This window comes from Cannabis sativa, chromosome 7 (genome assembly GCF_029168945.1).
Source record: "Cannabis sativa cultivar Pink pepper isolate KNU-18-1 chromosome 7, ASM2916894v1, whole genome shotgun sequence".
Classification (NCBI taxonomy): domain Eukaryota; kingdom Viridiplantae; phylum Streptophyta; class Magnoliopsida; order Rosales; family Cannabaceae; genus Cannabis; species Cannabis sativa.
This window is the reverse complement of record NC_083607.1, coordinates 61,012,508-61,077,172: the sequence shown is the minus strand read 5'-3', so window position 1 is coordinate 61,077,172 and position 64,665 is coordinate 61,012,508. Positions and strand designations below refer to the sequence as shown.

General features: G+C 32.2%; 9 protein-coding genes and 1 long non-coding RNA gene across 16 annotated transcripts; 3 read left to right on the top strand and 7 right to left on the bottom strand.

Moving 5' to 3' along the window:
* The first annotated feature begins 4,394 nt into the window (after window positions 1–4,394).
* Window positions 4,395–7,505, top strand: LOC115697572 (suppressor protein SRP40). Its single transcript, XM_030624641.2, has 4 exons — window positions 4,395–4,797; window positions 5,352–6,043; window positions 6,150–6,248; window positions 7,089–7,505. Exons 1-3 carry the CDS (start codon window positions 4,701–4,703, stop codon window positions 6,240–6,242), a joined length of 882 nt encoding a protein of 293 aa, XP_030480501.2. The 5' UTR covers window positions 4,395–4,700; the 3' UTR covers window positions 6,243–6,248; window positions 7,089–7,505.
* Window positions 7,506–7,721: 216 nt separating this feature from the next.
* On the bottom strand, window positions 7,722–8,876 carry LOC133029144 (uncharacterized). The gene is made up of 2 exons (XR_009683341.1): window positions 8,684–8,876; window positions 7,722–8,417 (listed from the first exon to the last, which is right to left on the bottom strand). It is a non-coding gene; the product is annotated as an uncharacterized LOC133029144 (long non-coding RNA).
* A 306-nt stretch (window positions 8,877–9,182) lies between these two features.
* On the bottom strand, window positions 9,183–10,590 carry LOC115697593 (membrane protein PM19L). The gene is made up of 4 exons (XM_030624671.2): window positions 10,286–10,590; window positions 9,979–10,198; window positions 9,638–9,683; window positions 9,183–9,528 (listed from the first exon to the last, which is right to left on the bottom strand). Exons 1-4 carry the CDS (start codon window positions 10,410–10,412, stop codon window positions 9,439–9,441), a joined length of 483 nt encoding a protein of 160 aa, XP_030480531.2. The 5' UTR covers window positions 10,413–10,590; the 3' UTR covers window positions 9,183–9,438.
* Window positions 10,591–12,953: 2,363 nt separating this feature from the next.
* On the top strand, window positions 12,954–15,064 carry LOC115697550 (uncharacterized). The gene is made up of 2 exons (XM_030624612.2): window positions 12,954–13,116; window positions 13,331–15,064. The coding sequence occupies exon 2, from the start codon at window positions 13,336–13,338 to the stop codon at window positions 14,857–14,859; it is 1,524 nt and encodes a 507-aa protein (XP_030480472.2). The 5' UTR covers window positions 12,954–13,116; window positions 13,331–13,335; the 3' UTR covers window positions 14,860–15,064.
* Window positions 15,065–19,755: 4,691 nt separating this feature from the next.
* LOC115697545 (uncharacterized) lies at window positions 19,756–24,776 on the bottom strand. The gene is made up of 7 exons (XM_030624606.2): window positions 24,579–24,776; window positions 22,708–23,107; window positions 21,550–22,564; window positions 21,256–21,440; window positions 20,790–20,826; window positions 20,518–20,582; window positions 19,756–20,426 (listed from the first exon to the last, which is right to left on the bottom strand). Exons 2-7 carry the CDS (start codon window positions 22,803–22,805, stop codon window positions 19,937–19,939), a joined length of 1,890 nt encoding a protein of 629 aa, XP_030480466.2. The 5' UTR covers window positions 22,806–23,107; window positions 24,579–24,776; the 3' UTR covers window positions 19,756–19,936.
* A 1,792-nt stretch (window positions 24,777–26,568) lies between these two features.
* LOC115697563 (peptidyl-prolyl cis-trans isomerase FKBP42) lies at window positions 26,569–30,425 on the bottom strand. The gene is made up of 8 exons (XM_030624631.2): window positions 30,256–30,425; window positions 29,786–29,865; window positions 29,493–29,693; window positions 28,261–28,350; window positions 27,907–28,091; window positions 27,686–27,808; window positions 27,452–27,604; window positions 26,569–27,185 (listed from the first exon to the last, which is right to left on the bottom strand). The coding sequence occupies exons 2-8, from the start codon at window positions 29,826–29,828 to the stop codon at window positions 26,859–26,861; spliced, it is 1,122 nt and encodes a 373-aa protein (XP_030480491.2). The 5' UTR covers window positions 29,829–29,865; window positions 30,256–30,425; the 3' UTR covers window positions 26,569–26,858.
* A 1,144-nt stretch (window positions 30,426–31,569) lies between these two features.
* On the bottom strand, window positions 31,570–37,615 carry LOC115697532 (uncharacterized). Of its 3 annotated transcripts, none has more exons than XM_030624581.2 (5): window positions 37,359–37,615; window positions 36,657–36,805; window positions 35,951–36,119; window positions 31,990–35,525; window positions 31,570–31,905 (listed from the first exon to the last, which is right to left on the bottom strand). In XM_030624581.2, exons 2-4 carry the CDS (start codon window positions 36,768–36,770, stop codon window positions 32,002–32,004), a joined length of 3,807 nt encoding a protein of 1,268 aa, XP_030480441.2. In that variant the 5' UTR covers window positions 36,771–36,805; window positions 37,359–37,615; the 3' UTR covers window positions 31,570–31,905; window positions 31,990–32,001. The 3 variants fall into 3 exon arrangements, with proteins under 3 accessions (XP_030480441.2, XP_030480442.2, XP_060957605.1); XM_030624582.2 differs by having other exon boundaries at window positions 31,570–31,911; window positions 37,359–37,573; XM_061101622.1 differs by having other exon boundaries at window positions 31,570–31,898; window positions 37,359–37,558.
* A 2,968-nt stretch (window positions 37,616–40,583) lies between these two features.
* On the bottom strand, window positions 40,584–44,911 carry LOC115697546 (protein NRT1/ PTR FAMILY 5.5-like). Of its 2 annotated transcripts, none has more exons than XM_030624607.2 (4): window positions 44,787–44,911; window positions 43,494–43,711; window positions 42,362–42,861; window positions 40,584–41,722 (listed from the first exon to the last, which is right to left on the bottom strand). In XM_030624607.2, the coding sequence occupies exons 1-4, from the start codon at window positions 44,809–44,811 to the stop codon at window positions 40,699–40,701; spliced, it is 1,767 nt and encodes a 588-aa protein (XP_030480467.2). In that variant the 5' UTR covers window positions 44,812–44,911; the 3' UTR covers window positions 40,584–40,698. The 2 variants fall into 2 exon arrangements, with proteins under 2 accessions (XP_030480467.2, XP_060975047.1); XM_061119064.1 differs by having other exon boundaries at window positions 41,562–41,694.
* Window positions 44,912–51,798: 6,887 nt separating this feature from the next.
* Window positions 51,799–58,412, top strand: LOC115697542 (pentatricopeptide repeat-containing protein At5g46460, mitochondrial). 4 transcript variants are annotated; one of them, XM_030624599.2, is made up of 5 exons: window positions 51,799–53,327; window positions 53,627–55,868; window positions 56,102–56,231; window positions 56,316–56,422; window positions 57,629–58,412. In XM_030624599.2, the coding sequence occupies exon 2, from the start codon at window positions 53,743–53,745 to the stop codon at window positions 55,861–55,863; it is 2,121 nt and encodes a 706-aa protein (XP_030480459.2). In that variant the 5' UTR covers window positions 51,799–53,327; window positions 53,627–53,742; the 3' UTR covers window positions 55,864–55,868; window positions 56,102–56,231; window positions 56,316–56,422; window positions 57,629–58,412. The 4 variants fall into 4 exon arrangements, with proteins under 4 accessions (XP_030480459.2, XP_060975046.1, XP_030480460.2 ...); XM_061119063.1 differs by lacking the exon at window positions 57,629–58,412 and adding an exon at window positions 56,517–56,804; XM_030624600.2 differs by lacking the exon at window positions 57,629–58,412 and having other exon boundaries at window positions 53,627–55,859; window positions 56,316–56,804.
* Window positions 58,413–58,771: 359 nt separating this feature from the next.
* Window positions 58,772–59,712, bottom strand: LOC133039802 (uncharacterized). Its single transcript, XM_061118759.1, has 2 exons — window positions 59,282–59,712; window positions 58,772–59,192 (listed from the first exon to the last, which is right to left on the bottom strand). Exons 1-2 carry the CDS (start codon window positions 59,710–59,712, stop codon window positions 58,772–58,774), a joined length of 852 nt encoding a protein of 283 aa, XP_060974742.1.
* Window positions 59,713–64,665: the final 4,953 nt, after the last annotated feature.

The following is a 64,665-nucleotide window of genomic DNA, read 5'->3' as shown; positions in this document are numbered from 1 at the left end:
ATAGTTTGGAACTTAATACCCATTAACATAGATACATAACATTTCCCCAAAACTACTAATAACTCAAAAACTAATAAAACACATAAATATATTTATACACTCTTTTACTTATAATTAAATTATTTATTTTTGTTTTATTTTAATTTATTATTATTTACTACCCCACCACCATTATTGATTGGACAATGGGACATGGTGAGAGTAACCTTAAAGAATAATTGTTTTAAATCTTTTATAAAAGCTGAAATTTAATATATCAAAAGTTTAAATATATTTAAAGATTAATGTAACTTCTTAGCTTGTTTTTATTGTGCAGAAGTTTTTGTTCTAATTGTTACAATTATGTAATCTAATGTTTCATTAATTAATGTATAATACATTAAAACTAAAATTTAATTTGTTGGTATAATAAGAGAGCAACTTGAGTTTAATATTATATATAATGTGACAGTATACACATACAATGTAATAAAAATAAACATTATAAGAATGTTGATGTTAAAAATTAGTCAACATCATTTCGTTAGATTGGTGAAAAAAATAATAAGAGATATATAGTAAATAAGAGAGGCACTGTAATTTATAGTAGTTTACTCCTCATGTCGTGATGGTAATGGAGTTGCGTCTATTTCAAATTTTTATTTATCACAAGAATTATAAGATAATTAGCTAAGAAAGAGATCGTAGATTCTAGTAAAACTAGAGAGTTGCTGTGATCTTATGGAGACTTAACAAACTATGAAAAATGAGCTGGTTGAAACTCTCAATTTATAGGCAAGGAGATCCATTTAAATATTAATAAAATATTGCAAAAAAATATATATAAAACTCTCATTGTATAGGCAAGGAGATCTATTTAAATATTAATAAAATATTACAAAAAAATAAATATGAAATATTCATTATTGGATGATCTTGACCATTGATTGAGATCTAGTGGTTGAGATGACTCATGTTATTTGTGTTTTTGGAGCAGTGATGTAAGCACTTCCAAAGTCCACTATTAGCGAAGGCATGCCCATCCCTAGGCTATCAAGTTAATAACTCAGCCCATGAGCGGAGTCAAGCTATGGCTTCGCTTCCAAATATGCAAGCCCAGTTACATACATAACAAGGTCGAACCACTCTAGTTCGGAGGACGCTGTCTGGATCAGAAGACAAAAAGTCTGCTAAGATTAACCTGGATACCCTCATGGGGTAATCCGAGTGTGAGTAGTCAAAGATACATCTTGACGGTTCCCAGATATCACCTCCCATGGTGCCTACCAGACACAGGGCCCCACTGTGTTACGATTTTGTCTCCTACTTAGACCCGTAAAGTGCACAAACCACCAAAAAGAGATCAAATTTTTGTTCAACGCCATATCTTTAAGCGAGTTATGGTCATTTTACTAAAGGTTGTTCAACACCCCGCACCCACGTTGACAATCCTACGATTGAGAAGTTGTTCGATGTCAACTTAGCTAATTTTTTGGTTATGGTGAAATCGTTCACTAGTTCTCGAAGGTTTTGCCTTTTCACAAAATTGTGAAACTCGAAACTACCCGATTTGTGACTATCACTTTGCTAAAGCAGTAAAATATCAAAGTGTAAATTTGACTTGCCATAAGTTGTAGATCTTATTTATGATGGAAAAATAGGCAGACTCTCAAGACAGAACTAGAATCAGATAACCAAAACCCATCGAACCAAGTTGAGTGTCAACCCGAGCGTTGGGTGCCTATTTGTGGGCTTTCCAGGAGTCGTTTTGGCACTTCAATGATACTTCTGTCAGGAAACAAGGGCTCCTCCCCCCATTTTGGACCAAGATAAGAAGAATTTTCGGAGCAAAATTTCCATCTGAGTGATGGAAATGTGCACACCAGGTTGAATGTCAACCTGGGCGCTAGTACCAGTACCTAGGTCAACCTAAGTACTAATAAGATCTTTTGGTCCCCAAATGGTTGTTTGCTTCTTGAAAATAATTGTATCTTAATTGTTGATGAAAACAAAGTATATGTCCAGAAAACTTTGCTAGAAAAGTCATTGGAAGTGGCTTAAGTTGACAATATATATTAACCTAGGTGCGGTGACCAGGCCCAATATCAACCCAGGCGCTAGTTAGTGTTCTGGCCACCAGATGACTCTGTTTATTTTTTGAAAGTACTTGTATCTTCATTTTAGACAAAGGCAGAGAAAATACTCGAAAAACATCTTTTAAAAAGTAGATAGAAGCGCCCCAAACTGACAATATGTCAAAGACACTGGAGCTGCACAAATAACCCCTAATAAGTACACTAATCACCAACTGAAAGAATACCAAGAACATCACTAATTCGTTGTTTAACCTCCTCATCAGTATTCTTGCTATAAAAATTTGAAGACTTAACAAAATTTACCTTTTAACTCGACAATCGTTCAAAACAATTCAATATTACTGGCTACCTCACTCTCATGAAAATAATTATCATCAACAAAAAATATATGGGAAATAGAAGACCCCAATGGTGATCCTTATGATGGATGTGAGTTTTTTCTTTTGGAGTCATGCAATTTAAAAATGAATTATTAGTATAAATAATTTAATGCACAATAATATTATAATTATTTTCAAAATTGTTACTAATGTAGGCCAAATAAAACAATTGAATATAACAAATATCCACCACTTATAATATCTAGTGGTCATTATAACCTCTCACGAGAGTCACATACAAAAAAAATTAAAATAAAAAATAATATAACTTTTTTTTAAAAAATAAATAAATAAGTGGTTGTGATATAGGGATGGTATGATGCCAAGTGTTGAAATTAAAATAAGTAAAGGTAAAATAAATAAATAAATGAAAAATGAATAAAAACTATTAACCTTGATTTAACTACTACCGGTTTGGGTGGCCACACCATTAATTTTCACATACTATAGCTTTATTTATTTTTATTTAGATTTTGGTCCATGAACTTCTTATTTATTACATTTTTATGTACCTATATTATATGTTTTTGAAATAATAACCCTTTTGAAATGGTGATGTGGCAAAATATAATTGGGTAAAAAGATAAATTGGATATACACTAATGAATAGCTTACATTTGGTTTATTTTATTTTTTCTTACACACCAATCAAATTCAATATAAACAAAACCCTACTAATTCTAATAACCACATACAATTTGTTTTTTAATTTTTGTAAAATTAAGTGGAAAATTATGTTAGAAGAAGTAATAATTGAGTCTTAAGAATAAATTATTACTAATTTGAAATTTCAAGGGCAAAATAGTCATATTATTTGAAATAGGATAATTAACAGATAAAATGAGAATGGTGTAGTTTTTATTTTTAAACCAATTTTTTTTGGCATTAATTGTGAATTGTGATTTTTTTAGGTTCTTAAATCTTAATTGAGTTTTCAAACTAATTCATTGAACTAATTAAAAATAAAAAGCAAAAAAGAGATGAAATAATCATTAATTAGGCCAACTTTATCTTTTTCCTTTTTTTCTTTCATTCTTAAAATACATTTATTAATATTTAAAATATTTGATTTTTTAAGAGAAAATTAAAATATTTGATTTGGAAGTTCCAAAGAGGAACTTTCTTATCATTTGGATTTTCAGACTGTCCTTATCTTCAACAATAATAATGATAATAATTCAAAAAAATAATAATTATAATAATAATTCATTTTTTAAATAATTATCATTATTATTTTTGAGAAATGCTAAAAGATGTCTTAGTGTACTTAAGTATTACATCGCTATTGGTACATTTTAGTATTATGTCTCATATAATTTAATTTAATAATTTTTAAGAAATATTAGTGCAATTAAGTATCGAGTCTTTGTGCGGTACAAACGCTAAAGAGCTCATTAAATATATTTTTTTTATTTGGTTTAGTCAGTCAAGATTGTAAAAATTTACTTGCTACTTTGAAAAATATTTCTATCTTTTTTGTTAAACGATCTGCTAATTTAATAGCTCATAACTTTGTAAAAACTGCTATTTTGTTCTTTGATCGTCGATTCAGTTTATAGTGTGTTTTTATCTATTTTGTTATCTTGTTTGATAGCAGAAGTTATTAGTTAATAAAATTGAATTTCTATTAAAAAAATATATCGAATCTCATATAACACTACCTATAAGTATTATTAGACGTCACTGGTACCCAATAATAATACCCGTATTTTTATAAATAATTGAACTATAAAAGAAACAGAAGCACACACCCACCAATAAAATACCCAAAATACCCCTGCAGTCATGTCCTATTCCTAACATTGGCCCCATAACATTTTGAAAAATTTCCCACTCATTCAAGAACATTCCAAATTTTTGGTGATACCCTTTTTACAATCATTACATCACCACTTATACTAAAATTCCAATAATACCCCTTTCTTTGTAAAATCATATCAAATAAGCCCTTCATGAAATTACGCAGAGAGATTCTGTTCATTTCTCTCTCTAAACACACTCATTTCTCTCTCTCTCTCATCTTCTACATGTAAGCGTTTCCATTTTTCCTAATTATTTAATGCTTAGTGAGAGAGAGAGAGAGAGAGAGAGAGAGAGAGAGAGAGAGAGTTGCAGGGTCCAGATTTGGTGAGACAAGAGTGGTTGAAGGAGGAGGGAGTAGAGTAGGGGGGGGAACCCCACGAGGGAGGGATCTGAGAGGACAAACAAACCCAGATTTTGTTTTAGGCCATAAGAGTCTATAATCATGCCATCAGGTGCGAAGAAGAGAAAAGCTGCCAAGAAAAAGAAGGAGAAGGAAGCCACCATCACCACCTCATCTCATACCAACAATCCTCATGGAGGTATTTTATTATTATTATTATTTGTTGTTTGAATCATTGTTTTTGCCCTTTTTGGTTGTTGGGTTTTTGAGCTTTTGGGTTGATGATTGGTACTTTGTTTTTATATATATACAAATATATTATTTTGTCTGTACTTTGATTGAATCAAGACTCAGTTTTTATCCATTTTCTATATAGGAATTTTGTCTGAGAAATAATGAGACAGAGTGGTTGAGTATGTAAAGGGTTTTTGAGCTTTTGGGTGATTTAGGTTGATGATTGATTGGTTGTACTTTGTTTATATATATATATTATTATCTTTGTGTTTTTTGTTTGTATTTGTTTGAATCAAGACTCAGTTTTTATCCATTTTGTATCAATAATTGAGTTATGCTTTTTACCAAAGTTTGTTTCTTTGATACTTTTTTGCCAATTTGGTTTAATGGGCATTTGTTAAAGTTTGTCAATTTGTACTTTGTTTGGGAAAAAAAGTTGATTTTTGATCATTTTGGTGTTATGGGCAATTTTTGTTTTTGATTGGGGGGATTTGAATTTGAATCCAATTTTTTTGACAGGGTATGATGATTCGAAATCCCAAGATGAGAAGGGAAGTGATGGTGGTGAGGTTATGTCTCCTGTATATGAGGGCCACCATTTTCATGAAGGGAGTGAGGAGGGTGACTCATCAGGTGCTAGATCAATTGTTGCGAAAGATAAGTCTGTGGAGAGAGTTTCTAGGGAGAGAAGTTTGAAATCTGGGAAGAATTCTGAGAACAAAGATGTAAGGATTGAGTATGTTGAGTCTGGAAAGGAATCTCGTGACGGGGATGATAGAAACTCGAGTAGTAGTAGCAGCAGCAGGAGCAGCAGCAGTAGCAGTAGCTCGGATGATGAATCTCGAGCCATTGAGAAGAAACAGGACTTGAAAGCAAATGTTTCCATTTTGGATTCACCAGTTGAATCCTCTTCAGCTGAAGAGAAGAATAAGGTTGATGAATTGTCCTCTAAGCCAGTATTGGTTTCTGATGTGATCAAACCCGGTTTTGAAAATGGTGCAGAGAAATCGTCTACTGTGGAAACTGTTACTGATTTATCTTCGAAAAAAAGTGAGGATAAGAGTGCAAAATCATCTCCAAGCAAATCAGAGTCTGTCTCGAATACTTATGAGGTTGAAGAATTGCCACCTTCAAGTGGTTGCGAGGCTCAAACTAGTAATGCTAATCAAGACATTAAAACTTCTGAGACTCCTGAACCCTCCGAAAACCAGGTATTAAGCTTGGCCCCCATCCCCTTTGAAGTTTAAGTTTCACAAGTTTTTTTCAGTTCTTATAATTGATTATTGAATGCCTTATTCTCTATTGAATTTTATGCAGCCTTTGGTTGCTCCAACGCCGCGTCCTGTGCAAAAAACCTCTTGGTTGAGTTGCTGTGGAATTTTTGATGTGATTACAGGATCCGGTCGATAAATTCAGGTTGGTATTGTTTTCATACATTTGTGTTTTAACTTTTTCTACTTCATTTGAAGTGCCAATATGCCATGTATGATTTAGCTGTGGAAGTTATGTGGATTTTTAGCTATTGTTTTCTCATATTCTTAGTTTCACCCTTTTGTATTGAAGCATCACTTTTCAATATCCGTTTCGTTTTTGTCTAGTAATTATGTCTGGATGAGTTGAAAACTCCCCCTTGTTTTATCATAGTGTAGGAATAGGTAGAAAAGTTCTATATGGGACATAATGAATGGTTTGTTTAGTGGTTGAATATGTAATTGTTACAGGCGACGATTTGAGAACGATTTGTAGAGGAAAGAAAAGGGTACCATACCGTAGTTTGGTAGTCTTGACAGACAAAGTTAGATACCCGAGCATTCCTCGAAAAGTTAGAATTTTCATTCTAGCAATTCAGTGCTCCTATGAAGCATTCTCCCTTCAGTGTGCTTAATGAAGACACAAAATTGAGAATGTTGTAGCAGCGGAATGAATGCTCTTTGGTAGCCAACATGACAAGATAGATTCATTCATGAAGGAAGAAACTTGTCATTTGACTTCCAAAGAGGTTGGATGTTTTATTTTATTTTCCAACATATATAGATCAAGTGCCTAAGGATCAGAATCAGATTAGGAAATTGGTTATGGGGTCACTTCATTGAAATGCATAGACACACACACAAACTTGTAATTGAATTTTTCTGATTGGGATTCTTCTTCCATTCTCTTCTTGTTAATGTGAGTTTTCCATCTGAATTTAAAATGGTAAACTGAAATATCAGAAACTAATCTCGTTTGGCAAATCTATGTTTTCGGTTGATGCAGAAACATAAGCTGAAGAAACATTCATTGGAGGAACAACAACACCCTTGATGGCGAGGAAGGATCTGGTTAGAGTAACTTTGTGAATTTTGAGAGTTAGAACTGCGTAAAGGTTTTAAATTTTTAAATTTTTTTCTCTGAAGAATAATGGGGGCGATAGACCCGACTTGATAAAACAGTATAAAAGTTTGGTGGTCGGTGGTTATAACGTCGAAAAAATTGTAGGCTAGGCAGCTCGATGTCATCGCTAAGCTTTTTACAACATTTTTACATGTTAATTTTGCAGTGTAGTATTCTTCCTTGTGATGTATTCTTCCTTTTTCTCTTTTTTCCCCTTCTTGTGAAGAAGTTGTGGGATTATTTATGGTGTCATTTTTAGAGTACAATTATTATCACTATTTCTCAATCTCTTGCATGATATTTCCTAGTGTTTTTACTCCTTACATACATTCATTCTCTTAAGGACTATAGCAATTGCCTTGTTAAGAAGAAGACTAAAATATTATAACAATAGTCTTATTTAAGGAGAGATTCGAACTTGAAATCTTCTGAAGGAAAATTACATACACGAACTTGAATTACGAGAGTCAAGAGTCTTTAAATATTTACGAGTGTTGATATAATGACTTGTCGTCGTAGGGTTAGAATCCTTGTTAGTAGTCTCAGGCGATGGTGAAGGTTGCTTTTAGCCCGTGGGCGATCTAATTATAGGAATTGTAATAGATAGGGCGTCAATGAGTTTTTAGATGGTATTCACCTTTCTAAATGGTAATGTTCTAGTTCATAATTTTTGTGTACATATCATTACTCATTATTTATCTATAAAGGGTAAATAGTTGTTTCTCAAAGTTTCATATGATCCCAATCTCATCAAAATTGGACAATGGTGGATTGTATTGGGTATTGAAAAAACCATAAATTTGCAAAAATAATTTGATATTATTTATCATAATAAACCGAATCACACAACAAAGTGCAAATACTCCTAAGAGATAAGAAGTGAAAGAATTAAGGTACAAAGAAAACAAGGAAAAATCCTCTAGATGATTGAACAAAACACACTTGTTAAAATTCATTCTCAAAATTCTCAAAAACTTCTTAATTATTAAGGTATGAGAACACTATGAATGGCTACTACATATGTGAATTGTGTGGCTGTAAGGATGATTATGAATGCCTCCATCCATTCTTCTCTAAAAGAAGAAAACTCAAAAATAGTGAAAATAAAAATATTAAAATAATTAATGTATTTATGCAAAAGAATTTGTATAGGACTATGTTCTTACCAGCTTGGTGTTTCTGGAATCGAGTTCAATCTCTTAACAAGCGAAGCTACATAAACAACAAATTTTTTCGATCAGTACACTTTTTTCGGTTAAAATATTCTTCGAGTTTGAGAATGAAAATGAACATTTTAACCCATAGCAAGGAGTGTGGGAGACCAATCAATAATGGCAGAAGTATATTGGGACAAAATGATTAGGATGATGAAAATCAAGACTTGTAGTGAAGAAAAATAGTATCTTTATTTTCAAGTTATTTTGCTATAGAAGTAAAAAGAGAGTAAGTGAAAGAGAGAGAGAGAGAGAGATAATTACCAATGACAAAACCATAATCAATGGCTCTATGGAGAGCATTACCCCAAATGCTCACTATAATAACATACAAAAATTAAGCACTAAAAGAAGTATTGCAACGTATTTGATTGGCTTATTTTCCACCATTTTAATTAGAAAAAAGAGAGAAAGAAAGAAAATGACTAGTTGTGACTGTGTGTGTGAATATGAATTGAAAGAGGTATTATATTAGAGCTTTTTAAAGAAGGTTTTTTTTTTTTTTTTTTTTTTTTTTTGGGTTCTTTGCTTGCTCATTAGAACACAAAACAAAAGTTTTCTTCATTAACAAGCCAACCCAACAAAATTGATTAATTCCAATTTTTAACTCTTTTCTTTTTAAGCTTTTTACCTTATCTTCTTTTTCTTTTTGACCCTTATCTTCAAATGTGGCCTTTAATCCATATATACTTTGTTAGTGTGTTTCAATTGTTCATTAAAAAATACATAAAAATTTAATTTTTTTTTTGGGAAGTGAGAAATTTAGTACTAAAAAAGATGTAATAAATTCATTGTATTTCACAAATAATTTTATTTATTTTTCTTTTTACAAATAAACCAATCCAATCAATTCACATCACACCAAATCACACAACAAATAATTGCCATTGCCAATCCTCCTAACAAGATTTTGGCTTTAGTAAAGAAAACAACAAAAAAAGAAAAAGAAAATACAAAAAAAAAATGTAAAAAATTGGACAAAGAACACAACTTTAAGAACCCATTTTTAACTCTCAAATTTATCTTCTTGATGATCCAACACTATGAATAGCTGCTATGTATATAAGTTGTGTGGCTGAAAGGATAATCAAGAATGCCTCCATAGTTCTCTACAAAAAAAATAAATAAATTAAAAAATTAATACAAAAATTATAATAAATTAATTAACATTTTTAGACTAGTACAAATAATTTGGTAAAAATGCGGTTTTTTTTTTACCAATTTAGCATTCCTTAGCTCGAGTTGAATCTCTTTGCATGCAAATCTGTGTCAAAATAATAACAAATACCCATATTAGAACGAGAAATGCTAAAGGGCACCAGTGGTGCCTAGCACCCTCTTACGTGTCAATATCGCTATTGGTCTAACTAAGTATCGGGTCCCATATAATTTAATATAATAGCTTTTAGGGAGTATCGCTAGCCAATCGCAACGCGACATGTCGAGAAGGTGCTAGGCACCACTGGTGCCTAGCAATGCTCATATTAGAACTTTCAACTAATTTCATTTTTTCGGTAAATGGTAATGGTAATAGTAATAGTAATAAAGTTGTTACGTACCCCATAGCAAGGACAGTAAGAGTCCAAGCAATGATACCAGCTGTGGCAGCAGCTGGTAAGCTCTCAACGGTCCAAGACCGAATATGGTTGACTCCAGCCAGAATAGAGGCGGCCCCAACAACTCCGGCAATCAATGCAAAGGTGACGAAAAACCCTGTCGCCGCATTTCCCATCGGGAAGTATATCGGGGAGAAATGAGCCGGGAGACTAAAATCAGGACCTGTTGTAAATAAAAATTCACTCTTAAATCATGAAAAATAAAAATTCAATTTATGACATGAAATTTGATATTTATTTATATTTATACCAATTATGAAGCCATGATCAATAGCTCTATTCATAGCCCAACCACCAATGCCCAAAATTACAACATACATGCAGAAATTAAGTACCAAAAGTAAAGAAGCAACAGATTTCAATTGCCCAGCTGCCATTTTAGTAGACTTTATGTATGGACTGAATTTTGATTTTTTTTTTTTACTAGAAAAAGGTAAAAAACAAAAAAATTATGGGATCTTAGACAGACAAGACAGAAAGAAAGAAAGTTACTGCAAAATTCAGAATTGAAAAGAAAAATTGTACTTAATTAGAAGTTATGAATGGATATGATTGAAGAGAGTTGTTATATGTATATATAAAGAAGAAATTGTATGTTCTTTTCTTGCAAAGGCTGCACTAGTTCAGATCCCTTTACAAGGCAAACACAGCTCAATTATGCTATATTCTTACTTGCCTTGCCTCACATTTCTAAGTTTTTTAAAAAAATTAAAATTTGATTTATTCTTCTTTAACTTAAATTAATGTTTTTATTTTTTTTAAATATTAAATTTACATACTAACCATTCACAAAAAAAAAAAAAAAAATAGAAAAATGTAGGTATCGGTGCTCATATTACCTAAATGGACTAACATTTCTGACAGTCACACTTATAGCAATTTCTATTGGAGTTACACTTAGCTCTATTTTACTTTGGTAAGCCAAAACTTAGGATTTATAGTCTCAAACTATAGTTTGAGGCTGTCAACAGTCTTGCAGGGCTGTTTTGCTGCAAGACTTGGTAACTTTTGATGTCAGTATTTTACTGTCTCGGTTTGGTAGTGGTTCTTGTTGTTATGTTTTTCGTCGTGGAAACATGATAACTAATGAGATGATTTGATTCTTTTGTGTATTTTTTGGATTATTACAGCTGAATTAAAAAGCAAATATTGATGTTTCGTCAGCAAAATGATACCTTAATCAATGGTTAATTGCTCAAAAATTAGATTTGGTGTTTTCGTGGCCTGATTTTTTGCGAGATGATGGAGCAGAGCAACGAACAGTACCACAAGAAGATAGTATTAAGGTGAATGTTGACGCAACTTTATTATTTTTAGTATTTCTCAAATAATTTATTATGAGATTATTTTACAAATAAACAAAATTACAAAAATAATATTGTGTAGAATTTTAAATATTTTACTATTTTATTTACAGAAAATACTATCTTTTGACGTATTTTTATGTTGTTTGTTAATTTTTTATTAATTTTTTGCTATTATTTTGATGTTATTTGAATGTTGTTTTTATGTTAATTTTATGTAATGTTTCTTATTATTTTCTTCTTATGGGTGACTATTCAATGGTTACATTTTTTTTTAACCTGTAATAGCAGGTTACTAATAGGTAGACTTTCCCTTTTTAGATTTAATTAATTATAATTAACTATTTTCTTAAAATAATTAATTAAATAGTAGACATTCCTTTTTTAGAATTATTTAATTATAATTAACTATTTTCTTAAAATAATTAATTAAATATTTAACAAGACCTCTTTTAGCAATTAATATTTATATTTAAATCCTTACTTGAATTATTTTAATAATTAAGCCATTTAATTATAATATTTACAATAAAATTTATTTTTTTTACAAAAATTAAACGTTCTTTTGACACAAATTAAAATTCTCTTCTTATAATAAATTTTCAAATAATTAATTATTTTGTTACAATTATATGAACTAAGTATGAGGCCTTAAGCTAATCAATCGATAACAAGTGTAGCCATTTTTTTTTTCTAAAAAATCCTTCAACTTATTTCATTTTTTAACTTTTAAATATTTAAATAAAAAAATTAAATAATTAAGTGTAATAATTTAAAATTAAGATTACAAGTATAATAAAATTTAAATTATGAAATTATATGTGTGTAATTTTAAATTATAAAAAGTTTGGCTATAAAATTTTAAATAATTTAAGTATAAAAAAAATAAATTGCTAAAAGATCCTTATATAGTAATAAATTGCAAAAAATTAATTAATAATTATAATTAATTTAATTTTAAAATATAATTAATCTTAATTAAAGTTTTATAAGGAAATAAATGATTAGGTTACTTTCAAGTTACAGGTTATTTATTATTTATTTTTATTTAATTTCTAAATTAATCACAACCATTTAATAATAATCTAATGGCTTAAAAATATGTAACCATGATGGTTACAATAAAAATGTAACCATTGAAACCTCTTCCATTTTTTTATTATTTTTATAAAACACTGTGAAAATATATATAAAAAAAAATCTTTCAACCTAAAAATATAAAATATTACAAAAAAGAATGTAGAACTTATACTCTGTACTATTTTTATATTGTTTTCTTTTATTTTTACCCTCTTTTTTAAATTCTATCATTTTTACCTCTTTTTTTAAACCTTGTACCAATTTTGCCCCTATCACTTTAAGATACTCTCTATGTGACTCCCTTATGTCAGGGTATTTTGGGTACAATACATATAAAAAGAGGTATATTTCAATTAAATAAAAATTAGAAGTAAATTTAGTTAATTGATTAATAAAATAGGTATTTTTCAACTTACCCCAATGATTTATCTAATTATTACTTCTTTTCACTCAGTGTCATAAGCCCAAGCCCAGTGAGATAAGCCCCAAACTCATTTAATAAGCCCAATAAGATAAGCCCAAACCTAAGCTTCTAATCTCTTTCTCATACTACCTTTGTCATCTTCTTCTTCCACCCATTTCTTTTAGGGTTTCACTCAAACCCCAAACCAAACAAAAACCCTAGCTCTGCGCGAAGCTTGTTGAGCATACCTAACTCATTGATCGGATAAACAATCATTACTTCACTCAATCACAGGTATGAATTTTTAATTTAATGGTTTCTTAATCCAGTGAATATGCTTTATTGATTGATTCAAATCAAAACATGATAAAATGAAATTCTTTGAATTATATATATTTTTCTCTTAAAATCCCTAATTGATTAATAGAAACTCTTTCGATTTATGATTTTTGTGCTGAAATTGTAAAAAGTTTTCATTTTTATTTTTTTGGGGGTTTTGTTGTATTAGCTGCCATGGCTGAAGAAGCAGGAATGTTTATGGTTAATCAAACCATAGGCAGTGTTCTATGTTGTAAGTGTGGTATTCCTATGGTACCAAATGCTGCAAATATGTGTGTGAAATGTTTACGTTCTGAAGTTGATATTACAGAAGGGTTACAAAAACATGTTATTATTGTTCATTGTCCTGAGTGTGATACCTATTTACAACCACCAAGAACATGGATTAAGGCCCAACTTGAATCCAAAGAACTCTTGACTTTTTGTGTTAAGAGATTGAAGAATTTGAATAAGGTTACATTGGCTCATGCTGAGTTTATCTGGACCGAACCGCATTCGAAAAGGATTAAGGTTAAGCTGAAAGTAAGGAAGGAAGTTCTTAATGGAGCTGTACTTGAACAATCTTACATTGTTGAGTTTGTTCAACAAGAACACATGTGTGAATCTTGTACTAGGGTTCAGGCGAATCCCGATCAATGGATAGCTGCTGTTCAACTTCGCCAACATGTTACTCATAGAAGAACTTTCTTTTACTTAGAACAGATGATTTTGAAACATGGTGCTGCTGCTACAGCTATAAAGATTAAGCAAATGGATCAAGGGATTGATTTCTTTTTCTCTAACCGAAGCCACGGTGTGAAATTCGTTGAGTTTATTGGGAAAGTTGCTCCTGTTAGGAGTAGACATGATAAACAACTTGTCTCTCATGATATTAAGAGTAATAACTACAATTATAAGTATACATTTTCTGTTGAGATATCTCCTGTTTGCCGTGAGGATTTGATTTGTTTGCCTCCTAAAGTAGCGGTGAGCCTTGGAAATCTCGGTCCTTTGGTGATTTGTACTAAAGTGACTAACAGCATTGCTTTACTCGACCCGCTTACTCTTAGGCATTGTTATCTGGATGCTGATCAATATTGGAGATCATCTTTCAAATCGCTTCTTACTAGTAGGCAGCTTGTGGAGTACATTATTCTAGATGTCGAGATTGTTAAACCCGAAATTAGTCTTGGTGGATACACTCTAGCTGATGCTCAAGTTGCTCGTGTGTCTGATTTTGGAAGGAATGATACTATTTTCAACATAAGAACACATCTCGGTCATCTTCTAAACCCGGGGGATCAAGCTCTCGGTTATGATTTGTATGCAGCTAACAGCAATGACATGGAGTTGGATAAGTACAGGGGTCTAGTCCTTCCTGATGCAATATTAGTAAAGAAGAGTTACGAAGAGAAACGCCAAAGGAAGCGTGGGAAGCCTCGTTCGTGGAAGCTTAAGTCACTCAACATGGAGATTGATGACAGAATTAACAAAGGCGATTTAGAGAAGACGAACACAGAGTACGAACAGTTCTTGAAAGATTTAGAGGAGAATCCCGATATGAGGTTCAATATATCTTTGTACCGTAACAAAGAATACCAGCCATCGGAGATTGCATCCACAGTCGACGGAGAAGATTTGCCATCTATTCCATTGGAGGAAATGCTAGCTGATCTTGATCTTAGTGAAGATGAAGATGGAGATAGTCACATGGAGTGATTTCTTTTGCATATTTAAAGGGAAACATAAACTGAATATAAAGCTTATTTTGATAAGTAGAAGAAAGCTATTGATTTTGTTTGTTTGTTTTTCTTTTTGTTTTTTTTGGGCCATTTTATGTACTTTTGTCATTGTTATGATTTGTGTGTTTTATCAAAATTTATATAGAAAACATAAGCAAGTATTATACTAGCTTCTTTTTGCATTCATGCAGCCACACCAGCTTTTACTTTCCTTTTAGTACAATTGCTTTTTTGTTTTGAGTTTTGAAGATTTAGTTTCTGATTTATAATAATAAAAAGGGTAATTAGCGGTATAAGTATCTAAAATTTTAAGTTTGTGAACGGTATAAATTAATGTTTATTTTTAGCGGCACAAATATTTAATATTTGTAAAATTGTAATTTTTTTTTAAGTTTTTTCCGTACACTCTGTTATTGCTTTATATTTGTCATGTTTAAAATAAGGGATATTGGCGGCTAAACAACTTGAACTTTACGGTTTGTAACATTTAACCACAAAAATCGAAAATTTGGCGGCTAAACTACCTTAACCCTGGTTCCGTTTTGCTCTGCACACCTCCGTCCAAAAATCACAGTTAAGTGACACGGTAGACTGTCCAGCCCTCTCCGACCCCCTTATGCCCCTTGTCGACCAACCCCCCGACTTCTGAAAATGGAGGAACAGTCGTAGATTCTTCTCCTCAGTAAGAATTTTGATTTTAATCTCCACTGGTTCAGTATTGTTGCTTTTCGAATTGTATGTTATTACCCATTTTGAATTATGAACAGGGTTTTGCAGGAGCAAGAGGATTATGGGTTAGAAGAAGAGGAAGAAGAGGAAGAAGATGAGCTTATTTTTGTGCTGACTGATGAGTGGAGGGACTTCTTTGCAAAATCTGAAGCTAAGAGGAAATTAGGTAACCTCCTTTTTCTTCTTCTAAATACCATTTCTTTTCTTAAATAGTTTTTAAGGTAAATAATATTTTGTATTTTTACATTGGATTTCTATTTTATTAAATAACAATACAAATTTTGTTATGTTGTTGTCTTGACAGAGAAGAAACAAGCTAAAAAGGGGAGAAAGTGAAGAATTATATCCTAAGTTGGAAAAAAATCTTTTCAATAGATATTTTGTCTTTTTAAATTGTTAAGACCTGTGTGCAAAATTGATTCTCATGATGGGATTTCTGAGATGTGTTCAATGTTCACATACTAACATCAAAATTACTATAACGAGCAACCATTGACTGAATAAAATTATTATTAGGGAAGAAGGGGGTCGACGTCGCACAAGGGGGTCGGAGAGGATTGGGAGTTCTGTAGAAAAAGAATAAAAAAAAGAAAAAAGAAAGAAAAGAAAAGAAAAGGAAAAAGAAAAAAAAAAAAAGTAAAAAAAATATTTTTAATTTTTTTTTCCTGATTTTTTAATTTTTGTAATTATTTTTTAAAATTAATATTACGTGGACCACTAAAAACTTGCCACGTGTACAAGTGTGCACACGTAGACAATCCACCGTGGCACTTAACTGTGATTTTTGGACGGAGGTGTGCAGAACAAAACGGAACGTTTAGGTAGTTTAGCCGCCAAAATTTCGGTTTTTGTGGTCAAGTGTTACAAACCGTAAAGTTCAGGTGGTTTAGCCGCCAATATCTCTTTAAAATAATAACATAACGAAATTAGAGAAAAATTAAAGTGCTAAAAATAAATATTAAATTTATGTCATTTACAAATTTAAAATTTTTAGATATTTATGTTTGGGGAGCATTTTTTTTTATTTTATTTTTATAACTTTAGAACACTCAGAATACTCTCATTTAAAATTTTTTTACTCTATTCTTTAAAATACATTATCAAAATCTCACTATCTCTATATTATCTCAAACTTTTACATTACATCATATATCAAATTATTTAAATTACATCACAAAAATTCTATTTTTTTTTTTCATTTATTTTAAATATATAATGTTAATATATACATAGAGATTTTTTATTTTGAAGCATCAATGCTCAACAAATGAGGTGTATAAGCTAAAATTTTTGAAGGATGATTCACATAACACAGCTAAAATAACTAAATTGCATGTGTTAAACTCAATAGTTTATATAACATTTTTATGAAGATTGGTTGTCCATATATTTTCTATGTGGTACTTGTTTGTTAGATTAATAAGCTGATTTTTGTAAAAAACTATACTAATATGAATATCATTGATAATGTAAAGTTTGAGCAAATCGAAAATATGTTGTTTTAAGAGATTATTATTTGTTCTTGTGTGAGAGATTAATAATAAATAATTGTGTTTGTTTGTTGTTTTGTTACATTAATTAGTTAAGAGTAAATATTATTTTAGATTATGTATTTTGTAAAAGTTGGAGATTTGATTTTCTGTTTTGTTAAATGATAAAATAGACTTTGTATTTTTTAAAATAGTATAAATAAGATCTTGAGCTAATTTTTTGTCAAAATAAAGTTTAATAATAATAATCCGCCTTAGAAGTGTTATGACAAAAATGATTAAATTTTCTGCATTAATTCGTGTTAGGAATTGTCTTCAAGTTGATTATATTAAAAAAAATTGTCGAAAATTGAGTTTAGGATCCTATTTGTACTATTTTAAAAAATACATAGTCTATTTTATTATTTGACAAAATAGAGGGTCCAATCTATTATTTTTGTAAAACACACAATCTAATATATTATTTACCAATTACTGAATGTATAATATATTTGAGGATGGGTCAACGAAATGGATCAATATATATTAACAATCACATACATATAAAATACTAACTCATAATAACCGATCAAAATTGCCAAGAAAATTAAGGATTATTAATGGTCAAATTAAGTGGTGTTTTCTTTTTCTTATGTTGGTAGAGGAGAAACAAGACAAACCAGCCAACCAAAATTTAGGTGAAAATATTCTTAACAATATTTAAAAATGATTATGAATTAAAACTCTTGGTGTATGAGTTAGCCCTTCATGCTACTCTCTCTTTCTCTTCTACTAACAACTAAATTTCACACCTTAAAAAAATATAATAAATAAATACTCATAAATCACTATTATGTTGCCTAATTATTAATTAAAAATCTTAAGGTATTTTTGGTACTTATGAACTTGTATTGTAGTAAACTCGAACTTAAGGTCAAGGTTGGGGCATGGGCAAAGGTCTGGGGTTGGGGTGAGGATACGGGGTTTGGGTCTTAGCTCAGGGCTAGTGTTTAGGATCAAAGTTGGGATCCAGGGTCGAACCTAGGGCTTGGGGGCTGGGGATGGGGGTCAGGGTTCAAGGTCGTGGTTTGGCTTTATGGTCAGGGTCCAGGATCAGAGTCTAAGGCCGAGGTCGGTTTCTGCGTCTGGGGCGAGGTCGGGGTTAGGGGAGTGGTCAAGATCTGTGGTTGGGGTTCAAGGCAGGGTTTGAGTCCTAGTCCGGCGTCGGAGTCCATGGCCCGAGTTCGAGGTCAAGGTTGGGATTCGAGGTCGACATTTAGAGCTAGGGCTTTGGTCAGAGTTCATTTTGAAAATATATGTTTACTGAGTTTTTCGGAAACTAATATAAAATATAATAAAACTAAAAAAATAAATAAATATCAAGATTAAAACAAGAATTTTTACGTGATTCAAGTATTAACAAACTAGAGTCCACTAGTCAATATTATTTAGCTAGAAAAAGTCTTCGAGTATTATACAAGTATTTTTGTATTGTTTATGAAACCCTAATTTTAACCTTTAGCATGTAAGAAATGAATCTTGAACCCTTTGTATGAAGAGATTTTTTATATACATAGGCTAGGGTTTGCATGTAAATATAGCCCATTCATGGGGTAAATATAAGTAATATATTGATATTGGGCCGATTTAGTGAGGTCCAACCCATGAGGCAATGGATATCTGTACACGTGGAATCGGCTGGGGAATTGGTATCAAATGAGCGCCGAATCAGTCTTGACATCCAGAGGCCTATTAATTACCTTTCCAGTAACATCGCTTGAAGGTATCCGAATGTTCTCTTCGCTAGACTTCTTTTGTATCGACGAGATGTCTTTCTCGAACTCTAATAACTCGACATGATAAGGTTAATCCATTATCCTAATTGGGCCTGTAAATTTGGTCTTTGTTAATTGTATTTGGATCTTAGAGGTACATGTATCCTTTCTCTGAAAACACGGATAACATATATATTACTTTATTAAAAAGTTTTAATACATTATAATATTGTTGTATACCAAATATAGTATAAGTTAACACAATCTATTAATAAAGTTACCAAATAACAGTGCAACATCAAACGTTAATCATGAAGGATACAACAGCAAGAACACATCTTTCATCTCTTTTTAAACTTTAAACTATTAACTGGTGTCTATAAGTGGATTTGCCCCGACAGAAGATGAGAGACGGCCCTCTCGAGGCACATCAAGATCTACAGGTAATCAATTAAAAGTTCTCACAACATCGAGCAAAAGGAGAACTTGAACTTTCTCTTGAACAAAACAGATCTATAAATAGAGAAATGTTAAAGGTCCACAATAGGTAACATAAATAATCAGTTAATTTTTTATTTGAGCATTCACAATCGAAAAATTTCCTTACGAAATGAATTGTAGCTCATAAAACCAAAATTTTAGTCAAATTCAAATAGAAGAAAATGATCATATTGAAGAGCTCTCAAAGTATCTCGCAAGCTATCCATACAGGAACAAGATATTATATTGAAATAATACAATACTATACAATACAACACGATGTATCAACTCAATTATCTTAACTATCTTTTCATTTATGTCCCTTTCTCTGTGAGAGAATTGGTCTATATATTTACATATATAGATATGTAAATAGTCAAGTGATAAAAAAAATGACTAAATAAAATGAATGCCTCATGCTTCACTGAAGTGAATATCAATCTCGATTACTTCCTTTTATAGTGAAATAAATTGAGAAAAAAATACAAACCGATTTGATATCTCATCAGTAAACATAAGAACAACATCCCTTCCAAAAATTAAAGATTTGAATGTTAAAACATTTTCAATAAGGAAACTCCATTGAACTTTTCTTTCTTCTTTATTGTGTGGTCGCACTCATCAACCGAGAGAATGGCATCTGAGTGCGGCCAGGCAGTCTCCTTTGGCCAGAATGTCGGTTATCTGCATTTGGCTCGGAGGCTGATCTCGAGAATGCTTGAGCAAGCTCAACGGCTGAAGCTGCTTTCCCATATCGCATTCCGACCAAGTCAGCAGCGGTTGTTTTTTTCGGCTGCTCAACAGGCTTGCGCCAGGTCTCTGGTGATGGAGCCCTTTCGGGCTGTTGTGGTTGCTTCTCTATCTCTCTATTGTTCCTCCGATTCTCACGGCTGTTGTTATCACTTCGCCAGTTCCTTTTCTGAGCATCACCTCTCGTAATGTCTGCTCGGTGATCCCTCTCCCTTCTATCTACTTTCTTTGCTGCAGTCCTTTGATCAACAACAGGAGGAGACTCGGTTGTTCTTTCATTGTAGCGTGATGCAATAGCATTACCCGAAATTCTTTCTGCCTTTGGAGCATGAACTTCAACCCTACACAATTTTTATGAAACCGAAATAAATTTTTCGTATTTAAGAACAACAAATCAATGTTGGGGCAAATAGATGGGGTTCTTGCCAATACCTTTCAGACTGCTGAATCAGATCATGGTTAATTGCAACATCATCAATCCCTCTCTCCTTCAGAACCTGAAAATATATAAGCCATACATAATAATACAAAACATTATATAAGGACCAAGAATTGCTTATGATCCTAAAGATATAGACTATGGACTAAGGAGATAATGAGAGAGTTTGAAGCAGAACAACAATGATCCAATCGACAAATTCAACCGACATGTATCATAAACTTGTTCGGTGATATCACAAGCGAAAACAAACAAAACCACTCACTAGTTCTCGTGGGCGAGCACCACCAAACAAAAAATTCCTGCACCAATCAAAATATTTTTAAAATGTAAGTAATAATAAGTGGTATTGAACAGAGGGATATCTCTAAGCTTCATATACATCAATGTGCTTAAAAAACAAAAAAGGGGGCCAGGGAGATCTGACACCTCGAGGTCAAAGTTTTCGAGCCGGCTAGCTACAATATAACTGTACACGAGTATCTAGTTAAGGCATTTCTCATCCTGATCTTGACACATAAACCTGACCCCACGGTGTTATCCTTCATGACACATAAATCAGATACGAACAAAGGTCATATATCTAAGAATGAGCCCCTCCCAAATTTATTAGGGGATCCCGCTTATAGCGGAGGAAAACAGTGGTAACAAATAAGTCCTAGCCTACAATTCCATTACATCGAATCAAACACAACAACTACCAAAGGAAGATTTTGAATAGCATTGCTAACCTTTCTTTTTCCGTTCCTTCCAATCGTTCAACTGACTGTGACCGGGGCTGTAAATTCAGCTTTGGGCGCTCTACGGCCTGCTTCTCAATCTCAGTGCTAGCTACACCCGACTTTAAAGAGTTTGAATTTTCACGAGGCTCATTAAAGTTATCAGTATGAATATATTCAGTCACCTGTTGATGGCCCTGCAATAAACCAAATACAAATATTCAGTCACCTGTTGGACCCAATGTGGGCTGATTCTCTACTTTTTTCTCCCAAAAATAGGGTAACATATGTGAATGTTATTACTACCTGAATAGGATCAACACTATAAGGCTCTGTAGTTTCAAGTGGCTTCATTCTCGGAAGTAACTTCAACTTGGGCCGCTCTGAAGGTTCTGAATGCATTTGAGTCTGCAGTTTAGCTCCACCAAACCTGCCACTAGTGTGATCTGGTTGACCCCTGTCTCGATATCCTGATGGATTCTTGTCCTTTACTTCAGAATTAATAAGAGTTCTGGCCCTCTCATAATCAGGACTTTCCTTCCTACCACCCTGAACATTATCTTCAATGTGAAGTCCCCTCTCAGCATGCCTGGCTAAGTTTGTCTCATAACTTTCTATGTCAGCAACTGAGCCTGTCTTGTTAAAGGCATTATTACCATATCCCTTGTTGTGTAAACCGCTTTCTGTTTCAGACAATCTCATAATCTCCGCATCTGTCTGATTATTTGTACAAGGCTTGGATTGCCATCTTCCAGAAGAAATCTTTTCGAGCGCACTGGCATGAGCCAACTTAGAAACAGCCACTGGAGCAGACCACGTAGATTGTTGCCGCTCAGTGCCACCCGCAGCCTCCTTCCTCGCTGCCCACGCATTCGGATGAGTGCCACCAACACCATGCCCATCATGGGAATCTAAATTCTGATAAGGCGCACCTCCGTGAGCCATCTCAGACACCCTCCCTGAATATGAATTGACAGTCCCACTAGGCACTTGTGAATTTGAAGCCAATCCCTGTCGACTCCATGAACCTCCTCCGACTGATGCAGACTCTTGCTTTTGCTCCGTACGGATCGGGGTCACTCGAATGCTTTCATCACTAATAGTCCTCCGCGGAGCAGAAACCCCGTCAAGGGGCTTGCGCTCATCCTCATCAAAGTTCCTGCCGATATGCGAAGTATGAGTGAGGAAAGGGGATTTGTCATCAAAATTCCTCATCGCTGGAGAAGTGTGCGGACGAGAACTTCGATGATCGGACCGTCCCATTTGGTTACCCCACGATGCTGATCGATCATAACTAGGACGATCTGAAGGCCTAACAATTCTGCAAAAAAAAAAGTGAAATTTAACAATAATCAACTACAAGGGCAAAATCTAGCAATAACAATAACCATTCTTAATAAAGCAATAGATCCTAAATTATATAACATTGAATCCAAACTTCGAGCGCGGGTAAAAGGGACTTACACACCAGGAGCAGAAGGGAGAGGAAGATCAGTTGGGATAGAGCCACCATGGAAGTCCTTGAGGGTCATAGTATTCCCACATACTTTCTTCTTCGACATTCTCTCCGTGTGACTCTACCTCTCCCTCCTAAGTAACTCTTCTCTTGTTGAATAATTAGGTTTCAACCAGCTCAATCGAAAATGTGTTTTAAATATGAATATATAGATATAAATATAAAGAAAATTCCCCACCCCCAGAATATATCAGATATCACAACGATGGTGGATACTATGTATATAAATATATATTATATATATAAAAATAGAGGTGGTGGTAGGAGGAAGGGAGAGGAAGCAGAAAAAAGGGTTGTGTCTCTTGCTCTCTTAATTCATATAGAGCACTATACAGATGATTTCAATTTCTGCAACAAAAAACATAGCAATCGAAATTAAGGTTGACAGACAGGGTATCGTATCTACCAGCATATAAATTCACATATATCAACATAAATAACGATCAAACAGTAATTAAATGGAAACATATTAGATTAAGTAACGGATGAATAAAAGCCAAAATATACAATACTTGTGACCTGTAAATTTTTTCCCTAATATAAAATCAGGAGAAAAAGAATATATTTAAAGTTACAATTATATGTTCAATATTGTATCTTCTTGAATAATATGAGTATGCCAAAGCTGTAACACTATATAATTTCAATTGCTTAAACAGTGAGAATATTATTCATTAGCAACAGGCGCCATTTTTCTTATTGTTGCTGAAAAGATTCCATATGTATGTACTCAAGCTACGGTAACTAGAAATTATACATACAAATATATTTGTAATAAATTCTAACTGATCAGTACCAAACAATTCAAACAAACAATATATATTTGTTTATATCACAAGTCAACGGAGATATTAAATTGATGGAAAGAAGAACAATGTGTTTTGCATATATAGAGATGCCAATCTTATGATGGATGCGAAGAGATCAAAACTCAGAACAAAGAATAAAAAGGCTAATTCGATAGAGCTTTAAAAAGAATTTGCTATAAGAATTAAACTTTTAAACTCAATATAGTGATGCTAAAAATATAAAAAATAAAAAACCCATGACAAATCTTGAAGTTGCTCAGTTAAAAAGAGAAGCTTTTCCTCTTGGCCTGCTCTCGAAAAGCACAAAAAAATCCATCAAAAAAACTTAACCATTCCCATTTACATTACCTTACTTTACATCAAAACAAACACCACCTTAAATCCAAAAGCTCAATAGAGAATAAAAGTCAAAACAAACAAATCCTTAGACTCACATAATGGTTTGCTAAATCAGAACCCATTAGTCAATTACATCAAACTATTGAATGAAAATGACAGCGGCATTTCATCAAAATGTACTTCGTCACTACACTAAGCCTTTTTATTTTATATTTTTTGACAAAAGACCAATGCTCATTGATAAAAAAAATCAACACTACATTGAGGCATTTAATCAAACAGGTAATAGATATTAAAAATCAGATTAATACATACAAATTTTCAACCAAACCAATACAAGTAAGCTTTTTTTAATACACATATGTAAAAACGCCAAACCAATCGAAATATTAAAATAAAATTTCATATAAAACGAATAGAAATTCTTCCCCAAAAAAAAAAAAACGAAGAAAGAAACAAAGCTAGAAAAATAAATGGGAACAATCGGAATCAGCATTGGCCCAAAAAAAAAAACAATCAATTCTAATATTAGAATGCAAATTCGATATTCAAATGAGTAAATTATACAATAAAGCAGATCAAACACACTCACAAAAACCAAATATTTAACATTTATCAGAGCAAAATTTTAAAATAATGGGTATATTATTAGGAGTAGATTTTAGCGATACCTTGGTGTAATGGCGGAGTAGAAGCAGATCTGGATGGATCTGGTATAGTGGAGAGGTGTGGAGATGAGGAGAGAAGAAGAGACGAAATAAAAATTGGTTTTTTAGGGTTTTTCGGAAAGAAATGTCACAAAACTGAGAAACTCCCTTTTGTTCTCTTCTCTCTCTCTCTCAAACAAAAGGTCTTTAACTTGTTTGTTTCCCCACCAAAAATATAAGAAAAATAAATAAATAATTTGTTCACAAATAATAATAACAAGATATAATTTTTTTAAAAAAAAAATTACAAAGATATATTTTTTTTTAAGAATTATTTGTGGTATAAATATTTAAGTTTAATTTTTTTATTACAAATAAATATTAAAGTTTTAATTTTGACTTAAGTTTAACTTAGTTTATTTTTTTTATGAAAATTATACTTTAAGTTTTATTTTTAAAACGTCAATAGGTATCTAGTCATTAAGTGTCAAGTTAATGTTCTAATCGGTTCAAGTCATTAAATTTTTATTTTTTTATTTAATCATTAATTTAAATATACTAATAAGAAAATGACAAGTGGATCTTAACAACCAGATACCTATAAAAGTTTAAAAAATATAACTTAGATATTATTACCGTCAAAAATTAAATTAAAGTATTTATTTACAACCGAGAGATAAACTTAGGTATTTACGTTATAAATTACTCCTTGACGATAATATTGCTTAAGTTATATTTCTGAAACTTCCATAGATACCTGATTGTTAAGTGTTAAATCATTATTAACGTGTCATTTTTTATTGGTATATTTTAATTAATTTTTGAATAAAAAATAAAAATTTTATGACCTGACCAATTAGAGATTGCCACGTGGTAATTTATTTAATGACCATGTGACAGTAAGTTGTCCCGTGATCGGTAAGGGAAAATACCGGATAAGTTGTGTAATCCCACATCGCTTAGGAAAGGTTAAGTGTGATGATTTTGATATTTTGTGGGTGTGGGACTACACAGTTAAAGAGAGTTTAAAAGGATTGAATAGTACTACATATATTAACAAGGTGCATCTTGTTTTCTGGTAGCTCATCACAAAAAAACTCCACAGTTAAGCGTGCTTATTTCAAGATAAGTGAGCGTGCGAGTGAGGACAAAGTAAGCTAGGAATACTTGTGTTGGTCGGTAGGGTCAGTCGTTAGTCCAAGAAGCTGCTAAATTGACGTACTCGTGTATAAGAGTCATTAGTCTGTGGGGAAGATCCAATGGAGGCTTGAAGCGGGGACGTTACAAGCCAGATACCTGCAGAAGTTTCAGAGTTATAAATTAAGTATTTATGTACAACTAGGAGTTAAATTTAAGTATTTATGGTATAATTTTTTTTTATGTATATATATTTTGAAATAGTAAGAGTAGAATTTAACAATGTTTTAGGGCTGAATTTAATTGTATTAATAAAATTATTATAATTTAGAGCTACCATTTAATTTATTTATTTATTGTTTGAAGAGGTTATCTATTTGTGTCAGAATAGTTGTTGGATTATCTTCGATGGGAGATGTAGAAATTGTATAATATTTATCACAGAAAATAATTTTGTGATATATATGTATTAATTTTTAATATTGTACCCCAATACACAATTATAAAACTTGATACAAAATTTAATGTATAATTAATATTTTTATTAAAATTATAAAAATACATAAATACTTTTATGATTTAACAATATAGTTAAATATACTAATAAAATAATAAAAATAAAAAAAATATAAATCTTAAAATAATGCATTTTTGTGTTAAATTTATATAACTTTTTGACATAGAGTATATTTTCTGGTTAAGTAAACCATATATATATATATTTTTTTTTTTAATTAATTATTTGCATCTCTATTATACACTGCATTGTGATTAGTTAGTTATAATTTATAACAAATTATCACATTAAACTATATGAACGATACTCAATTACATCAATAACAATATTACATCAATAACAATATAACACATTAAAAACTGCTACGCACCACTGGAACCTTTAGCATTTCTCTATTGTAAAATACATAACTCACAAGATATAATGAAGGTTAACCAAATCAAGCCACAAACTAAGCTGAATGTTTACTTGATTATATAGAAAAATGTTAAAAAAAGAAGAAGATGCAGATAGTGATGGAATTTCTTGATGCATTCAAACATCACAAAGCAATTGATGAGTTCCATCAACTTAAAATTTACTTCTTTTCCAAACATTTGTCATGTTATGTTATCTAATTCTCACAAATTGTCTCTTCTAAGTTGGACTAGTCAGTCACTCTTCTGCCTTTGGTGTCTAAATAGGCCGTGGAATAATGACAACAACCATTGCCAGAACATTATCAGCCAATTTGTTGGCTTCGGTTTCGGTTGTGGCGGTGGTCCAAAGAGTCCCTTGTATATCTCCTTCTGCTTCTGATAAACAGCCTTGTCATGCTCCGCCAACAATCGCAACTCCCTTGTAATTGCTTTGTCTTCGGGAGCATATTTTCGTGCCTTTAGAAAATCTTCACGGGCTGCATCAATTTGCCCAAGCTCGGCCCTGGCCTTTCCTCTTCTAAAAAGTGCCTTGACATTGTTTTCATCCTCAGACAAAACCTGCCCAAAAGACGATTTCATAATTGATTCTAGTTTCGTCAAGTCATATTCATATCCGTCAAAAACCGCTAGCAAAAGATTAAGTTTTTAGTTAGTTAAATGAGTTTGTGTTTCCTAATTTCATTAAGTCTTCTCGATATCGCTCTAATTTTCATGATTCTTTCTTGAACTTATTTTTTAATTACACCTGAGTTACTTGTTCGACAAAAAGTCTCTTTATATACAATAATGAAATTGTAGCGGGTATAATTTAGCGGAATACTCACAATGCTGCATTGTCCAATGGCTTCTTCGAAACGCTGGAGCTTTATTAAACATGCAGACATGTTGAGGTGACATGGATTCTTAACAGATAAGGCCATGTCTCGATACTTCCCGAACAATTGGAACATGAAATCATCGCCCATGTACGTTATGGCCTGACAATCCCGAAAACAATTGACCCATCAATACAGTACATAAGGAAAGTTAGTATCAATAAAATGAAAATAAGTGAGTACCATTGCATACTGTTGCATAGCCTCCTCCAGCTTTCCCTCCTTAAACAAAGCATTTCCGTCCATCTTTCTTCTATCCGCTGTTCCAATCCTTTCCTCGACAGTCATGTCACTACGAGGTTTCCCCTATTAATAAAGAATAAGTTAACTATAAGTTATATGGCCAATATATATTGAAAAATCCGAGTAATTGAAACTTCATATTTTATTTGGAAGCAACTTACATCTTTGGCCTCATCAAACCCAACAAGTTCAACTTCATAAATGATATCGGCCATAGGCGGAACATTAGGGAACGAAAAGTTTCCTTCTTTTCCGTATCCTAATTCCCAACCTACATGTAACAAAGCTCGTTCACCAGACTTCATGGTAGAGACACCAATAGCCAAGCCTGTCATTTCTTTCTTCTCTGTCGCAAAAACAAGAGAAAACATTTTTCGAAATGAGACCATGCAAATGCAATTAATTCAAGTCAAACCAGCTGAAAATCATGAACTTAGTAGGTAAGACTACAAACAAGAGAAAAATTAATTATTCGTAGAACATTGAACATTTCCTAATAAAAATCAGGCACATACCTTTTCCTAAAATCATTTCTACTGGCTGTTGTTCTAGCCAAGTGTCTTCAAACTTGTGCTGTGTGCCTTCAGTCCATGCCCTGTAGTGCACTATTTATGAACAAAGTATTAGATAACCTGGAAACAATAAATCCTTTCAATAAATTGCAATCGAGCAGCGAAGGTAAATATAAGAAAAATTTAAATTTCGATCAAAGATTAATCAACTAATCAATTGCATGGCATTCCTTTCAAGTTCAACAAAAATATTATGGCAGGTCACCATCATGTCTTAGATCGAAATTTATTAAAGCTACAAAGTTGATGGCTGATGTTCTCACTTTAAAGAGCAACAACCTAGTACTCTAACTTGTAAAAGAGTATACTATTTTGAATGTGTATTAAATTATTTTGGGATACCACAAACCCCCTTAATATACCAATAATAAACATTTGAGATGTAACAATAACAATATTTTATCTAGCAAAATTGGTACAGACACAAGGACTTATACAAAAAATAAGACCAGAATAAATTATTTCTATCCATAGGCAATAATATAGAACAACTTCTTTTTCTAAATGAAGGGCAACCCGTCTGCTACCAAGTCCATGGGGCCTTTATTTGGCCATTAGAAACAGAGCAAGCACTTCAAGATAATACAACTTATATACTCAAACTTGAAGCTCAACTTGACTTTCTTTCCATTCTAAGAGTTGGGAGCGACCCCAAAATCAAATGGGATGGAATAGAAAGAAAGCAAAGCGCTAGACCTAAACGAAGCCTAAGCTTCCAGTTTCACTTCTTCGGGCATATCTCACAATCTGCCATTACAATCTGTATTCCTGCATAACTCACAATCTGCCTGATACAAACTTGTGCACAATTCAGTTGTTGAAAGAACTACAAGTTATTCGAGAAACTTGGTAAACTCCCTAAGTAGTATTTTACTCTAAATATTTCACACAAAATTCTCTCCTGTATTTATAGGCTAAACTAACAAATAATGCCAACTGGCCAACCAAATTAGAAGACACAAACTTAGAAACACTGTACACAACCACTACAGACTTGACTATTCAGCCTCCACAATTCTAATGAGTTATACTAGTGAGATTAATATTAAGGCCACAAATGAAATTGAAGACCTAAAAATCTAAATATGGCCTGACAAATCAACCTAAAACTTTTGGGGTCATTTGCAATTCCTACCCAAGAGCTAAACTGTGGGAAAGTAGAAAAAAACACTTACAGAAGCAAGTTGAATATTTGGTTGGTGTAGAGCCATGACCTTCCACAATGATTTGCTTGGTGACTTTCTCTTGTAGAATATCCACCTCTGAATCAACTTTAGGGGGACCATTACCACTACCACTAGCATCCTGAGTAGGCTGCTCCCCATGAACAAATGAAGCACCTTCAGTAACAATTTCATCCTCCTCCTCATTTTCACCTGAAAAAATTATAGAGATTAGTTATACACTTCCTAGAGTTCTCTCTCTCTCTCTCTCTCTAAACACATAACCAAAAGTGAAAGAATTATACCTTTACCAAGTGATTGATTCTTTTGATCCTCAAAATCAGCCATAATGGGAAAAAAATGGGGTTTAGCCAAATGAATTAACCTACAGTTACAGAAGCTCAATCATCATCAACCAATACAGGAATATACTTAGTCAATTACATCAAACTCTTGGGTGATAATGATATAGGCCTTTCATCAAAATGTACTTCATCACTACACTGAGGCATTTAATCAAACAGGTAATAGATTTTAAAAAGTTTTCTTTTTTAATGTAAAAACGACAAACCAATTTAGACATCAAAATAGAATTTCATATAAATCGATCGGAATCAGCAAAATTGAGAATATAATTGTTTTAATCCTCAAAATCCACAACACTTACAGAAGCTCAATCATCAACAACCAAATACTTAGTTGAATTGAATTTCAGAGATGAAAATTCTGAAATGAAAATGCTTTAATATTAGTGAAGAAGAATGGATCAAAGTACCTGAAGTTAAGGTTGATGAGGTTGGATTTGACGGAGATTCAGATGAGAAATCAAAGAGAGCAACCTCAGATTCCCCTTTTGTCTAGTCAAGAATGTTCTTCCTTCACTGACCTTATTCTTTTCTTTTTGGTCCTCCTTTAATTTAGAGAATTGCTAAAATACACCTGTTATGCCACTATTTACAGGAGCAGACTCATATAAAAGCGAAGAAAAAAATATATATTTTAGTTAGTTATAACATATATTTATAATAAAAATAATATTTACAGACAAAATGTTATATTTGGTGTAATAGTTAGTTGAAGTTTTTTGCAGTTAAACCCTCTTAATTGTCGTTTCACTTGTATTTAAATCTTAAAATTCAAATTTTGATAGTAAAACCCTCCAAACTACTGAACTAGTAGCAAATTTAAGTTGTCATTCTTTTAACTGTCACTATGAGCTGTTTATATTGGTACACCTAAACTAATATTATTATTTAAAAATTATTTTCAATATTCATTTTAAAATTAAATAAAATTATAAAAAAAATAAAAAAAAATATTATAAATTTTGAAATAATTTTTATATTTTTAAAATAATAATATTAGGTGTACCAATATAAATTTGACACATGTATAAAAGTATACACATAAACAGTCTTTATTAGCAATTATCTGTAAAACGTATATGACACCTTAAATTTGCAAGCAATTCAGCAGTTTGCAGTGTTTTACCGTCAAAATTTTAACTTAGAGAATTAAGTGCAACTGTAATGATAATTAAGAGGATTTAGCCGCAAAAACCATCACATATTGTAATTTTACTCATATAAATTTATATTTTTTATTTTTATCTTCACATATTTTTATATTTATTCTCATATATCTATTTTAGTCTATATAAAATATTTTATAAGTGCCCTTTTTATCAAAATTTTCTTTTTGCCCCCTTAATATTTGTGGTTGCTCTTCACTGATTTTGCCGCTCTACTTTACAAAAAAAAAATTACATCCTCTTTACTTTAAATTCTAGATTCGTCACTGACTATTGGTGTAATTAAATATCGAATCAGATATAACTTAAAAGCATCTCCAATGAAAATTGCCTATTAGAGTGATCTTGTCACATATACAATATGGTCTAACTTTCAAGATTAATTTTAAATATAGACAATAACCATTTGACCTTTTTTATTAGAAAAATTTAAATATTAAAATACAACAATCGAAATTTGAAAATAATTTTAAGTGTATAATAATCTATTAGGCACCATAGCACTAGAAAGTAAAATCTCACAAGTACTAAGCGATTTATCTTTTTTAATAGTAATAATTAAACTTAAATATGCAAAAACTTTAAATTACACAAGTAACAATATGAAGTCATACATAAGATATTTGGTGGTAATACCCTTCAATATTTCTCTATATCAATTACACCAAATGATACATGAATATAATATACACTGCACACAAATACATAAGTCAATGAAATGTTGCTGAATTCAAGCAATTCATTTACTGATATCATGTATATAATATACACATATATGTATAAACATCACAAAGAGTAGTACACTTCATACCAAAATTATTAAGACTGTTATTATGGAAGAGATGGTTTCATGGCTTGGATTTTGTCACCTCAATTTGCTAGAGTCACTGTAGTCTGTAACTAAGAAAGTAAATTAGGAATAAGTCAATGAAGCAAACTTTTATAGAATGAGGATTTTGCAGTTCAAATTGTGCTAACCTCAGCAGCTCTTTATTGCAATGCAAAGGAATTCAGCTTCTTTTCGAGAAGTTTGGCCTTTCGAAGGGCATCCAAGGCCTCTGCTTGCTTTCCCGATCGTTTCAAATTCAATGCCTTCATCTTCTCGGCTTTTACCTGTTCTTCTAGTTGAATTCTTTCTTGGTTAGAGTTGTTACTCGTGCCAACATTTGGTTTCGAAGACTGTATTTTATCAGGAACTTGTGGCGACATGTTCGTGTTTTCTATTCCAATTGCTTTTAAAGCAGACAAAAGTTGAGGATCAAGAAAATCCTCAACACCCACATCTTTATCAGTATCTAAGCCATCGACACCTGAATTGATGGACTCGTTCGCTGACAACTCCTCCAATTGGGTCTCCAGTGCCTTAGCCAATTCAAACTCAGCATCTGCTTCTTCAGTCCTACCCTCTCTTCGCAACTTCAAAGCCTGACGCTTGTGAGCAAGGGATTTCTGTTGCAACTTGAAGCGTTCACGGCTAGAAATTGGTTTTGGTTTTGACACATTGTTTGATGTACTGAGCTCTTTTTGGGCAACGGGAGAAACACTAGGTGTAGAAACTGACTCAGCTGCTGGATTTGCTATCGATTTGGTATTGTCTGTCTCGAGATGCTTCTCCAACAACTTTGCTTGTCGAAGTTCCTCTCGAGCTTCTGTTAATTTCCCTTCTCTCTTTAAAGCAAGTGCTTTTCTCTTACGAGCCAAAATGTCTTGCTTAAGGGTAGCTTCATTGATCTGAGAAGCATGTTCTTTGACACTACCTGCATCAGAAAAATTCGGCTTCTCATCTTTGGCAACTCTACTTTCTTGTTTTTCACTTCTAACACTAGCTTCTCTAGCCACAGGTGCATGTTGCTCAGTAAACTTTGATCCATGAGGATGTGGTTTCTCAACGACTCCTCGTTTTTCATGTTTTATATCATGCCCTCTCGTCGTGTCTCTCGTAGAACTATCATTTAATCCATCCATTTGTTTTTCATTAGCCATTTGGGAACCACTCCAATCATCTCCTGTCAAGAAATCTGTCAAGTTCATCAAATCACTCTGCGGATGAATGCTAGTACCCTTTAATCCCGTGTGGTTCGGTGTTCCCATTTCACCTAATATCATTTGGTCTTCCACAATTAGCTGTGATGGATGGTTGGCAGAATCACTTCCCATGCTACTTTTATCAATCGATAAATCAACACGGCCGGATGTTTCTCGAGACATCCTCCTGCTTATTTCTAAGTCACCAATTTCATTCTTTTTCTGAGGTTTCTCATCTTTTGAAGCTTCATGTAGATGCGCCTGTTTTGGGGCTTCCAGTTCTTCGATTTGAATCTCTAAAACCTTTGCACTCCTCAGCAATTCTTCCGCTTCTTCAATTTCTCCCTTCCGTCTCAATGCAAGTGACTTTCTTTTCAAATTCAAAAGTTCCCTTTGTAACTCGCCTTTACTTCTTCGAGCAGGAGCAGCAAGTGGAGGAGAAGATTGAATAAGAGACGTGTTATCTTCTCGTTTTTCATGCACCGTTGCAGCATCTTGTTCATCATCAGTCCACCCCAAATTCTTTAAAACTGATAGCATCTCTGGGTCATGCATATCTGATTCCGTGATATCCACTGCATCACCAGCTTCGTCATCAGCAATTCCAACCGGAGATTTTGTAATAGCTTCTGCCTGACTATTGGGCTGAAAATCTTTTCCTAGTGATTCACTCTCGGCTATCTGTGCCTCCAAGGCTTTCGACATTCTCAACACTTCTTCTGCCTCCTCACTCTCTCCTTGGCGCCTCAAAGCCAAGGCTTTTCTTTTCAAACCCAAAAGCTCCCTCTGCATTTCAGCTTTGCTTCTCTTCGGTACCTTAACATGGACTGGTGCAGCTTGAGGTACAGAGGATCCACTTGCATTTCTTCCTTTGGATTCTGGTGAAAGGTCATTGTCTTCATCTTTCCAACCCAAATTCCTCAGAAGTGAAAGATAAGTTGGATCATTCATATCTTGATCAGATATGTTATCTTCCATCTCATCTTCGGGATTCTCATTAACTGAAGTCGGGCCCTTAGTATGAACAGCCACAGACTTATTCTTCACATTTAAACCTTTTTCCATTTCTTCAAGTTGATGTTCAAGAATCTTGCCTTTCTTTAATTCTTCTTCAGACTCATCCAACCGCCCTTCCCTCCTTAACGCAAGAGCCTTCTTCTTCAATCCCAAAAGCTCTTTTTGAATCATTAACTTACTCTTGGGTGCGATTTTGGAATCTGTGTCTTTAGCTGCATGAGCATTTAGATCATTTGAATCTTTTTGAACTCTTGCAGGTTCATGGGCAACGTTTCCTTTTCGAGGCTCAAAGCCTTCAAGGTCTCTTTCGAGTAGTTTTGCCTTCTTTAACAGATTCATTGCCTCAGAAACATTACCTGCTCGTTTTTTATTCACAGCCTCTCTTTTCAAAGATAGAATTTCACTTAATAGCGCTTCCTTGTCAAATGAAATATCAGAATTAACAGAATCTTCACTCCATCCTAATGATTTTAAAGCAGCAGCCATCTCAGGGTCTTCCATATCCTCTTCCGTCACATCAAAACTACTATCGATAATCTGATCATCAGCAGCACCTAAAAGACTGTTAAAATCAAAACCATGTTCTTGCTCAATTGGATCAGAATATAGATCTTGTTTATCGCTATCCATACTACGAATCAATGCCGAAAGGTCATCGTCAGAATCTTCAGCCTCACCGAGAAGTTCCTGTTCTTCAAGTTCCTTTTCTAAAACTTTAGCTCTCTTTAATTCTTCTTTTGCTTCCGCCAATTTTCCTTCTCGCTTTAGTGCAAGTGCTTTCTTTTTAAGTGCAACAACCTGAGTTTTGTCTATCAAATTAGCACCCTTACTTTTTCCGGCGCCCTTCACTGAGACTTCACCTAAGAGAGAAGAGAATTCACCTTCCAAAGTCAAATTTGTTACTTTTTTGTCTTCACTATGCAGATCCATATCGGACCACCCAAGTTCTCTAAGCTCGGCCGCAAGGTCATCTTTCTCTTTACCCTCAGAATGACCAACCCTATTCCTTTTTCTAGACTCACCAAGAACATCTTTAATCTGAATCTCCTCGGCATTCCCAGAAAGCAAAACCTTTCTACGATTTTTTCTCAAATTTTTCTCCAACGCATCAGCTTGCCTTTCAAGCTCCTTTCCTCTTTTAAAAGCTTTTAGTGCTTCATCAGATTTCCCTTCTCCTTTTAATTGCTTATACATCTTCTTTTCATCCAAAGCTTGCTGGCGCAAATCATCAGGACTTGCAGCTTCCTTCTCGGTCGATGAAGAACCAAACTCATCAATAGATTGACTTCTACATAATTCCCCCTCCCCGTCCAAATTGAAAACTTCGGTATTTGACCTTGCTGCTCCTTGAGGACTAGACACCAATTGTTTACTGCTTGAACCAAGTCCCGATGCAAGAGCTTCCTTCTTTTCATCATTTAGAATCTGATTTGAGACTTCATTCTCGGACTTTGATGTTGATTTTAAACTACCTAAAATAGAAAAGATTTTATGAGATGGGAATGATCACAAGCATAAAAGACACCGCAATTCAAAGTAATATTATGTAAGTGATGAACATGTGGATTCATATTAACACCGCGATTCAAAAACTAAATGCGAGAGCACATAAACCATTAAGGAAATGAGGATATCTTGAGGAGCCATTTAATGATAGACATAAATAGGAAAAGAGGTTCCATTAAGGAAATGACCACACTACATGGGGCAATGGTGCCAAACGTAATGGGCTTAGTGTAAATTAGAAATTCCGAATTGAAGACAATATAGAAGATGCAAGAATAAAGCACTTGGCACTTGTTGTGACCCAACCACACAGTGAATGACCCAACAAAAAGAGTTCCTAGCTCACGGGATGACAATTCAACTAGCAATCTGAGTTCATCTAAAGGCCTACCTCTCCCAACTCTGCTCCTGTGTCCATGGCGGAGTTCAAACCGTGCTGCCTCCTCTAGAGTTTTGCAAGGTTCACAAATACGCACAGGTGAATCGCCCTGTCCACGTAATACCATCCTTTGCTGGGTGCAACTACTGCAGAACAAACCCCCACATCTTCGGCAATGATGCTGAGATTTTCCAAAGTGTACAATTATCAAATGATGAAATTAGCAAGGTCAGGCATGAACTAATATGAACTCTTTACAAGTGCTCAGTAAAAATGAAATAATAACTTTAAAAAATAAATTATTAAATGACCATCAAGACAACTCTATAAACATGTTCTGTGTAACAACAGGGTTAATTTGCTAATTTCACTTCCTCACATTGTACACCTCTCAATCGTATACTTGTTTCGAGTAACACACACAATGACACATATTCATGTAACAGCAACATAACATGGAACTATATTTCTATATGAATCGAGAAACTGGAAAAAATGTATCTTCCAAAATCTGCACTATAAGCTTAATGAACAAACGGATTAAAGAATAACATTAAAACATGATCAATTCTAACTAAAACTCACAATTAAATATTCTAAAAAACTATGTATGAAAGAAAAACCTTGCCCAAAACTCAAAAACAAAAAAAGCAGATCAGAGACACCGAGAAATAACATATTTATTCGATTATTTAAAGAAGAAAAATGTAAAAAAAACCTTGCGATTGATGAAAGTAAACTGAGCAGAACATCCCTGACAGTGGGAAGCATCCACCACCCAACTGTTCCCTCGAAGTGATGGCCTTCCTGGAAGCCCAATCTTCTCCAACATCTTTTGTTTTGCTCTCCAGGAATCCAACACCAACTCTACAAATTAAAACAATAATATCATTGACTAAAGAATCGATCTTCCCACACATTATATTTGTATATATCATAAGTAAAAGAAGATATTAATTAAAAGAGACACAATTAGAGCTATAATAAATTTATTCATTAACAAGGATCAAACTTTATAACCCAACATAGTACAATTACAACATTCAAAACTTAGGATTTCATCTAAACCCAAAAAAACAAAAGAAAGTATTAAGTATTCTAAAACAGCACCATGAATAACCCATTAGTCAATTACATCAAATTATTGAATCAAAATGATCAGTGAGGAGGCAATTCATCAAAATGTACTTCATAACTACATTGAGGCATTTAATCAAACAGGTAATAGATACTAAAACCAGACTAATACATAAAATCCAAACAAACTGAAATATCAAAAAAAAAAACAACTTCATATAAACTAGAAGAAAGAAAATGGCAGCAATTGGAATCAACCCAAAACAGAAACTCACCATCTAAATGAATTTATATATACATCCAGATTGAATTTTACATATAGTTATATAGATTTTAGTGATACCTTGTGCTAATGGCAAAGTAGAAGTAGAATCGGCCGTTGACGGAAGAGATGACCTTGGTTTTTTTTCTTCTAGGGTTTTTGGAAAGAAATTTGAGAAAAAGATACGAACTTTGGAATCTGATCAGATTGGGAAGTTGCCTGAAAGTTAAGAAATTTCACTTACCAAAATTATGTCAATGGAAAAGTACAACAACAACACAATTTAGAAATATTTTTATATATATTTAAAACACAATTATGTAAATATCTAAATTTTATTCTTGATTGTTTATTTAAATTTAATTTTAATAGAATAATTTGCGGCAAAACCCCCTCAACTATCAATTTACTTGCAAAAAACCATCCAACCTCATATTTTGGTGGGAAAACCCTCCAAAGTACTGTTTCGTTTACATTTTTAAGGTATCGTCTATTTAGCCTCGTTAAGTCTTAATTTTGCCCACGTGGCAATGACAGGTCAATAAAAAATTATCCTACGTGGCCATATTTTACAAAATAAAAATTAAAATAAAACAAAAAATTTAAGAGTAATTTGCGGCAAAACTCCCTCAACTATCAATTTACTTGCAAAAAACCATCCAACCTTAAAGTTTTTTAGATGGTTTTTTGCAAGTAAATTGATAGTTGGGGGAGTTTTGCCGCAAATTACTCTTAAAATTTTATTTTTATTTTGTAAAATATGGCCACATAGGATAATTTTTTAGTGACTTGTCATTGCCACGTGGGAAAAATTATGAGCTGGACAGACGGCATCTTAAAATGTAAACAGAATAGTACTTTGGAGGGTTTTCCCACCAAAATATGAGGTTGGATGGTTTTTTGCAAGTAAATTGATAATTAAGGGGGTTTTGCCGCAAATTACTCATTTTTTTATAATTATAATATTTTAATTATATTATTAGAATTTTGGTAGATACAATCAACAATTTCACATCTTAAGTATTAAATTATTATCTATTTATTATTTTTTTTATTAGTATATTTAAATTAATTTTTAAATAAAAATTAAAAATTTAATGACTTTAATCGATCAAGGACTGTTACGTGATTAGGAATGCACACGAGATGAGGAGTGTTGTTCTGTTCCTATTCCCATTAAAAATTTTAATCCCCATCTCTATTTATTTCTCATCGGGCATGCGCAAAGAATCCTCTAATAGGAACAAAGACGGGATAGAAACACAACTTAAAAATCATAAAAAAATAATAATAATATACTAAAAAAATACAAACATAAATTATAAAATATTATTATCCTCTTAAATTTACTTTTCTTTGCGAATTTGAGACGTTTGTTAAATATCACTGTTAAATACTAATAAAATGACCACCGTGTACAACTGTGTATACATGAAAGTAAAATTTTAAAGTCGATACAGTAATAATTCAGTTAGTATTTAACGGTGATATCTAACTAACACTTCAAATTTAAAAAAAAAAAAAAAAAAAAAAAAAAAAAAAAACCTAAAAGAGTTTTGCCAAAAAAAAAAACTAAAGGGGTTAAATATAAAAAATTTAAACATAAGTGAAATTCACAGTAAATAACCCTTTTCATAATGATTATATTTCAATAAACTTAATTAAATTCTTATCTAACTATATTTGGTTATTGGTTATGGAAGATAATGGAAGATAAGTTTTTACCCCTTTAAGCAATGAAAAATTAATTAGGAAATTTGTAGAATTGCCACTATCTATAGACACCATCAAATTCATTCATCACATTTTTGTTAATTATCATAAAACCACATGTAGTTTGATAGAAATGTTTATATATAATTAATGTAAATTATGTAATTATAGGCTTATTTTAATGGTTTCACATCTAGAAAAAGGTCAAAACCTTTTTTTTTTTTTTGAAAGAAGTGTTCTTTATTAATTCGAGCAATCGCTCGTAAGAATAGACATTAATTCTAAGGGAACACTATTAATAGAAAATATACGTTCAGCTAAAGAAATAGAATGCCGGGCAACAAAGTGCGCAACACAATTCGCAGAACGCTTAACAAACAAAAGCGAAACATTAAACAAACTATCAAGGATCTTCTTGCAATCTTCCACCACTGAACCGAAAGAAGAAACAAACACCTCTGCACTACGAATGGCTTCTGCACAAACGAGGCTATCTGTCTCAACAATGGCCTGGGTGTAGGTGTTGTTTTTCAGCCAACTCAAAGCTTCCCTTATGCCCATTATTTCGGCCAATTCGGGAGAAACTTTGCCAGGTTTAACACCAGCAAAGGCAGCAATCAAAGTACCATCTGCATTTTGGACAACACACCTGAAACCATGCTTGGAAAAGCGTTCGAAAATGGCTGCATCGACATTGAGTTTGATACCTGCACTCGGCTTTAACCAAAGCTCCGAACCATCTCCATCTTTGAGAGGAGACAACGAGGGGATATTACCCTTTCCTTGAGCTTTCAACCATTGATCAAGAATCAAATTAGCAAATGTAACCACGTCCTTCACGCTACGGGATCGCTGCTGCCATATGAGATCATTTCTAGCACACCAGAGAGCCCAGCACAACATCACGATTCTGCCATGGAGATCAGCTTGCAGACGCCTAAACATATCGGCCAGCCAATGTCCGAGAGAAGTGGCTTCTCTACTTGCAGCAGCCAAACCAGCAAACTCCCAACAAGCCCAGGCAAAATTGCAGGAAACCAAGATGTGCAACCTTCTTTGTACAGAGATTGACTTTGGTGGCAAGATAGTTAGAAGCCGCCCTCCAAACAAGATCTTTAGCTTTGGGAGGCACTTTTAGTGACCATAAAGTCTTCCAAATTTCATTAGTTTCTGACAAAACCGATGGATGCTTCAAACTTTGGAGCAGATTGTATGCACTTCAGAAAAAGGTCAAAACTTAATAATGTAGTCCAAAACATTTTGCTAATTAACCCTTTTCATAATGATTATATTTCAATAAACTTAATTAAATTCTTATCTAACTATATTTGGTTATGGAAGATAAGTTTTTTTTCCCTTTAAGTAATGAGAAATTAATTAGGAAATTTGTAGACTTGCCACTATCTATAGAGACCATCAAATTCATACATCACATTTTTGTTAATTATCATAAAACGACATGTAGTTTGATAGAAATGTTTATATATAATTAATGTAAATTATTTAATCATAGACTTATTCTAATGATTTCACATAATAATGTAGTCCAAAACATTTTGCTAATTAATTCATTAGAAAAAAAATATAAAAATAAAAAGTAGTAATTAAATTATCACAAAATTATCATATTACTAAGAGTAACACTCATAAAACACAATCATACAAACAAGGACTCAATTTTTTTCTTCTTTTTAGTAACAAGAGCAAACTATGCTACCATACGATTCACATTGTATACATCTTGCTTTGAGTCGCCACCAGAGTTTGAGCAGCAGCACCAACAACAGCAGCAGCAACAAAAATCGGGAAATTTTTCAGGCAAACACTTAAGAAAAATACAATATTTTTTCGCTAATTTATGAAAAGAACACAAATTTTCTTCTTCTTCTTCGGGTAATGACCTTGTTGGTGTTGTAGGTTTCTCTTTAGGACGAAATAGAAGTGACACAAATAAGTACCAAACTATGTTGATTGATGTCCAAGCACTTAGAAGCCAATAATATTTATCCAAACGACTAGTGTTTATACTTTCATTAAACCAACTTTTACCTTCTTTGAAAGTAAACTTTGATACCAAATAAACAAATAACACACTTCCAATGTTCCCTAATCCAAACACACCAACAGCTGAATCAATCATGTATGGTTCCAAACTAGGAGGGATTTCATGATCCTTAAAAAACCTTTCAATGCTTTCATATGCCATCCCATAAAACCCTCCAAGAAGAAAAAATTGTGGAACCAGATAAAGCAGATTCATCTCAACTGGCTCGTTTATTTTGCTAGGATCTTTGCGTTTGTTAAGGATACCAATTCTCTTACTCTCAACTTCGGCAGCAATGATACAACATAACAAGGCGCATAACAATGATAACATAATTCCAATACGGTGGAGTGCCTTTTTTAAAGTTGTGCAACCAGAAGGAATCCAAGAATCTACAATATCAAAATATAATTTTGGGAATAAATAGTTGGCGATTTTGTAAACGCTTAGGAGTATGACTAGAGGAACTTTTAGATTTCCAATGATTTTTCGATCCATAGAGTATGCTTGCTCGAGAAAATATGTGTTTCCCAAAGAAGATACCAAACCTAACAAGCATATTGGAAATAATGATATGAGGAATTTGGTTTCTTCGACTCTTGTTATTATTTCGGGTTTTTCCTCTAGTGATGGTTCTTCATCTTGATCTTTCTCTTTACCCTTGTTAAAGAAACAACAACAACATAATCTGCATTTTCCAAAAAAAAAAAAAATAATAATAAAAAAGATTTGTAAAATTCATTCACAAGTTTGACTAAAAGAACCAAATTTCTCATGCATTAGTTAGCAAAGATTGTCTCACTTAATAATTACCTTAGAGTGACAAAGTTGAGCTTACCATTCGTTCTACTTTAAATATGTGAATAAAAAATAGGCTTATTTTTGTTAAATTTGGCAAATGGGTTGCCAATATATTTATTTGTTTGCAAATTGGTCCACAATTTCAATTTTTTGGCACCATGTATCGGTAACAGTAGATGATCGTCGCTACCAAAAAAAATCAAAATTGAGGGACCAATTTATCAAAAAAAGTTAGGTGATTTGCCAATAGATCTCTCACAAATTTTCAAATAATTTAGAATGACGAAATCATGATTCAAATAGCTTCTTTGCACTTGTGATTGTTTCAATATTTATACTAATCGTAAAAAACTATTTGAATCTTGATCTCGACATATTCTAAATTATTTAGAATACTTGAGAGATCAGATCTATTATGACTACAACATTATATACTGTATTTACAACTTATTTAGGTAGCAAAAATACTTAATATAATAAATTTTATCACTATATATATGAATATGCTTAATTAATGTGTACATACCTTAAAGGGCACAAAGCAATCTTTATGAAGAGTCCAAGCAAGGAAGTTATGTTCTTGATAATTTGAGTGATGAGCTCATGGAATTGATCATAGAGTTTAGCATAGAGACTTGGCTCTTGTGTAGTTTCTTTACCATATGAAGAAAAGCCAGTCAAGAAAATTAGGGTTGCCACAACCATACAAATTGTTGGGATTCCAAACCTTGTTAACCATTCTTTTATTGCATAAGACATTACATATCCAAACACATTTATGAGAAAATAAGCTCCATTGCTCAATGAAAAATGGATGATTTTATCAGATATGCCACCAATTTGTTTTTCTTCATTGATGAGTTCTTCTAATGAGACTGCATAGCCTGATTTAGCCAATACTATTAGTGGTAATGAGGCATATAACAATGTCTCTTGCTTCACTCCATATTTTGCATACGTTGCATTCCAACTGTCCATTTTTCCGGATTCTGATTTAGGGCTTGAGAATGTCAATAGCCCTAATCCCTATCATAAATTTCGAAATATAATATTACTATTCCATTATCACGTAGAAAATTAATTTATATATGTAAATGATCGAAAATTATAAACCAAATCGAATATGAAAGTAGTGAATTATTAATTATGAAGAGAGGACTATTTGGAGTTAAGGCCCTACTAAATATTTAAGAAATAATTATTTGCGTATAAATATAATAAAAATATGTGATTATTTTGGTTCTCGTGTCTTACAAAAGTTACAAATCAAAGTTCTCTTATTTGTTAAATAATAAGTTAAACTCTGTATTTGTTAAGCAAATTTTAGAGTCAAAGTTAAAAAAAATTAATCAAAATTGGGTTGAAAGTTATCAAAATTAGACTTTTAAAAATTATGAAAACTAGAATAATAATAATAATGGATTTTTTTATTTTTACATTTTAAAGTAATTTTTTTTGTAGGAAAATCTATATAAAAAACTCACATAGCAACTAACACATGAACTTAAATCGTAACTAAAATTCACATAGAAACTACCAGAACAACTCAAACCGTCGATTTAAAAAAAAATTAAAAAATAATATATAAAATAATTCTCTTAATTTTCTCAAAAAAAAAAAAAAAGTAATTCTCTTAATAATAATAATTAATGACTTACAAGAATATAGAGTGAACTAGAAATGAAAAGCATGGAAGAGTGAGAAATATTTTTTCTAGTTTTGAGAAATCTTAGAGCAAGTGGAAGAATGGCTATGAAACCCCAAAACAAGTTAACAATGGCTGCACTATGTCTGAAATTGAATTTCCAAGCTTCTGTCAAGTATGTCATCACCATAAACAATCCATAATCTGCTACTGTGTCAGACCACCCTAACACTGTGTACACCACCACCACCACCATCATTAATATTAATTAATTATTATAATTCAAAATAATTAATTAATTATATATAACTATATAAATATATATATATATATTTATATATGGGTGACTATTCAATGGTTACATTTTTATAGTAACCATATGGTTACATTTTTCTTTAACCTGTAATAGCAGGTTACTAATAGGTAAACTTTCCTTTTTTAGATTTAATTAATTATAATTAACTATTTTATTAAAATAATTAATTAAATAGACATTCCTTTTTTAGAATTATTTAATTATAATTAACTATTTTTTTTAAAATAATTAATTAAATATTTAACAAGACCTCTTTTAGCAATTAATATTTATATTTAAATCCTTACTTGAATTATTTTAATAATTAAGCCATTTAATTATAATATTTACAATAAAATTTATTTTTTTTTACAAAAATTAAACTTCTTTTGACACAAATTAAAATTCTCTTCTTATAATAAATTTTCAAATAATTAATTATTTTTAAATGATATTTAATTATTTTGTTACAATTATATGAACTAAGTATGAGGCTTCAAGCTAATCAATCGATAACAAGTGCAGCCATTTTTTTTCTAAAAAAATCCTTCAACTTATTTCATTTTTTACTTTTTAAATATTTAAATAAAAAAATTAAATAATTAAGTGTAATAATTTAAAATTAAGATTACAAGTATAATAAAATTTTAATTATGAATTTATATGTATATAATTTTAAATTATAAAAAGTTTTGCTATAAAATTTTAAATAATTTAAGTATAAAAAAAATAAATTGCTAAAAGATCCTTATATAGTAATAAATTACAAAAAAATAATTAATAATTATAATTAATTTAATTTTAAAATATAATTAATCTTAATTAAAGTTTTATAAGGAAATAAATGATTAGGTTACTTTCAGGTTACAAGTTATTTATTATTTATTTTTATTTAATTTTCAAATTAATCACAACCATTTAATAGTAATCCAATGGCTTAAAAAAATGTAACCATGATGGTTACAATAAAAATGTAACCATTGAAACCTCTTCCATTTATATATATCTTACCAGCTATTCTTACAGGAGATCCCATAATGTTGTTCTTTCCCAGCAAAATCCCAAATTGGATGGATATATGAATCTGATGCCTTATTTATAAGAGAAATGATTGTAGGCCCGCTTTGAGAATATATGGGCCTAACACTATTAAAACTCGGATAAGTTGAGGAATACTTCTTTAATCTTTTTATATTCATTAATTAAAAATATTTTCATATTATATTTCATCAAAGTATACCAATTTTTGTGAGTGGGTTGTCTAATATATCATCATCTTCTGTTTAAGTCTAACACATAATTTACATTAACCTAAGAGGTACAATAGAGACTTCATCTATAAAAGTAGGTATATTTTAAAGAATATGACAATAAAAGTAAAATTTAAAACATGTAAAATAAAGTAGTTATACAATATAATTTCCTCATTTAAATTTAGGACATTTTTATTTTTATGGTTTTTAATGCATAAGTTTGTAAAAATATGATTTTTTCTTACGAAAGTTATTTTAAGGGAAAATTTTAGAAAAAAGTTAAAAATACGAAGAAAAAAAAAATACAGCATAAGGTACCTAGTTACCCTCTTATGGTAATTGGTTACTCATCTGGTTACCATAAGCATACCTAGTTACTCTTACTCGATTTTTCTATATTTCTTAACTTTTTCTTCAATTTTACGATAAAATAACATTTTTGAAAAGAATAAAGAAGCTACATTTTTGTACACAAATTATTAAAAACCATAAATTTTGTAATTTCCTCTTTAAATTTTGGGATCCTACACTATTATGTAATGTGTCATACACTTCAACCAACCAAGTTATGAATATTTGTTGTTTACAATACTTATAATTTTACTTGAATAAAAGACTAATGAGGCTTTTCGTTTTTTATCTTGGGCCCCTGAAAAGTGTGGGCCCTAGGCACGGGGCCTAGCCTGTCTATGCCTAGGAAATTAGATTGTATACCCCTTTTAAGTCAGTGTCTCTCATATTTACCTCTTGTTCAAAATTCTTTAATTAATACCCTCTTTTTCCTTCATCCTTCCAATTATAACCCTGTCCCTTTTCACACGAATCTCTTCTCTAATTCAACATATGAATTAACATTTCTTTGCCTGAAACTTTCAGCAAGAAACAAATCTCCCTATAACTTCCTAGCCATCTCCTTTGTCGGAGCTATACGCTCTAATTCTCTCTCGAAGATTCACAGTCATCAACAACAATCAGAGTTGTATGTCCTGAGGTTAAAAGCTTCGCAACCACACATTCGTCGGACCATTTCTGTTGTCGCACCTCACCATTTCCGACTCCCTTGCGCAACTACAGCAGTGACTAGTTTGTGCAAGACTCAATCAATCTGGTAACATAAATTTTTAACAAAATAAAATCTGTTAACATAACTAAGGGTATATTAGGTAGTTCAATTTTAAAAGAGGGTATATTTTAATTAAATGTATTTTGCAATTATTTTTGGTTAAAGTTTAATAAAAACATGTTTATCAACTTATCCCCCTACTGCCTAGCACCTATGATCCTATGATTTTTAGGTGTCATATTGATATTGATGTAATTAAGTATTTAGTTCTATATACTTTAATTTAATAATTTTTAAAAAATATTAATAACCAATCGTAAGATGCCACCTATAAATAGTGTTAGACACCACTAATATTTAATACCAACACTCTGTTTATAATGACAAACTTAATTATTGGTATTATTATTTTAAGTTTAGTTATGATCCACAAAATTATGACATAACTTTCTTAAAGCTAATTATTATTAATATTTTACTAAAAAAATAGGATAAGTAGCTAAAGCTTTTTCCTAATTTATTATTTTTATTTTATTTTATTTTACTTTTGTAGAATTTTTCTCCAATTTTTGCATGTACCCTTCTTTTATATATTGATGTATCGTTAATGTGATGTGATAAGATTTGAGTTTTTAGACATATAGGGTCTAATAAAAAAATTTAAAAATATTGTACTCTGTATTATTAGTAGTTTAGTTTTAATATTTTTGTATATTTAAGGCTAATAAATTTAATTTTAACTATAAATAACTTCATCTAATTAAGTAGATCCTACTATAACTATACATGTGGATTAATTTCGAAGTTATATTTATCTTTATAGATTAATATGAGAAATGATAAGAGGTACTTTAAGGTGTCAAACACTATAATAAGTCGTATACTAATATTAGTAAAGGCAGACCCATATAGAAACAAGACGGGATAGCCATCTCTTAAAAAAATCGAACAAGAAAATGTATATACATTTTAATAATTAGTTACAATATATATTTGTAATAAAAGATGATATTGATAAACATAACATTAATTTTTGTATTATGATTAAGGTAGATAACATATAAGATAGGGGTTAAAATCTCACCAAGAGCATTTTTATTTTTATTTTTAAGTTTATTTTTGTCCCATATCTTATAGAAAAGAAAAAAAAATTATATCATTTATTACTTTAAATCTTAGGTATATTACGAGCTATTAGTACAATTCAATATCGAGTTTTACATTTTAATTTAACCAATAATATATAGAAAATGAGGCAAAAAGTAGAGTAAACCTATTTATTGGTGTTATATTACTTAGGTTGCATGATGATGCAAGCATGGTGATGCAATAGGTTTAATTATGATAAAACTACCAATCTGTCCCATTAAATTATTTGTATAGATTCCTTGTTATTCAATTGTCTAATGCCACCTCACAACAATATTTGGTAGACATTAAAAGACTAGGGTTCACATCACACCGGGGCCGAGCCAGAACGAAATACTTAGAGAGGCCAATTATTAAAATTTTGTATTTTGAAGAAAATATTTTTATAGAATTGCACATCACAAAAATTATTAATAAGGACAAGTTTGGATATAATTGTATAATTACTATGATATTAATTTCATAATTAAACGGTTTAATAATTATATTATATTTTAAATAAATAGTGTATTTATATGTAAAAATGATAATTAGATATGAATTTTTATTGTATTGTTTAGTAAAATAATTAGTAATTATATTATATAATACTTAATATTTAATAGAATCTCTCAAAAAAAAAAATATTTAACACAAAAAGTTTTTAATAGTTATAATAAATTTTATAAATAATTTTCAATATATTGTACATTAGTAATTAATTAGTCAAAACTCTTTTTCCTTCCAAAAATATTCATGCAAGTGTTAGAGGTATATTATATTTTCTTTTTCTTTTTCTAGATAAAAGGATTTTTTTTTTTAATTTTTGTAAGGAGAGATCAAAAAGATCATTTTGTGTAGCCATATATGGTAGAAATTACAAAATAATAATTTCCATAAAAGAAAAAAATTCTATTGGATATGGAATACAAAAGTACTATATAGTGACCTGTTTTCTATTTACTAAATTACAATATCTGAAAAAAAAAAGAATCACAATAAAAGTATCTTTAAAGTTTTTTTTTAATAAATTAATAATATCATCAAGATACATAAAATATTTGTTGTAAAATTGAGGGGGGCCATAACCACCCGAACCCAAAGAATACCTCCGCCCTTGCATCACGCCTCACTTTATTTATAATAATTAACCATATATCTTTTTATTATTTCAAAAATATTTTTCATATAGAAATATGTATTTCGAGTCACGTATCACTAGGTGAGTAATTGAGACCTGCAAAAATCTATTACTGATTAAAAGCTTTTTTTGCAAGTTTTAATTACTCACGTCGTAACACGTAGCTCAAGATACATACTTCATGGAAATTATTAATATTTTTTTTCTTTATAATAATTTAATTTTAACTGCTTATATATATTTTTCTTCAATAAATATTTTATACATAATTAAATTAAGATTTAACAATATAATAGTTGATTAGCGCTAGTGAAATTTGTTTAATGGAGCTTAATTGTTATAAAAATATTTATATTTACTTTAAATAAAAATTATAATTATTTTGTGGGGCTTTTTTTTATTATTTTTGTAACAAGAGCATTTCCAGCGTATTTTGTCCTCACTCGCACGCTTATTCTGAAATTACTCTAAGTCAAGCACGTTTAACTTTAGAGTTCTTAAATTATGGACTATCAGAAAACAAGATGCATTTTATTGATATATGTAATACCAATCAATCCACTTAAGTTATCTTCAACTACATAGTCTCATAACCTACACAGTTTAAGAATCATCACACTTGACATTCTCATGTAATGTGAGATTGCACAACTTACCCCAATATTTTTCTTTACAGATCACAAAACTACTAACTGTCACAATTTTGTTATATAATTATTTAATTAAAAGAAAAATATTTAATTTTTTAAATATAATTTTTTTAATAGAATTACAGCCATTAATGATTTAAATTGTAACTCGTCCTCAAATTACAATACTTTAATTTTGTTAAAAGTATTAAATCTATATTCCTACCAAACTTTTTTTTTTAACTATTATTATTAATTCTATATTCCTATCAAACTTTTTTTTTGAACTATTATCTCTCTCAAATTCTCAATCTTTCTTCACATGCAATTTTCATTAAAGTTGATAATGAAATGAAAGGTAGTTGCACTACTAGAGTGGACTTCCTCATAACAATAATATTATAGTCAACTTATTTTATTTATTTTCTAATAATTAATGAAAATAAATCTAGTAGCTCTTTTGTAGATAACCTAATTCACTTGATTAAGTAATGCATCACAAATTAATTAACCTAATGCATCAACACTACAAATCTATATAGCATAACTACTACATTTTCTAAAGGCACAACATAATTTGTGTGATTTTTTTTTTTTTTTGAAAAAAAATGGTGATTAGATTATCATATTTACACCTAAACAATTTGTGACTAAGTAATAATAATCATGATAAAAGGTATAGTTTATGGTGACTAACTAAATATGTTTGGGAATTTTGACTTTTTATGCATACAAATACCTAATAGTTTTCTCCTAAATACATAATATGTAATATTTGTAGAATATGACACATTTATAATATCCCTAAAATACCTCCATTTACATTATCCCCTATCCCCTCTCTTCTTCTCTCTTTCTTCATACCCATCGGACCCCAATCGGGATCCCCATCGGACCCGTCGGACCTAAAAAATTTTTTACCCAGCACATGCATCGAACCCTGATCGGGGTCCCCATCAAACCCAAAAAAAAAAAAAAATTTCTAGCACATGCATCAGATCCCAATCGAGGTCCCCATCAGACTCGTCGGACCCAAAAACAGAATTTTTCAGCACATGCATCGGATCCCATCGGGCCATCGTCTTCCCCAAACTGCGATTTCCCGTAATCGCAGATCTGAACCTAAATCGAACCCTAAATCTAACAAAACTCACGGTGCACACATAAACACATACATTATATATTATAACCTTAAAATCAATACCTATCAATAATCCAAATCATATATCACACAAAAAAAAAACAATGACAAAAAAAAGGGAGCCGAATCTTACCTTGGACATTTCGGTTTTGATGGGGCCGGCGGTGTAGGCGGTAGACAGTGAGAAGTGCTCGGTTTTGATTTGGGAGGGGGCCGGTGTTGTAGGCGGTGGTGAGGGGTCGGCGTTGTGGGCGGTGGTGAGGGGGTTTTGGATCGTGTGTGGTTCGGTTGTGAGAGAGAGATAGAGGAAGAGAGAGAGAGTTGGGGTTGAGTTATGAGAGAGGTATTTTTGGGTTTTAGATAAAGTGGTCATAAGTTTTCAATTTTGATATGTATTAGTTTAGGGATAAAATATTAAGGTATTTTATGCCTATTTTTTCAAATTTTCCATATGTTTTTACCCTATATATTACATTATAATATAACAAAGTTAGGACTAATTAATTGATATTACTCATTTGTTGTGTTTACTTAAAAAATATTATAGTGACTAAAAGCTATCAAAATTTGTTGTAGTGACTAATTTGTCAACATAAAGATTCAAATTAGGGGTAATTACATAAAATATATATATTTTTTTAATTTTCTTTTACATTTTTACATTTTTTTTTTTTATATTTTTACGATTTTTTATGTATATATAAACAACAAGAAACAATATAAAAGTAACAGGAAAATAACACCCAAACAACAACGAAAAATAACATATACATAACAAAAAATTAATAATAAATAAACAAAAATACAATATAAAAAAACCGTATTTTTTGTAAATAAAATCATTAAAATTGTTTAAAATTTCGTACAACCGTATTTTTGTAATTTTTTTGTTATTTTTGGGTATTTGTGAAATAATCCCTTCAAATTATTGACATCATTAGATTACCCATATTTTTTTTATTGTTGGGAATATCAATATAAAATTTAGGGTAAATAGCAACATAAGTACCTAAAATTTTAAGTTTGTAAACGTCAAAAATCCAATGTTTATTTTAGTGGCATAAGTATCTAATGTTTATAAAGCTGTAATTTTCTTCTAGTTTTGTTAATACAATATCCTTTTTGAATTTATTAAATGAACATTTGGAAGTAATTGATACTACATATTTATGTCTACACCCAATGATCTAGAATTCGAGTCTTATATGTGCCATGTTTAACCAATAATAAAGTCTGTACTAATAAAATTAGAAAAAAAAAATTACAATTTTACAAATATTAAGTATTTATACCGCTAGAAATAAATATTGAATTTATATCATTTATAAATTTAAACCTTTTGATACTTATACTGCTATTTACTTTAAAATTAACAACGAATAACATGAATTTTACTAAAATTAATGCAAAATTTGATTGAGAGTGATGCATTTCAAAGTGTCAATTATTCACAAAAGTACCATAATTGTTTTTATGATTTAGTTAGTGATATTATTTATTTGATGTACTCTTTTTCTAGGGAAAATGAAATTATTGATTACTCAAAAAGTAATGTCTCTTTCAATATGGATAGGACCTCACTCAACCAAGATATTAATAATGAAAATGAGACATCATCATAAGATTGCTACAAGCTTTTGATTTGATCTATGTATATCTTTACATTTAACAATTTATTTCTTTAAATTTTTAATTAAATGCAATTATAACGATTTACAGTAATAAATTGAACACTTGTTACTACAAAATACATATTTATTGTAATAGAATAGAAATAAAAATAAATTGTACAAAATTTAATCCTAACCTAAAGACAACAACAATGAAAGAAAAATGAATAACAATAAGAATGACCAAAGACATGAAAAGAAAGAGAAGCTCAACAACGACCTTGATTAGCAACAACATCCCCACGAGAAGGCTTCGAAGTTCACATGCTTCACCATTCTCACCGAAACTTTGGAAACCATTTTTATGGCAACCCAGTTGGTCGTTTCTTACAAAAGACTCCCTCCGATTAAGAAGAATATGAGCAAGAGGGATACCTCCAAAAATTTTCGATTTCACAAGGATTTCGGCCATGACACAAATGAGTGTAACAATCTGAAGGAGGAAATCGAGTTCCTCATCAAGAGAAACAATTTACATTTGCATCGGTATATTCAAGTCGACTAGAACCAAGTTGTCACCCCGCAAGACAATAATTAGAACCACTTGATGCCTCCACCAGTAGACAACATTTACAAGTGATTATTAGGGACCTGCATATAGCTAAAGATTTGAACAAAGCCATGGAAAGGTATGCTCGGACTCTCCGACATGAACAAAAGGAAGATGAAGTTTTGACCATAGAAGAGCGAAATCCAATCAATCCGCATAGGGACGATCCAATCATATTGCTCAATGGAGAGGGCACTGCCCACGTTATCTACCCGCACAATGACCCCCTAATTGTCCAAGTACAAATTGGAAACATAACAGTGACTCGGTCCATGATCGATAATGGAGCTTCATCAAATATCCTTTTCAAAACAATTTATGAAACGATGTGACTTCAACTCAAAGATTTAGTACCTTGCACGCAACTAGTGTTCGACTTCTCCAAACAGAGTATTGCTTCACTCGGACACATTTGACTTCCTTTCACAGTAGGAAAAAGTCCGACTACCAATACGGTAATGGCCTAATTTTTAGTAATTGACGTACTCTCTGCCTTCAATGTCATGATAGGCCGACCAACTCTATATGACTTAAAGAAAATCACCTCAATATACTACCTTTGCCTAAGGTTTCCGACAAGATTTAGAGTCGGATGCCGGGGAGATCAAAGGGCTACACTATTACAATCTCACCTTGACAAAAGCAAAGAAGGAAGATCAACTCGACCAAGAGTCAAGATCCGAGCAAAGTAGTGAAAAATAGGAGTTCACCCAAAGTGAGAGTAAAAATTTTTCCGTATTGACATATTTTTGTAATTTTTATTTTTAAAATTTTTACTCGGTAAATTTTTTTAAAAACTTCTCCCTCTTATTTCCTTAATTATTTTCATATAAAAATAATTATTGAAAAATATAAAAATAATTAGCTATGGCTACCTCTTCCTTGCTCATTCCTTAACTACATACAAAGACAAAGAATGTAACTTCTTCGAACAACAACAATTATCAAAGCTTTCGACTTTGAGCTCTTCGTTTCTGGTAAAAGTTTCAAACTTTCTCTTCTCAATTTGGGGATTTCTTGTTTGCTTAACTTTAATTGTTACTGTGTTTCAAGGGAAGTTGGAATGGTTTAGTTTACTACTTAAAAAGAAGACATTTTTGATAATTTTGAATAGGCAACCAATGACTTTGAGTGTTGAAAGAATGAGTTGAGTTTATTAAAGAAAATGGGTTGTTTTTGTTGGGAATTGGTCTCTGGTTAGTGTTTGTTTGTCTTTTTGAAAAATTTAAACTCAATTCCTTTTGTGTAATGTGTAATTGTCTTCTTGTTATAACAGATTTGTACTATTTGTGGTTTGTTGAGCTCTGCTATGAACATGGAAGCTTTCAGATCCCAAAAAGGTCCAACTTATCTCATAAAACCATATTTACATAACTTTGCTAATCTTTAGAGATGTTGCTGAGATTTCCTGCCCATTTTCAATTCATGGGAATCTCACATTTCTCAGTCTTGATCTCCAAACCTTGTTTTAAATGCTTAGGAGGGTTTATGGGTTTGATGAGTTATGCTACATTGAGTGATTCCAATTACAAGATGTTGTTTTCTGATTATCTTAGGAATAAAAGAGTAGATGAAGCTAGGGAGGTTTTTGATCGAATTCCTTATCCGAATGTGTATTTGTATTCGATGATGATATCGGGTTATGCTAGAAATTGTCGGTTGGGTGATGCGTTGAAACTGTTCGATGAAATGCCTGTTAGAGATGTAGTTTCTTGGAATTCAATGATTAAAGGGTGTTTGGATTGTGGGGACTTATCTAAGGCTTTAGAGATTTTTGAGAACATGTCTGGAAAGAATGTTGTTTCTTGGACTACAATGATTCATGGGTTGATGCTGTTTGGGGAAGTTGAGATGGCTGAGATCTTGTTTCGGAAGATGCCCACGAGGGATGTGGCTGCTTGGAATTCGATGATTCATGGTTATTTTAGTAATGGTAGAGTGGAAGATGCTGTTAGCTTGTTTGAGGTAATGCCTTGTTGTAATGTAATTTCGTGGACTTCAATGATCGGCGGGCTTGATCAGAACGGGAAGAGTAACGAAGCTTTGGCTCTATTCGAAAAGATGATGTGTTCTGGTTTCAAACCAACTTCAACCACATTGTTATGTGCTTTGACTGCCTCAGCCAAAGTACTGGCTTTAAATTCGGGTGTTAAAATTCATGGCCAAATTGTTAAGTTAGGCTACTGCTTTGACGAGTTTTTATCCGCTTCTCTAATAACCTTTTATGCTAATTGTAAGCAAGTAGAGAGTACTTGCAAGGTTTTCAAGGAGAAACTGCACAAAAATGTGGCAGTTTGGACAGCCCTTGTAACTGGATTTACCTTGAATGGAAAACCTGAAAATGCTTTAGAGGTTTTTCGAGATATGATGAAATTGGGTGTCCTTCCAAATCAGTCTTCTTTCACCAGTGCTTTGAATGCATCTTGTGGATTGGAGTCTCCTGATAAAGGCAAGGAAATCCATTCAACAGCAGTAAAACTAGGTTTCGAAACTGATGTGTTTGTGGGTAATTCTCTTATTGTCTTATATAGTAAATGTGGTAATATAAGTGATGGGATATCTGTGTTTATGAGGATTGGTGAGAAGAACATTGTCTCGTGGAATTCAGTTATCATGGGATGCGCACAACATGGTTGCGGGATATTGGCCTTGACTCTGTTCAGCCGAATGATGCGTATAGGGGTTGAGCCAGACGAAATCACATTCACTGGCTTGCTTTCTGCGTGTAGCCATTGCGGGATGTTACAGAAAGGAAAAGGCTTTTTTAAATTTTTTAGTGAAGCGAAAGCTTTTGAGGTGAAACGCGAACACTATGCTTGTATGATTGATGTCTTAGGGCGATGCGGGAAGTTGGAAGAGGCAGAAGAGTTAGTAAGAAACATGCCTTTTGAAGCAAATTCGACTGTATGGCTAGCTTTACTTGGCGCTTGTAGGAACCATTCTAATTTGGATGTGGCTGAAAGAGCTGCTCGGAACATTTTTGAGTTGGAACCACATTGTAGTGCTGCTTATGTACTGTTGTCAAATATCTATGCTTCTGCAAATAGATGGAGCGATGTCTCGAGAGTTCGAATGATGATGAAATACAATGGCGTTGTAAAACAACCGGGCTCTAGTTGGGTCACTCTAAAGGGATTCAGACATGAATTTCTTTCTGGAGATAAATCCCACTATCTCACCGAAAAAATATATAAAAAACTAGATTGGTTGGGAATTAAGTTGAAGGAATGTGGTTATGTTCCTGATCAGAAGTTTGCTCTACATGATGTGGAGGCTGAACAAAAAGAAGAGATGTTGTCTTACCATAGTGAGAGGCTTGCTATTGCATTTTGCTTGGTTAGTACCCCCGAGGGAGACACAATAACCGTGATGAAGAACCTTCGTGTATGCGGGGATTGTCACTCTGCCATCAAGCTTATAGCAAAGATTGTTGGGCGCAAAATCGTTTTAAGAGATTCAAGCCGATTTCATCACTTTAGCAATGGTATCTGTTCTTGTGGCGATTACTGGTAAGTAAGGTATGTAGTAAGAGAAATATTTGAAAGACATATTTTTAATAGTCATGATTGAGAAGAACTTTATTATAAAACTTGATTATTATACCAAGAGTGAAGGGATGTGATGATGATGATTAAGTAGTGCAGAACAATGGTGGTTTTTGACTGAGGATAGGATACTCATACAATGAAGATTTATGTGCTCAAACTAACTTGAAGGAAGTTTTGATTTGATTTGTGTTGTACCTAATTAGGTGATGTGGGGCAATTAACTTGGTGTAATCAAGTGGTAATAGCTGCTGAGTTCTTAGCAGGAAAGGAAGGCTTTGGTTTGATTGTGGTGATTATGGAAATTACATCGACACCCGAGAAGGCTAAGGCTAGGTGAGTAAGATTTGTAATCCTTTTCTTATTTGCAGCTCAGGAGTATCAATTGGTACTTTTCTTCTCATTGATTTGTCATGGCAGAAACTGATTTCCTCGCGTTGTCGAAGACCTTGCACGCTCAATCTGAGGAGCAAACAATGTCAATTCACCAGAACTTGCAACAATATAAGAACTTGCAAGCAATCAAGGTAATCTAATCTTCAAAATTGATTCAAACCTCTCTTAATGATTAGATTATTCATTTCTGGTTTAAATATTCATGAAATACGATTCACTTTCAAGATGTGAAATTGTATACACGCGAAACTCAAAATCTCGTGCTAAAGAGTGTGGAGGTTCGAGTCATCTTCAAGGCATAATATTGAATATTGAAAATGCTAAAAAACGTGGAGGTTTGAGTCCTTTGTTGTCCCAGAAAATTATGAGACTTTTCGAAAGAAATCTAAAAAATGATTGAATCATTAGTCTTTGTTCTAATCAAGATTTTAAGGAATCAACATCAATATTTTCTGTGCTATTTTGAATCATTGCAGAGTGTGAAATAAGAAAATAAAACATTCATTCTTATTCCTCTGTTTTGGCATTTACATAATATTATAGTTATCTGTTTTTCAGTTTAATTAATATGTCTATTTATTACCAAGAAATAAAGCATAAAATGATAAATAAATAAGTAAATGAGCAAAAATGCCCCCCTAAATTAATATTTTTCATTTATATTCTTATATATATTTTTTTACTTTTGTCTCAATAAATTTTACATATTTTTTATTATTAGTCTACATAATTTTATTTTTATCCCCTATAAAATTTATATTTTTTGTTGTTGTTATCCTTTCATATTTTTTTATTTTATCCCATTAATACTATTTAATTAATTTTTTTTGCTCTTGTTAATAGCTGGTTATAATAACAGTAATCCAGAGAGATAATTTTTTTTTAAAAAATATAGTAATTTTGCTAAAAAAAATAAAACTTTTAATACAAAACTAAATGTATATAAATATACATGTGATTTTGCCATTTTATTCAAAATCTCTCTCTCTCTCTCTCTCTCTCTCTCTCTCTCTCTCTCTCTCTCTCTCTCTCTCTCTCTCTCATTCATCCATGGCTAAAATAGATAGAAATCTCAGTTCTTATCTTGATTTTGTATGCATGGTTTCTAATTTCTTACATGGTGTGAAAATGGCCGATAAGAAGATAGAAAAATTGAAGCTTGAGATGATCACAAATCAAAAGAAGAATAAGCAAAGAAAAGATGATCATAATGATGTTATTAATTATAAAAAGTCTTATAAGAAGACTAAGATTAGAAATCAAGAATTCTATAATCTCAATTACAACCATTCATTACTCAAGAGAGGTTTCATTAGGACTATAATGATCTTCTCTAGGTTACTTGATCGACAAGATTCTCATGAAGATTATTACTACACAAACTCGCAAATATTCCTACACCAACTTCACAATCTCCTCCCTCTAAGGAAGGCGAAAACCAATGATGAGTTCTTACTTGTGATGCAAGAAATCAGGAGTTCTTGGATTAAAAATGCCAAAATTCGTGATAGGAAGATAAAGAAATTGGCAAGGGCTTTGAAAGTCGGTATTAATAGTTATGATGATGATCATGAAGGAGTTGAAAAGAACAAGTGGACTATGATTGATGTTATGAAGATGTATGGATTTGCGAATCTTGAAAAGGCAAAAAATGAAGAGAAGATTATAAGGAAGTTGAAGGAGGTAGAATTAAGTACTTTGTGTTTGTCAACTTATTGCGAGTTATTATCACCCGAGATTGATGACATTCTAAGGAGAAAGAAGAGCAATCTTGGCGAGTTCTTGAAGCTGATGAACGGGATTAGAAACTCGAGTGAGCTCGATGTGGAGATAGAGGAAGCTAATCACGAGTTATTGTGGTGGTTGTACTATGTTGAGAGAGAGATCTTTCTTCTTGTTAATGATTTGACTTTTGTTAACAATAAGTGCCCATTAATTGGTTTAATTAGAAAGCTTAAAGAGCTTAAACAACAAGAACAAGGGAAGGTGGCTTTAGTGGTGTATAGGATACTATTTTTACTAGAAGAAAAAATGAAAGTTGATCATAAAGGCTTATACATGGATGAAGTTGAATTTGGATATTTAGTGCTTCAGCTATACAAGATGATTTTGTTGTGCACACATGTTTTGAATAACATCTCCAATTTAAATTCAAATAATAGTAATTTATTAGTATTAGAAAATGTTTGTAATTATTCTAAGAAAGAAGTGTTTATTGAGTCTTTTGAACTTGTTAGAAAATGTGATGAGAAAATAAGTGCTATGAGAAGAGAGGTTGATGAGTTCATTAGAAGTTAAAACATTTTTTTTTTAATTCATAATGTAAATGATAACAATGGTTGACCATAATGATACAAGTTGAATATAATTACTTTTAAAAATGTGGTATTTTTTTTTTTATCGAGAATAATAATCTTTCTATAATCAAACAAGCCATTTACAACTAAATAGGGACTACACCCACAAATTTACATCAAAACTTACAAACTTTTAGCATTTCTAAGGATAATTCTCTCAAAACTAGAAAGCTTTCTATCTTGAATAAGAGACAATCTAGTTTTAAGATTCTCTTTAATGCTTCTATCTATATACAATGGGACTTTACATTTTCCTTCAAAAACACACAAGTTCCGATTGAGCCATATTCCATATATGGCACTAGCTAGTGTAGCATAGTAGATTTCTATTAATAAACTTCTCGGTCTTTTTCCTTGGATCCACTCAAGAAGCAACTGAAAAGAATTTGGCCAAAGCCATTCCCCCAACCAATTCTTGATATTTTGCATCACTCTCCAAGAAAAAGGACATTCAAAGAATAAGTGTTCATGAGACTCTAGATCCCATTCATAAACCGGACAGTAGGCACTATCAATGAGAACATGTTTCTTAACAAGATTGTCCCTGGTGAGAAGGTTACAGTGTACCATTTGCCACATTATAAAACGATGTTTTGGTCTCGAGAGCTTGCACCAAACTGCTTTCTTACTAACAAAACTTGTCTCCTTCGAAATGAGATAGTCATAAGCTTGCCTAACGAAAAGTTGCCATTAGTTCCAGCTTTCATGATAGCTTCACGAGTGAATGAATCTCTTAATCTCAGAATTTTCCTCCAATACCAACTCACATTCCCTTTCAGCTCAAGAGACCACATCTCTTGATCTTTTATGTACAAATTGTTCACCCATTTTACCCAAAGTACATCTTTCTTTGTAGTAATAGCCCATAGATACTTTGCCAAAGCCGCTTTGTTCCATTCAGGACCTTCTCGAAATCCTAAACCTCCAAGTTCTCTCGGTAGACATACTAAGTTCCAAGAGGCCATATGAAGCTTGCTCCGATCATCCTTTTCCCCGCAAAGAAAGTTTCTACACAATCGGTCAATCTCTTTAGCTATTTTTTGAGGTAATTGAAATATGCTCATCCAATAACTTCTGATTCCAATTAAGACAATGTTTATTACAAGAACTCTACCTGCAAAGGATAGGTGACGGCTTGCCCAAGAATGTAATTTCAGCTTTAGTTTTTTTAAGATGATATCACAATCCTCATACTTCCACTTGGTTGGCCTCAGAGATACCCCTAGATGTGGTATTTTATTTGTTAATATTTTCTCATTTAGAGTTGATATTATAAGCATCTCTCAACTAATAATTATTAGGAGTTATATTCACCCCATAAAATGATAAGTATACCTTATTATTAAAAAAATAAATAATTTTTAAAAAATTACTCTTAATATATATTTTTCTAACATTATTTTATGTCAATTTCAATACTTATTTTGATTTTATTTTTATATTTTATTTTTTCATTTTAAATCATGTATATATATACATATATTTTTTTTCTAAGAAAATTTTATATAATTTTTTATTTTAATTATATTTCAAATATTTTAATTTTATCATAATATTTAAAATATAATTTATTTTTGTTTGATGGTATATTTTTTAAGATTATAAATTGAGAGAAAAAAGTTAAGAAAAAAACCTAATACAACATAAATTTTATATAAAATAAAAATTATTAAAATAAAGTGTCTTTACAAATTTTGAGGGTGTAAATAAAATTTTCCTTTTTTTTAAAAAAAAAAACTCATATTATAAAATATCATTTTGAATCATGTATTTTGCAAAAATTATTGATTGGACCTTCAATTTTGTTAAACGATAAATTGAACCTTGTATTTTTTAAAATGGTACAAAATAGTATCTTGAGCGAATTTTTTGTCAAAATAAAACTTAATAATAACTTGATCTAAAAGTGTTACGACAAGACGGTCTGTATCTGTTCATGCTAGAAATTATTTTCAAATTAATTGTCAAAAATTTGAGCTTAGATACTATTTTGTACCATTTTAAAAATACAAGATCTAATTTATTATTTGCCAAAATAATTAGTACAATTAAAATATTTTGTTAAAAATAACCATCGAATTGAATGATTTATTAATTATATTTTTATTTCATAAAAAAAATTAATTATATTTTTATTTAATTACATTGACGATTTGAGTGGGAAGAGAGTTTGTAATTTTTTTTCTTCTGTTAATTACATAATATAAATAAATAAAATTCCAATAGATATTAGATATTCATTCGATTATTCAGTCTTTGAATAATTTACATTTAAAATGAATAAATAAAGAATATGATTAGTAACTTTATTATTTTTTTTTTTTTAAAAAGATTATTATGAAACGATATTTTAAGATATTAAATTTTAAATTCTCTTAATGATATTAGTAATTAACATATATCTATCTATCTATATATAATTTTAATTATTATTAAACACATAAAATCTCTCTCAAAGTTCTTCTCACTTTTAAACAATGTTGAATATCAATAATAGTGACAATAATTTTCTTTACAATTGGTTGTTAAAGATTGTCACTTTATGTAACAATGACACTCAATCAAAGAAAATTGCAACTAATACGAAGACATATCTCGAAAATCAAACTATAGATTCTTTATGGCAAAGATTGGGGTTTATGGATGGAATTGCAGTGTCGGCTGTTGGAAATTCAGGTGGTCTGGCTTTATTCTGGCGACGTGGATGGGACATTCAAGTTTTGATTTCGGATTTTAATAAGATCATAGTCCGGTTTGGCATGGATCGGACTGTTCCGGAGTGGATAAGTTGTTTCACTTATGCCCCTCCTTGCAGATCTCTTCGGTTGGACTTCTGGAAGGAGTTAAGTGTGAATATGTCTAATTTCTCGTGCCCGTGGATCGTCATGGGGGATCTCAATTCAGTTCTTTCGGCGGATGAAAAATGTGGAGGTCGTCCTGTTACCAGAGCTGAAGGGCAAGGGCTACGTGAATTTATTTTTAATTTGGGTGGGATTGACTTGGAAGGAGTTGGAGCTATTTTTACGTGGTCCAATGGACAGAATTGGAAGAGACTAATCCGTGAGAAGTTAGATCGTGTGGTGGTTTCTGCTGCTTGGATTTCCTATTTTAAGAAAGCAGGTGTTAGAAATATGGCTGTGAGACACTCGGATCATGGTGCTATTGTGCTTGACACTCGTATGGATAGGGAAGTGGTGAAGACTCCGTTCCGTTTTCTGGATGCTTGGAGCCGTGATCCTGGGTGTCGTAGGATCATTGATGAGGCCTGGAACATTGCAATTGATGGCTTTCATAGTTTCATGATCAACCGAAGACTTCATTCTACTGCTCAGGCCCTTAGTAAATGGAATAGAGAAGTGTTTGGTCATTGCCAATTTAAACTTCAGGCTCTTGAACGCCTCTTGACTGAAGTTCAGAACAGAATTCCCACCAAGGAGAACGTCGAATTGGAAGGATCAATCATGCTTGAAATAGATGAAGTCGAGAAACGCCTTGAGTCGATTTGGAAGCAAAAATCTCGGGAAAATTGGCTCAAGGAAGGAGATTGTAATACTAAATTCTTTCATGCTTCTGTTGCGGTGAGACGAAAAAGAAATTTCATCTGGGCTATTAAACAGGAAAACGGTTCCTGGATTGAAGGGAGGGATCATATAGGAGACTACTTTAGAAAGCACTTCCTGGAGTTGTTCTCATCTACGAATCCTCAGTTCAATTCTGACTTAGAAGATCTTTTTGAGCCTTGTATTTCTGATGCTGAGAACTTCACACTCAATCAGCCCCCGACTTCGGAGGAAATCAAGAAGGTGGTGTGGAGTATGTCCCCTCTGAAATCCCCAGGACCGGACGGCTTCCCTACAAAATTCTTTAAGGATTATTGGGACATTGTGGGACCTCAGACCATAGAATTCGTCCAGGAATTCTTTCGTTCTGGGATTTTCAGCAAGGAGATTAACCGAACTTTTATTGTTCTGATTCCAAAAAGAGCCAATGCCAATTGCTTTGATGAATTCAGACCTATCAGTCTATGCAATACCACGTATAAAATTGTTGCCAAGCTCTTGGCTAATCGGCTGTCGAAGGTGCTTGATAAAATTATCTCTCCAAACCAATCCGCTTTTGTCCAAGGAAGATGGATTGTGGAAAACTCAATTATTGCAAACGAGGTGTTCTTTGAATTAAACAAGAGACAAGGTAACTCTGCTTTTGTGGGGATCAAATGCGACATGTCCAAAGCCTATGATCGCTTGGAATGGAGCTTCGTTTTAAAGGTAATGCATTGCCTTGGGTTTAATCATCATTTTTGTAAAATGATCCTCTGCTGTTTGTCATCTGTAAACTTTCAGCTGTTGCTTAATGGTGGTTTAACTAAGACCTTCTATCCCAAACGAGGCCTCAGACAAGGAGATCCTCTCTCGCCCTATTTATTTATTATAGGCGCGGAGGTGTTAACCCGAATCCTCTTGTTGGAAGAAAGTAAGGGTAATCTGAATGGTTTTTCGTTCTCCCGTGACGGCCCCTCAATCTCTCATTTGATGTATGCGGATGATCTTCTCATTTTTCTAAAAGCCGATCAACGAAACCGAGAAACAGTCATTGAAGCTATTGATAAATACTGCAATTGGTCGGGGCAAAGGATAAATGTGTCTAAATCCAAATTATTCTTCTCAAAAAATTGTCCTACCAGTTGCCGTGAGGAGTTTCTGCAGGTTCTGGGTTTTGATGAAATGTTGGGGGAGGAAAAATTTCTGGGCAACCCGATTATTGTCAATGCCCGTCGAAGCTCTGATTTTGACTTTGTGATTGAAAAGATTAGCTTCCGTTTAGAAGGATGGAGGGCCAAACTCTTATCTCAAGCGGCTCGGATGACTCTTATAAAAAGTGTCCTTGCCTCTATCCCCATATATACTATGTCAACTTTCCTGTTGCCCAGAAAGACCACGGATCGCATAGACTCAATTGTGAGAAAATTTTGGTGGACTGGTCAGAATAAAGAAGGAAGATTTCTCTCTCTAAAGGCTTGGGATAGTCTCTGCAAACCCAAAGCCTGCGGAGGTTTGGGATTTAGGCGTGCTAAGGATATAAATTTCTGTCTGTTGGCTAAACTGGGTTGGTATTTGGCCTCTGGGAATATAGCTCTTTGGACGTCAGTGATCAATGCAAAATATTGCAGAAACGAAGGGTTCCTTTCCGCCCCTCTGCCATCTAGAGCTTCCCCGGTGGCGAGAGGTATCTGGGCAACTCGAGACTTCATTATTGAGAATAGTGTGTGGATTAGTGGCCAAAATTCCTCCATTGATTTTTGGTGTCAACAATGGCAATGTGGAGATGGTCCCATTTTCCACAAGGGCGATATTAATCCGGTGATAAAGAATCTGAATTTGGTTAATGATTTGGTTGATATTGACTCCTCCAGGTGGAATGCCCGATTGGTTGAAGAAGTTTTTACCCCTGAGGTGGCTGCGAGGATCATCGCTTCTGATAGGAATAATCTCCCCGTAGAGGACATTCCCTATTGGAAATCATCTATGAATGGAAAATTCTCCTTGAAAGCTGCTTACTGGGACTATAATAAGTCTAGATTTGCTGAGAAGGATAATATTTGTGGAAAAATCTGGCTTGCTAAAATCCATGAACGTTTTAAGGTCTTTTTATGGAAGCTTTGCCAAGATGCCCTCCCTTTTGGCTCAAAGTTACAGAGCATTTTCGGGAAGCCCCCTGGCCCGTGTTATCTTTGTGGCTATGAGGAAAAAGATACGGCTGAACATTTCATCTCCGGATGTTCGATCACGAAAAGACTGTGGTTCTCCTCCCGCTGGGGCCTTCGATCAGATGCTATCCCCTCTCTTAATGGCAGAGATTTGGTTAATTGGCTCCTCCACCCGCCTTTTCAGCACCTCCTTAACTCGAATGAGCTATCTAGTTTTTTTCTTTATGGTACTATAATGTATCATAAATTGTGGCTATGTCGTAATGAAGCCTATCATAATGGAATTCCTGTGGATTTTAAGCTGCTGCAA

Excerpts from the sequence above, each read along its gene's own strand:
- LOC115697572 (XM_030624641.2), top strand. The coding sequence starts at position 4,701 with ATGCCATCAGGTGCGAAGAAGAGAAAAGCTGCCAAGAAAAAGAAGGAG. Across the intron at positions 4,798-5,351 it reads TACCAACAATCCTCATGGAG|GGTATGATGATTCGAAATCC; the intron begins GTATTTTATTAT and ends TTTTTTTGACAG. Across the intron at positions 6,044-6,149 it reads CTGAACCCTCCGAAAACCAG|CCTTTGGTTGCTCCAACGCC; the intron begins GTATTAAGCTTG and ends AATTTTATGCAG.
- LOC115697563 (XM_030624631.2), bottom strand. The coding sequence starts at position 29,828 with ATGGCTGATTTTGAGGATCAAAAGAATCAATCACTTGGTAAAG. Across the intron at positions 28,092-28,260 it reads AGAAATGATTTTAGGAAAAG|AGAAGAAAGAAATGACAGGC; the intron begins GTATGTGCCTGA and ends TTTTTGCGACAG. Across the intron at positions 27,809-27,906 it reads GGTTTGATGAGGCCAAAGAT|GGGAAACCTCGTAGTGACAT; the intron begins GTAAGTTGCTTC and ends CTTTATTAATAG.
- LOC115697542 (XM_030624599.2), top strand. The coding sequence starts at position 53,743 with ATGTTGCTGAGATTTCCTGCCCATTTTCAATTCATGGGAATCTCACAT.
- LOC115697545 (XM_030624606.2), bottom strand. The coding sequence starts at position 22,805 with ATGTCGAAGAAGAAAGTATGTGGGAATACTATGACCCTCAAGGACTTC. Across the intron at positions 21,441-21,549 it reads ATAGTGTTGATCCTATTCAG|GGCCATCAACAGGTGACTGA; the intron begins GTAGTAATAACA and ends GGTTTATTGCAG. Across the intron at positions 20,427-20,517 it reads CTGATTCAGCAGTCTGAAAG|GGTTGAAGTTCATGCTCCAA; the intron begins GTATTGGCAAGA and ends AAAATTGTGTAG.
- LOC115697532 (XM_030624581.2), bottom strand. The coding sequence starts at position 36,770 with ATGTTGGAGAAGATTGGGCTTCCAGGAAGGCCATCACTTCGAGGGAAC. Across the intron at positions 36,120-36,656 it reads TTACTTTCATCAATCGCAAG|CATCATTGCCGAAGATGTGG; the intron begins GTTTTTTTTACA and ends GGAAAATCTCAG. Across the intron at positions 35,526-35,950 it reads CAGGAGCAGAGTTGGGAGAG|GTAGTTTAAAATCAACATCA; the intron begins GTAGGCCTTTAG and ends TTTCTATTTTAG.
- LOC133039802 (XM_061118759.1), bottom strand. The coding sequence starts at position 59,712 with ATGAGCATATTTCAATTACCTCAAAAAATAGCTAAAGAGATTGACCGA. Across the intron at positions 59,193-59,281 it reads TTTCGAAGGAGACAAGTTTT|GGACAATCTTGTTAAGAAAC; the intron begins GTTAGTAAGAAA and ends CCTTCTCACCAG.
- LOC115697550 (XM_030624612.2), top strand. The coding sequence starts at position 13,336 with ATGGCTGAAGAAGCAGGAATGTTTATGGTTAATCAAACCATAGGCAGT.
- LOC115697546 (XM_030624607.2), bottom strand. The coding sequence starts at position 44,811 with ATGGGATCTCCTGTAAGAATAGCTG. Across the intron at positions 42,862-43,493 it reads CTAGTTCACTCTATATTCTT|GGATTAGGGCTATTGACATT; the intron begins GTAAGTCATTAA and ends AATTTATGATAG. Across the intron at positions 41,723-42,361 it reads ATTGCTTTGTGCCCTTTAAG|ATTATGTTGTTGTTGTTTCT; the intron begins GTATGTACACAT and ends TGGAAAATGCAG.
- LOC115697593 (XM_030624671.2), bottom strand. The coding sequence starts at position 10,412 with ATGGCAGCTGGGCAATTGAAATCTGTTGCTTCTTTACTTTTGGTACTT. Across the intron at positions 10,199-10,285 it reads TGATCATGGCTTCATAATTG|GTCCTGATTTTAGTCTCCCG; the intron begins GTATAAATATAA and ends TATTTACAACAG. Across the intron at positions 9,529-9,637 it reads AGCTAAGGAATGCTAAATTG|AGAACTATGGAGGCATTCTT; the intron begins GTAAAAAAAAAA and ends TTTTTTTTGTAG.